This window comes from Conger conger, chromosome 6 (assembly GCF_963514075.1).
Source record: "Conger conger chromosome 6, fConCon1.1, whole genome shotgun sequence".
NCBI classification, from domain to species: domain Eukaryota; kingdom Metazoa; phylum Chordata; class Actinopteri; order Anguilliformes; family Congridae; genus Conger; species Conger conger.
This window is the reverse complement of record NC_083765.1, coordinates 37,703,675-37,774,228: the sequence shown is the minus strand read 5'-3', so window position 1 is coordinate 37,774,228 and position 70,554 is coordinate 37,703,675. Positions and strand designations below refer to the sequence as shown.

Genomic DNA, 70,554 nt, shown 5'->3' with positions numbered 1-70,554 from the left:
AGATTGCTTTTGTATCAAAAATGTGAGAAGATTCAAGGGCAATGAATATTTTCTGAAGGCACTGTATACAGTACACCCCCCTGTTCAACAAAACACTGGACTATTATCCAGTTATTACTTTTTTAAAAACAATATTCCACATATATTCACATTCGTTTTGAATAGTTTTATTTTGCTGTCTGCCTTTTAAAGGACTTTTCTCCACATTTTGTCCTTTATTGCCCAATTTGGATTGCCAATTGCACTTGCAGGCATAGCCCATTGCTAACCAGCCACTTCTTCTTATAACTGCAGTCCACCACCTGAACTACACAGTCCTTTTCCTTTTATTTTATCACATGGAAATACACTCAGTGATCACTTTATTAGACCTGTGCACCAGCTTGTTAATGCAAATATTGTATCTGCCAATCATTTGACAGCAACATAATGCATAAAAGCATGCAGATGTGGTCAAGAGGTTCAGCTGTTTTTCAGACCAAATGTCAGAAAGTGTTTATCTCATTCACAGACAACATTTGGTGAGTTTTGTAATTGCCAAAGATAATTTGCCAAAACTATGTTTGTGGAAAAAAAGATTTTATGCACAATTTTTCTTTTTTTATATTGACTGAATTCAGGCCGTAGCGTTCTGAAATGTGAAACATATTTCCCACCGATCCACTGTATGAGGCACACCTGCTAGCTCAGAACACCCTGAGACAGGCAACATGCCAAAACAGATTTTGATGTTGTGTGCTGGCTGGCCAGTGGGGATTTGTTTTAGGTGCATGGCTTGGGGCGACATTAGCTCAGTGGGTAAGGGAAGTCATCTGGCAGTTGGAGGGTTGCCGGTTTGATTACTGCCCTGGGTGTGTCGAAGTGTCCCTGAGCAAGACACCTAACCCCCAACTGCTCCTGACAAGCTGGTTGGTGCCTTGCATGGCAGCCAATCGCCATTGGTGTGCGTGAATCAGGAGCATCAATTGTACAGCATTTTTGGATAAAGGTGCTATATAAATGGCAACCATTTACCATGGCTGTTTATATTTACACTATGAACTGTTTGTTTTCTGTGCATGGCTGTTTATGGCTAACACTATTAACTTTTTGTCCAAAAGTAATCAGCATGATTCCACCCATGGGCCATTCGCAAATTGTTTTTTTTAAATAAGATGATCCCACAAGCTGTATCTTGCAATACTCACCACTTTAAGTGCCTACTTTTTCATGACACAGTATGTGTCATGAAATGTATTGTATTCATTTTGTGCATGCAGCCTCACCTGTGAGAGCCGTTTTGCCATGTGTGTGTGTACATGTTCAGACATCGCCATAGATGTTCACTGTATGGCGTTGCTTGGAACATATTTGATGGAAAACTGCCAAATTAAAGTAAAGCTCAATCGAAGATGACTGGAAGAACATAACAATAATTTTCACACTTTATTTTCCTGTTTTGTGGTTATGAATACCCAGGTCAGTGGGCCTATATAGTGCCTATGATTAAAAACCCTCTTTAATATTTAATAGGATTTCTCAGATAGTTTTTAGATCTATATTTTGATTAATGGTGTGTCATTCTCTTCGAGATCATCAGGTTTCAGTTTGCTGTATTGCTCTGGGCACTAGCTAGGAATAGCTGATTGTTGGAGTGAGTGTGGAATCTGATCCCTGCACACATACGTGTTTTGCTCTGCTTGTGTCGCATGCATTATTAAAGCGGTAAACATGAGCAGGTGTTGGAGACAAAAGATCAAAGGAAACCAGGATGTGAGGAAACCACGCTTGTCGATAGAGGTCTGCGCGTGATCGCAACTCCGAATTCTCCCCCCCCTCACGTCTGCCATTAGGCAAGGACCTGGATTCCTTTCAGCAAGACTGCCCCAATGCCCTGTCCTTTATGCATAATTGCCTAATAATGGAGCTCTGTCATTGGATTTTCATTAATGCATTCAACAGAACACAAGCAGGTCCTGCTGCTAAACCTTGCATGTAGGCCAAATGCAATAATGCTAATAGTGTTCTGGATAAGTGTGTGCTATATGCAAATGATACGTGTAAATGTGTAAAACATATTTGCATAGAGAGCAACATGCATATTGCCAGAGCCGGGACATGAGTATGCGGGGCCCTGGGTGAGATCTTGAGAATGGGCCTCGAAATAATAAATAATAAAAGTTAGAAATTGATGATAAAAATATTTTTATGAAACTATTGTTTAGGCGGTTGTCTATATGATGTCGTGGATGGGCTAACTCTCCATATTGCATGTAGGCCTACACATCTGTCAGGGATTATTAATGCAGATCCATATTTGGACTGTACTTTTCTATATCAATTAAATAAATTCAAAAACACAACCTTTCAGTTTTATCTTAAAACTACAGTTTTAAAGGAGCTCATCTGGTGCTATTTTAGGTCTAGGCTGCTGTATGTAATTCGCAAGGGAGGCATCATTCCGCTATGTCATTCTCCCCAAGTGACGCCACAGCTAGTCTGTGCAGGAGTCGAAATAGTTAATGCACACGGCGCTTCTTATTGGGCAAGAGACGGGTTTAGCGAGTGAATGAGAGAAAGCGAAAGGAGGGAGCGAGAGTCAAAGAGGCAGATTCAGTAAACAGAACCCAGACAGAAAGCGATGCGAGTAGCTAACAGAAACCGAACGCTGTCTCTGTGCCAGGAAGAGAAAACAAGTAAGATAGATACAAACACGATATTTTCCCACCGTTAAATAAAAGGCTGCTGTGAATCGGATGGGACGTGTGACGTCTAAACTCTGGGGTAACGTAGGCTACGGACGCTAGAGAAAACACAGGCTTAGCTAGCTAGCAAGATAGCTAAATGGATAGCAGACGAACTCCGCCGGGCGCGGCCAGCAATGTAGTGATTTTATCGGACAATTTAAGTGCTTTTCGTGTACGGTGAAAGGGAGACCAAAGTGGACGCTCCGGGGACGGCGAAGCTGGGAGAAGCATGGCCTTACGGTACACTTTTCGTCTCGTGTCTATAAGAACAACGAGGACACTTTTAACATTTGGTTGTCTCTTCTTGGTAACAAGAGGAGTCGACTGGAAGATGGCAACAGCAGACAGCTCGCTGTCATATAACGGCAACATGACGACCGGAGGCGACAGGCAGTACATAAACATCGGCGACGGATCCTCGCAGGAATTTGAATTTCCAGAAAACACCAAGGGGGTCATCATAGTCTCGAGTCATTACCGGAGCGCTGCGGGCAGGGATTCCGACGACAGTGAGAGCTGGAGGCAGACCCTGACCGTGCGTTCCCTGGACCCGGAGGTCCTGTCCATCCTTAACGTGAGCGACGGTGGGCGCCAGGGCCCGTCCACCAGGATCTACGTTATCGGCATCAGTTCTGGCATGGCGGGAAGAGCGCGGCTTCTCATCCAGCTCCTGGACCTGGACCGCGACTCCCAGCCAGCTCTGGTGGAGGAGAGGTCCGACTTCTCCGTCAGGGTTTCCCCCGGCGCCGACGACCAAGCCGCCCAGCCGGTCCAGTCCAGCGGACTGTCGCACTTTACGGAAAACCCCGTCCTGTTCGCCTTGCTGCCACTCATCTTCATCAACAAGTGTGCCTTCGGCTGCAAGGTGGACGTTGAGGTTCTCCGGTCACTGGGGCGTCGGCCGGCGCCCGTGCTTCTGGGCGTGGCCGGGCAGTTCTTGGTAATGCCTGTGTATGGCTACTTCCTGTCCTGGCTGGTCTCCCTGCCCAAACCGCTGGCATTGGGGCTCATCATCACCTGCTCTGCCCCCGGGGGAGGGGGCGGCTACCTCTACAGCCTGCTACTGGGAGGCGACGTCACCCTCGCCATCTCCATGACGCTGGTCTCCACGGTGGTGGCCGTGGTGACGATGCCCCTCTCCTCGGCCCTGTACGGGCGTCTGCTGGGCGTCCACGCCGCCCTCCACGTGCCGTTCATCAAGGTTCTGGGCACCCTCCTCTTCATCGCCATCCCCATCTCGCTGGGCGTGGCGGTGAAGCTGCGTCTGCCCGCGCTCACGCGCGCCCTCCTGGCGCTGATCCGCCCCTTCAGCTTTGTGCTAATCGTGGGCGGGGTCTTCGTGGCCTACCAGATGGGGGCGTCCATCTTGGCTCACGTGCGGCCGCGGATAGTGGCGGCGGGGGCGTCGGTGCCGGTCTTCGGGCTGCTGCTGGGCTACGCGGCGGCGAGGGGAGCGGGGCTGGCCGTGCCTCAGAGCAGGACGGTGGCCATCGAGGTGGGGGTGCAGAACAGCCTCCTGGCGCTGGCCGTCATGCAGCTGTCGTTCCGCCGGGCCGAGGCCGACTTCGCCTCGCAGGCGCCCTTCATCGTGGCGCTCAGCAGCACCTCCGAGATGCTGCTCCTCGTCCTCGCCCACCTCGCCCACCGGAGGCTCGCCAGCGCCCCGCTGACAGACACCTGACTCCGCCCCCCGGCCCTGACGGACACCTGACTCCGCCCCCCGGCCCTGACGGACACCTGGGCAAACAAACGCACACTGCTCAGAACTGTGACAATTATTATTCTTTTTTTTTTTTTGTGAAACCAAAGGCCTTTTTCTCCTTTTCTGAGTCCCGAGTTTTCATTAATACTGAATTGTGTCCTGTGTTGTGTACACACAAGGAGAGAAATGCTCATAAATTGCTGATATTTTTCTACCAGACTTGCTTTTTCTAAATGAAAATGATTCCTATTTGTGTCCTGTTTACAGTGCTCTGTGTGTCCCACGAGTGGGGCTGGCAAGTGCCGTTGGATGTTTCTGGACTGAAAGGATTATCTGTATACTTGAATAATGACAAAAGAGATTAAAATAAAAAAAGACGCGTGGGACAATTAGACTGGAACACTGTGTCGATCAAGGGAAACTAAAGCACAATGAGTTAGCATTGCCTCTGTCAGAAAGACGCTGAGGGTATTTGTCTTACCACGTTCAGTATGGTAATCTGCCCACTGCGATCGCCATCGTTTGTAACTTGCGATTCAGAATGCAAGGCGAATCTTTGAGCAAAAAGGAAAGCGTTATGCTGCGGTGTTTTGGGTGTGTGTCTAAACTGGTTAGGATAAAATAATATCCCAGCTATCACGAAACGTTCTCACATTGTTGCTGCAGTGTTATAACATTGACAGAACATTCCTGTAACATTGTGATAATGTTTTGGGTGCTTTAATTGTATTCTAAACTGGTTAGGATAAAGTAATATCCCAGCTATCACGAAACGTTCTCACATTGTTGCTGCAGTGTTATAACATTGACAGAACATTCCCGTAACATTGTGAGAATGTTTTGGGTGCTTTAATTGTATTCTAAACTGGTTAGGATGAAATAATATCCCAGCTATCACGAAACGTTCTCACAATGTTGCTGCAATGTCATAACATTGACATAACATTTCTGTAACATTCTGAGAACGTTTTGGGTGCTTTAATTGTATTCTAAAATGGTTAGGATGGAATAATATCCCAGCTGTCACGAAACGTTCTCATAATGTTGCTGCAATGTAGTTGCAATGCTATAACACTGACAGATCATTCCCGTAACATTGTGAGAACATTTTGTGCTAGCCGGGGCTACTTGGTGTATTTGGGTATTGACCAAATTTCACACTTTCTCCAGTATTTTGGTACCTCATTTCTCCATTTCTAATTGAAAAAAATGAAATAAAAACATGAACTAGATCACAGACGATGCTCTTGGAATCGTAGCATGAACTGTTTCTTTTTTGCACTTTTTTTCTTCTCAGCAAATCTATGCTCTAAAAAAAGATAAGAGAAACTTCCTGTTCAAATTCCGAAGTCCCACTTCAGTTGCATAATGTAGGGAATGCACAGTATGCTCCTATGAAGTGCAGTTTCATAACATCACAATTCTGTACACGTGCTGGAGGGTAGAAACACTGTCCCAAAGGGTTTGTGCTTGTGCCTTTGTGTATGTGAGAAAAAAGTGTGGTGTTTGTGTGTGTTGAAAGTGGGAAAGTGGTGTGTATGTTGAAGAGCGGGCATGATGTGTGTGTGTGTATGTGTGTTCAAAGTGGGAGAGTGCTGTGTATGTTGCAGAGAGTGTGGTGTAGGTGTATGTGTCTGTATGTGTGTGTGTGTGTGTGTGTGTGTGTATGTGTGTGTAAGTGGGAGAGTGCTGGGTATGTTGAAGAGAGCGTGGTGTGGGTGCATGTACAGTACTGTGCCAAAGTCTTAGGCACCTGTATAACACTCTGTACACATAAGATAATTCAATGAAAGGTCCTAAATAAACGTACTATACATTTCACATTACATTTTTGTAATTTGGCAGAATAGCTCAAAACTGAATTAAATTAATATAATACCACCCTTCAGCGTTAAAACTATCACTTCTCTGAGATAGCCAACCCTGTCCTGCAGTTCTTCTGCAGACTTTGGTTGGCTCCTTGCTTCTGATCTCAGACAGACTTCAACAAGTTGTAAAAATGTAAAAATTAGTCAATTGCTTACAGTAATATGTTACTTTTTATACTAAAATGTCTCTAAAATTAAAGAGTTTGGAAAATGAATATTTGGAAATCTCAAATGTTTTCTTTTATACTAACATACACACAAAAATAAACATATTTAATGAAGTCTTGGGTGCCTAAGACTTCTCCACAGTACTATATGTCTGTGTTGAAGGTGGGAGACCGGTGTATTGTAGAGAGGGTAGTGTGTGTGTGTGTGTGTGTGTGTGTGTTCGTAAATGTGTGTTGAAAATGGGAGAGTACTGGGTATGTTGAAGAGTATGTTGTCTTTGGTATTGAGAGTGAAATGGTGCTGTGTGCATTTTAGTATGGAGAGTTCAGACAGAGACAGGACCGGACTGTTTGAGCCAGGGAAAACCTTTGGCACAGTCATGCAGAGAACAATTTAGTGTTGAGCTTTTGTGCTGCAGCTTTTGTGTTTGGTGGACAGTCATCTAATTTAACCAGCGGATTAACTCTTAATCTATTACATTCTGTTCTGTGCATTTCAGCTAGTCAGAATACCCTGAGCACAGACCAGCTGGCACAAGCAGGCCTGGGGTTTTTCAAATTGTACAATATGCTGCATTAGGGTGCAGCGCCCTGTTAGCAGTGTAGTGTGGTTTTAGGAGTGTATTATGCTCTTAGGGCTGTCGTGTGCTTTTAGCACAGGGTGCTGTTAGCAGTGTAAACTAGCATTGCAGTATGCTCCTATAGGCATAAGTACACTTAGTATTGCTGTGTGCTATTGTGGTGCACTGTGCTGTTAGGGGTGCAGTGGTACATAAGGAGTGTTGTTAGGGGCGCATGGCACTATTAGGGTGCACTGCTGTTTGGGGTGCAGTGGTATATTAGGAGTGTTGTTAGGGGCGCAGGGCACTATTAGGGTGCACTGCTGTTTGGGGTGCAGTGGTATATTAGGAGTGTTGGTATATTAGGAGTGTTGTTAGGGGCGCAGGGCACTATTAGGGTGCACTGCTGTTTGGGGTGCAGTGGTATATTAGGAGTGTTGGTATATTAGGATTGTTGTTAGGGGCGCAGGGCACTATTAGGGTGCACTGCTGTTTGGGGTGCAGTGGTATATTAGGAGTGTTGGTATATTAGGAGTGTTGTTAGGGGCGCAGGGCACTATTAGGGTGCACTGCTGTTTGGGGTGCAGTGGTATATTAAGAGTGTTGTAAGGGGTGCATGGTACTATTAGGGTACACTGCTGCTATGGGTGCAGTGGTATGTACTATGCCAGGAGTGTTGTCAGGGGAGCAGGGTACTATTGGGCCTCACTGCTGCTAGGGGGGCATTGTAGAGTTAGGACTGCTGTCTGGGAGAGAGATGAGTGTTAGAGTAAAGCATCTGGACAGTTCACCTGTAACTCCAGGCTTTGGAAACAGCTGACATAGACATGTTAGCACAGAGTTAAGTATGAGCTGATGGCAGTGTTTGGTGTGAAGGCCTCCTATATAAATCCCAGGCTGCTCAGCCTAGCATGCTGCGGATAGGTTTCAGCTTGTCTTTCCTCAAACCTCGGTAATCTGACTTAAACTGTGCTAAGACCTTAGAATTATGAGGTTCTGACTGACATTTTCGACAAAAATGAGTTGGTGTCACTATGTAGTGTCATAAATATGTTGTTTTGGGGCACTAAGTATATGTATGAAATTTTACTCAAAAATACTGTATAAAAATATTTTAAAATGCTAATTTGAAAATGTATCCCATGTAGCCCATTCACGTTGGTATCTTTGAAGCCTAATATCTCGAAACCACTCAGAATGCAGATAGAACCTTATAATACTCAGGTCACGACATGCTGGCTCCGGTTGGTCTGTCAGCGATCCAGGAATGGGATTAAAACACACATAAAAGAAGAAAATACGGGTACATCCATAAAAATTACGAAAGTGCAAGGCAGGTAACACATGAAAAGATAAATACATGGTGTGTGTGTGTGGATGAGACTTCATGAAAAATGGGAACAAAGTCCGCCCACTGCAATTACTGCTGCAATGAAAATAGTTTCACCACAAAGTCTTCATTTGATGCACCGACAGATGCACCCAGATAGACATACACAATCAGACATTCCAAGAGACACACATACTCACTGACATGCAACATAATTAAATACATTATTTTTTATTTAGATACAGTAGCTTCAGAAAGTATTCAGACCCCTTCACTTTTTGCACACTTTATTGTGTTGTAGATTTAATTTTAAATGGATAAAATTGCAATTTCTGTCCTTCTATCTACATTCAATAACCCATTATGACAAAGAGAAAACATGTTTTTAGACATTTTTGACAATTTATTAAAAATCAAAAACAAATCTAATTTACGGAACCATTCAATGTGTTTTACGCCTTTTTATTATTGCCCTTACAGTGCTAAGTAGTATGTTCAACCATTTATGTATTTTCTTGCACCCATTACCCGACTTGGGATGGTCAATTACCACCTGTGTCTTCTGACTTTCTTTGACTTTTCCCATGCTGATGGTTGCATGTTTGTTACCTAATTTTTTATACTCAGGAAGTGATAGAATGACATAATCCATATTGTTTATTATATGCAGCCCTTTTTCTCTATTTCTATTAAGGGTGCCAATAATTATGAGGCCCACTCTAGTTTTCCCATATGCTTGAACATAACATATAATTATTATCTGTGTTGTTTATCATATGCAGACTTTTTTCTTCATTATAAGGGTGCCAATAATTCTGGAACTAACTAATGAATAAAGTAATGTATAAAAGTAGAACCTTAGAGAAAATATTTGCTGTGAACAACTATTCTGGAAAATGTTACCTTTAAAAAAAAGGTTACATTTTTGAAACCTTGAATGATTGCAATGATTTGATCAAATAGGGACAATATCAGTGATAACAGTGGCTGGGAGTTGCATGAGGTAATACAGGGAGGGGGGGCTTCAGTCAGCGGGATGTGCTTGCCTCATCACTCTATAGTAATTCCTGCTTGATCAAGCTACCTGTGCTGCCGTTCGTCTTTCTTAACTGACAGAATTGCTGTGTTGTAAAAGAAACAGCTAACTGTGTTCCCACATATTGATTGACCCCCCCCCCCCCCCAAGCTAAAAATACCAAGTAAGAACAGTGAGCAGAGGAGCAAACATTCTTTCCACATTGTGTGTTCCTGTTCCTGTCATCTGTTTTGCTGAATGAAGGAATTCAGATTTTACACTGTTCATTGGATTGTTACCTTTCCACTCTTCCAGTAGATGGTGCCAATGAACTAAAAGTGCTTGTTTCAGAATTAACTTGGAATATATTTAGACATTTGCCACAGGTTTCAAGTTCTGGTGTGTGTGTGTGTGTGTGTGTGTGTGTGTGTGTGTATGTGTGTGTGTGTGTGTGTGTGTGTGTGTGTGTGTGTGTGTGTGTGTGATGTATGTGTGTGTGTGTGTGTGTGTGTGTGTGTGTGTCCATAGTGCACAATGCAAGCCCATGCACGTGTGAGTTTGTGAGTCAGTGTGCAAGCATATTTTAGTGAGTCAGTCAAGGATGCTAGTGGTGGTGGGAAATGAATGTTTGGAAATCTCAAATTTGTTATTTTCTACTGAAACAGTGAAACATTTTTGAAACAGTGAAAACAAAACAAAAATAAGACCAAATTCATATTTCAAAAAGCTTTTGCACAGTATTATTGTGGTCTTAGGCACCCTAGATTTTTTAAAGTATAAATACATAAAAATGAAGGTAAGGTATTTGTACTTGTTACTAGAATGGTGATCAATAAAATATTTAAATAAACATTTAATAATGAGATATTGGCAAGTTAAATTGGGTGTCATGGTGAATTATTTGGTTGTGTAACCAAAATGTTTCTATTTCTTCAACTTGCTGCTAATGAATTCTCTCTACTCCATAATCCAAGTATACATTCAACTAGTGCATGTGGTAATTTTGTTTCCAAATATCAGTCAATGATAACATCTAGTCACCAGCGTATTTTGTTCTGGATCTGTCCATTTCTGCACCAATAAATATTTTTTTTCAAATTCAAAGATGTTTAATCAATAGGTTTCAAGTAGAGTCTCAGCTGAAGGGGGATATTCCAACTAGCCTACATGACTACATGACCGGATGCCAACGATCCGGTGTCAAACAGTTGATAACATTCACTAGCTTTATATAAATATAATCAACATAACATTACATATAACAGTCAGCATATAACTTTAACCACGTGATGCTGGAAATAATATAGCCTAGCACAGCATGAATGCGTAGATAACATTGTAACCATTTATCACCGTGCGACCTGTGATCCCAAGGGCAGAGACACGCAGGAGATTGTATTTAGAATTAAGATTGTATTTACTATGGAAAGGAAAACAATGAACAGACAGGCATGTGAGGAGCACATTAACTAGACCAAAACAACCTAGAACCTGGACTAACACTGAATACAGGAGAAAGAAATTAAGCTAAAAAAGGACTAGGGAAGAGTAAGAGTAAGGAGGACACGAGGGAGCTAGAGACAGGAGAGCTCAAGGTAATGTGAGATGCTGGGCAAGGGAATGCTACAAAGTACGAAGACCGAGCACTGGAGAATGAAGCATGAGGGCCATGGAAGACACAAGGGGGAAGAACAGAACTAACCAGAGACTTAAGAAGATAATAACAACTCTAACAAGGCACAGGTGAAAATGGGAGATACAAGAGGAACTAATAATAACACAGGCAATGACACAAACTAAATAATGAAACTAAAATATAAGCAATAAGGACATACTGTAACGAGAACTAATGATTATAATAATAAAAGCAATGAGATAACAAAACTAAGCACACAGAATGTAAAACACAAGCACAGAACATAAATCTGGCAGGAACTCCCCCCCTCGAAGAACGGAACCTGGTGTTTGATTCGAACATCTGCCTAGCTGTTGCCCTTAACCCCACATTGCTCCAGGGGGGATTGTCTCCTGCTTCGTCTAATCAACTGTAAGTCACTTTGGATAAAAACGTCAGCTAAACAACATTTAATGTAATGTAATGAAGTCCAGGGAGGTCCAGGATGTTGCAAGCAGGGCCCTAAGGGGCTTGTGATGAGTCAGGAGATGTGGAAGGCTGGGATGAATCTGCTGAGAGCCAGGGAGAGTGAGTCTGTCAGTGACAGAGCTAATGGGCTAATGCCGTGAACAATTTTAAAGACACCAACAAAGTAGGGAGCCAACTTCCTAGACTCGACCCGGAGGGGAATGTTTAGGATGGACAACCAAGCCTTCTGACCGGGACGGAGCAGGGGCACAGGGCAGGGGCACAGGGCGGTGGTGGCGATTGGTCTGGAGTTGATTCCAAGCAGCCGAGTGGAGGAGGGCAGTCCGATCCTTCTTCCAGGAAAGTCTGCACCAGTGGACGTAGGCAGGCACACAGGGAAACCCAATCTCTTTCCCCCCAGCTTGGGGAACAGTGTGTGCTGGTAACCAAATTGGCACAGGAAGGAGGACATGCCTGCCTCTTGTGCGTGTACTCTCACCGGGGGGGGGGGAAGAACTGATACAAGGAGGAAGGATTGTTAGAGTCAAAACAACTAAGCATGGATTTGAGATCTTGAGAAGGATTTGAGAAGTGTTTAGTTTGACCATTGGTTTGGGGATGTAAGCCAGATGAGAGACTGATAGACACTCCGATGAGTGGAATGAAGGATTTCCAGAATTTGGAGGTGAATTGAAGACCGTGATCCGAAACTATGTCTAGGGGAAGGCCGTGTATTATGATGCAGTATGTAGGAACATGACTTTTACAGTTTCAGCAGCAGAGGGGAGTTTGTGTGGGGGAATGAAATGAGTTCCCTTGGAGAAGCAATCAACCACCACCATAATGATGGCATTGCCTTAAGATGAGGGGTGTCCCGTCCTGTCAGATCAGGGACAACCGGGAGTGGGCTAACGGAGGGACTTGTTGCTGTTGCACATGGGATAAGCAGTGATGAACGATTGGACATATGCCTCCGCAAAGGGCCACAAATTCAAGCCAGTGACGCTACTGCTCGAGTAACTCATGGTTCCCAATGTCATATTTACATTCTTCTGGGATGAGGTGCTTGAAAAAGTAAGTGCAGAAAACTTCTGATCCAGTCCGGAGTCCTGAGAAAGCATTGCCCTCACCCCTGTGTCCGAGGCATCCACATCTACAGCGGTGATGGGCCACTTGAGTTCAGCTGCATCTGCATCAGGGGACCTAGAAAATATGGCATTATTAGACTTGTTTAGGTTAGACAAAGGAGCTGCCAAGTTCTGGATAAACTTCTGGTAAAAGTTAGCAAAACCAAGGAACTGTTTCACATTCAAAATCACTTGCACTTTTGGTGTCTCGGTGGCGCAGCCTGTAGAGCACTGACTGCATGCTCATTGTGAGCCGCGACGTCGGCGGTTCGAATCCGACCGTCCGACATTTGTCGCATGTCTTCCCCTCTCTCTCGCTCCCGTTCTTCCTGTCTCTCTATACTATATACTGTCCAATAAAGCTGAAAAAGGCCTAAAAAAATAAAAATAAAAAAAAAATAAATCACTTGCACTTTAGAAGGGTCTATATAGAGGTTCCCCTGCGAAATGATGAACCTGGCAAATGCAACCTTGAGGGCATGAAACACATAAAGATTGTTCTCCACCAGGCATTGTAAAATGGAGCATAGGTGGACTACATGCTCAGAGATTGTTAAAAAATATAAATATTTCAAAATACACAAAGTTTAACATGGTTAACTTAATTGGTTTAACATGTCTTTGAGAGTGTCATTGATGAGCTTGGACTATGGGGCGTTAGTTTAAATGGTTGGCATTTATATAGCGCCTTTATGTGGTAGTGGTAGTGTCTGGTGGAGGTGTTGAAGGCGGTCTTCCTCTCATTCCCCTGCTGGACCAGGTAATAAGCACTCCTAACGTAAGCTCTCCGTAAGAAAAAACATTTGCCTGTTAGAGAGATTCAAAGGCAGAATTCATGAGGTGGAGTAGATAGCCATTTTTGATTGCTATTTTGTTGAGTTCTGTAGTCTATGCACAACCTCAGGGACCCATCCTTCTTGGAAATGGAGAAAAAGCTGTCACTGGCCGGCACGGCAGAAGGGGTGATATGACTCTATGGCAGAGACAAAGAGAAGGTATGGTCTGTGGGGGGGATATACCAGGCAAAAAGTCAATAGCACAGTCAAAGTCTCTGTGGGGTGGAAGCATGCCAGCATGTTGTTTACTAATGGTTAAAAATTGGTTACAAAACTTTTACTGATGGGTGGTAGAACTTTCTCATACAGTGTCCCACTACTGTGGAACACCCTTCCAAAATCTATAAGGGGGTCAGATACAGTCTCAAAATTTAAATCTAGATTATAATCAGTTATAGTTCAGATGGTATTGTGGCATGGCATCCTAAGTTGGTGTATATTTCTGGAGATGGTTGTCAAGTAAAGCTAGTGGTTATTTAGAAATCCACATGGGACTGGTGGCACTGAGCAGGCCTTAACGGTGCCAGTGGGGTTAGTTACAGCCTGGGTTAGTCATCAGGGAGGTTTGTGTGGTACTGGCGTTCTGTGCCTGGGGCACATTAGTGGTAGAGCTTTGGTATAATTATAGGGTGTGTGCTGCTCCATAAGCTGGACTATGGCACTGAGGGAGGGAGGTAGCTTAGGCTTGTTTCATGACTACATGATCAGATTTGGCTATTTTGGGGCTAGAATATAAACTGAAACCGAGATGGAGCTTTGGCACAGAAGTCTTATTCAATGTACTGATAAATTCTACAGTGCCTAACATCCGTCTTTGTTTCTTTTTCCTTGGGCTCCTTTTCTTTATTTATAAATTATCACATTGGCAGAAACGTAAAAATAGATGGGGCGTAAGATAAATTAATAATAATAAAAAAAACATTTTCTCCCACCACTACGGCACCTCTCCAGGCTGGCAGTGCTCTAGGCGACCGCCAGGTTTGCCTACGCCTAAAAACAGTTGTGTGTGTGTGTGTGTGTGTGTGTGTGTGTGTGTGTGTGTTCGCACACGTGGATGAGAATGGTTGTGTGTGTGTGTGTGTGTACAGGAAGACCTCCTGCCTTTCTGTTCCCTCGTGTCAGTCTGGATAGGCCTCATTTTGGCCAGACACAGCAGGGGTCTCGCCTAGACTCACTGCCCCCCACCGAGTGCCCTGAGTGGTATGGCTCACAAATTTAGGCAGTTTGTCTGGAAGGATATTTGAGCTGCTCTTTGTGTATATTTAGTCAGGCATTAAAGATATTTTTCTTATTTTATGTATTACATTGAATGAATATTGGGATGGCAGGTATGTCTTTGGCAGGTTACAGGTTCATGGAGCATACTCCTATACCATACTCCACAGCAGAAAACGTAGTTATTCCTGTTTCAGATATAGTATACAGGTTACTTTATATCTACAAACGATACAATTCTAAAATGATCTGTGTCCATACAAATCGACTTACAGTTGATTAGACTAAACAGGAGACAAGGGCCTTGCTCAGGGGCACAACACCTGCGCAGATCTTATCGTGGCTACACCGGGGCACACACCAGGTAAAAATACCTTTGGAGGATTAATGATGAGGATTCTTTCTTAGTAAGTTTCTTTTTCCGATAGGCGTGACACGGTAACTCCCTAATTTAGAAACAGTTTGTTTTCATATGGTTTCCATGTAAAAAAAATCCTGTATGAGTCCAGGGGTGGGAAATGTTGGTTTCTGCATTCTGTCAGAAGCAATTTCCTCTAAAATGTTTCACCCTGGCTCACATGTGGGTACTTTTGTTTTGTGATGGGTTGGTGGGCTAAGGGGTAACCCATGCTCAAATATGCGGAACAACACAGAGGGAGAAGGGGATTTAATGTTTCATTTAAATTAATGAAACAGAATTCTGCTTATTGAGCAAATTAATTACATTTGCAGCTTAGGTTAGCCATTCCACATTTTGTTATTCACCAAAGGGCAGGACAAAAAGTGGTATCTCTGGTTATTGAACAAATAATGGTTTGGGTATGGGACAGCCATTTTTGGCAGGACATCCTGTGTAAAAATGCATAACTGCATGCATGAGCATGACTTTTGGCACCAGGGCTTTACATCAACACCTGCCACCCGCCAAATACAGCTGAAATTTGGCAGTGGTGTGTAGCTTGCTCACTCTTACTTTCACTTAAATTCTGGTGGCATTTTCAATGAAAGAATGTTTTGTACAAAGACATCTGGAATAATTAAGTCAATTCACAGTGATACTGCGTGATACAACAACTCCCATGAGAACTGGGTGCACACTGTGTGCTCATCCCATTCCCAGAGGGAGAAGGCAAACTCGGCCAAAATCAAAACAGCTAAACATGGTGCTGCAAATAACCCTGCAAATTCGACCCATTTTCAAGTTAACATACAGTATGTAATAAATGTCATCTTTTAAAAAATGTGTTTTGTTGGAACAAGGCTTCATGATATCCTCAAAAGCAGTTATATCAAGTTATGAGTAAAATATGACCCAGGCACAGGCAGAGAACATTGGCTGTTGATAGTATGGCATGCAGCATTGAAAAGTTGTGGGTAGTTCTGTGGATCAAATTTGATTCAAACAACATTAATCTTTGAGTCTTCATGCATGTGATCACACACACACACACACACACACACACACACACACAAGCAAACAAGTACACACACAGGCAGAAAGACACATATCATCTTCTGTGGAAAAGAGATTCTTCAAAGAGATAATCCTGTATCTGGGAGTTTTAAAAGATTACCTCAGGGTTCTGGAATTAGTGAATTTAAAAAACGGTAAATGAAAAATCAAATCATAAAATGACTGGTGAAAATGTTCAGTGGCTAGTCACTTTGGAAAACCACTAGCCACAGTGGCTGGTGAGACAAAAAATTCATGCCAAACCCTGATTGGCACCTTTACTGAATGGGAGGTTATCTCTCTTCCTGTCTTCTATTTTACTCTCCACCTCAGCTCACAGGAGTTCAGTCACTGTGAGATGTGTGACTGGGCTGCCACTTTTCGCTTTGGCAGCAATTATGCTTTTCCTGGGTGCCTTAATCTAGAGCAAGCCAACAAGGTTTCAGAAATACCCTTGGCATTTTTCTTGTTTTCGGCCAAATCAGTTTCTCTGCTGATCTCCAAGTTAGAAACTGTTGAATGTGTGCATGAGTGGTTCAATTCAAATGATTCATGAATTTCCCAGAAAAACTTCCACATGATGACAGTGAAGCTGTGTTTGAGCACTGAAGGTTCTTTTGAATAAATGTTCTGCTATTTGCTTTTAATTTGCATTTAGACCAATTTACAGTTGCACATTAATTGGAGGTGCAGAGAAAAGCTTGTCTCCTTATGCTTCTAAAAGACTGTTGTACTTTGATTGCATCAAAGTTATTCTAAATTCACTTGTATTATTACATTACATTACATTACATTACATTACATTATTGGCATGTGCAGACTCTCTTATCCAGAGCGATGTACATCAAAGTACATACCCATAACCAGGGATAAGTGCACTGAAAGACCATTGAGGGAAGTACAATTTCAAATGCTAACAGTAAAACAAAGAAAGGAGCTAGGGTCTATTTGATTAATCTTAATAATGGATTATATTTATATATATATTTAAAAGCCGATATACACTTTCATATGAAAAATAAACAGCAACAGAAACTAGCCAAATATCAATCTAACGAGCATATTCTAACACACAAAATGACACACTATTTAGAACTGAAAAAATAACAACTACCAAACACTTATAGAAGTACATTACGTTCTTTTATTAAGAGTTTTACTTTTTCAGGAACATGTATTTACAAATTACATAGCAACAGTACAAACAGGATTACATTTAACATAACAGCAAACAATATCACATCACATTAAAACAGTAGACATGGTACAGTTCACAGCAACAGATCAAGACTGAACAACAAAACAAAGGAGGGGAAGTGATTTGGTGGCAGTTTTGGGTGGGCTGTTCTCAGGGTATTGATGTTAGGCAAAAGCTAAACAAAAAACAAGGAGCATGTCAGTGGACTGGTGCTTAGCGTGTGACCTTTAACAGTTAGACATAAGACTGTTATATTACAATTCTTACATGGCAGATTTAGGGCAGGTCGTGTCTTATAAATTGCAATACTGTGTGGTAGAACAGAGGGTCATTGTATGTGAGTGTCAGCAATATATTTGGAAAGAGTTCTGGATTTTCCATTTTTTGTTGGTATTGGTTTTTCCTGTTTGGTAGCAGTCCTAGTGGTAATAGTCCTTTATGTGATTGCTGATCTGGCGGGTGATGATGATGTCACGAAGTTTCTCGTTTCTGAAACAGCATGATATTGCGGGTGTCCCATAAAGAGCTCTTGGTGATGTTGATCACCCTCCAGACAATTGCCTCCTCGGCAGATGTGATTCCGTTGTGGGGGCTGAGAAGGGTATCCTGGAGGGTCAGTGACTGGGTGTCCGTGTATGTGTCCAGGAATGGGAATATAAATTGCCAGATGGTTTTTGAGCCCTATGACCCTGACCAAGAATAAGCGGATTTGACAATGAATGGATGGATGGGTGGATGTGTGTGTTTGTGCTTGTGTGTATGTTCTGATGAACAGTTAGTTGTCTATCATCAATTTGTACTGTTTTATTCACACACACACACACACACACACACACACACACACACAGCTCATGCATATGTGGTAATCTAATTATTCTCTGTTCCTTCTTTTTTCTTCCTGAGTTGTCTGTGATTCCCCCCTTCCCAATTCACTCCCTTGCTTTCACTCTTTCTCTCGGTTAAGATCGGTGCAAATGCCTTTAATTTTCATAACTAACCTTCGTGCTTCTGAGGCACAAACACATTTAGCAAACATTAAAATGCTGACGTGCAGACAAGCCTTGTCATAGCCTGTGTATAAAGCCTCTATATAAAGCCAGCCCTCCCATTCTATCCATCTCCCCTTCTCCTTCTCCCCACCCCTTCAATCTTTCTGTCCCTCTTTTGCTTTTTCTCTCTTAACTCATAATCAGATAAACAGGTGTCCCTAAATGCCCCCTGTCTACACACCCACAAAGCACACCGCAAGAAAGAACCATTTTGAGGTCATGTCCCAAGTGCAAGTTATCGAGGGTATGTGATACCCCCACCTACCCTGCCCCCGACCCCAAGGCATCTCTTGCGTGTCAACACTGACCGCACCCCAGAACTGTGTTTACCTCTGGAAAACTGGGAGTTCCTGGCTTGGTTTTTCACTTTTCTATAAAAATAAAAATAGAGTCTCTTTGGATACTTGTGCAGCTCAGCAGTTTACAAGACAGACTCAGCTGGGGTGGGGGTAGGAGGGAGGTGTTCTGGGGAGTTCTGGTCTTGACTTGTGAATCTAGGGAGATTAGGGGATGATAGAGCCCACGTTCAATACGCTGAGGGAGAAAACACACTCACCCGCACACGCTTACTGGCTCTTGCACACACACGCACCCTGGCTGCCGTTGCTCTCGTGTCTTGGTCTCATTATCTGAAGGTCACAGAGAGTTGAAAAGAGCTTCAGTCTGTTCCCTTAGGACAGCCCTCATCCCCCTCCCTGCCTCACTATCTAAGACAAAATATTGTTTCTGTTTCTCTATCTTTCTATCTTTCTTTCGTCCTTCTGTTCTTGTTCTCAACCTACTTTCTTAACCTTTCCCTTTATTTCTTATTCATTTGTTCATTCTGTCACCTCATTTTCTGTGTCACACACATATTCTCTGTCTTCTCATCCCAACTCCTACAAAAGCGCTGAAGAGGGTGAGGTTAGGGTAAGGCACTGTCTCTCCATTATGGAGTGAAGAAGCCCCACCTCAAAACCTCACACTTGCATGGCAGGAAAATACACTCACACTCCTTTTCCAGCCACACCCAGCCTCCACCCACTCCCTGCCACACCCAGCTCTTAGCCACACTTAGTCTGCAGCCATAGCTTCATACGCTTCTGGGGGTGGCTATGTAGGGTAGATAAGTCAATACCTCAGGCTTTTTTTGCCTGCAAAAAACTTTGAGTGTGTGTGTTGTGTGTGTGTGTGTATGTGACAAAGTGCATCTGTGTAGAGTATTCCTGTTCTTTTGTGCATAAGTGAGAGTGGTGTGTGTGTGTGTGTGTGTGTGTGTGTGTGCGTGTGTGTGTGTGTGTGTGCGTGCGTGCATGTGGTTTTAGCATTGCGTGAGCTGAATCTCTCCTTCATTCCCCAGTGATTTCAGCACTGGTTGTAAACGTGACCAAGTGCTATAGAGTGTGAATGTTTGTCTTCTCCTTCAAAAAAACACAAGTCATTGAGTTTTTTAATGATGATCAGCAGACTGATCTCTCCGCTTCTCATTAAAACTGCAGACCAGTGCTGGCCACTGAGGCCACACACATTCACTCACCCACACATGCATATTGTACTGTATATCCATAAATATTTCATCTCTTCTCAAAGTTGTATAATGAAATGTTAGGTATACCTGCTTCAGTGATTGGCCAAGAGTAAATCAGCTACACAACACCTTAGCTCTGGTGGATTATCATGGGAAAACATGGCAAGTAAGAGAACAGACTGCATGTTTATATAATGTTTTCACATATTTGCCAGTTTTTGCTTCAAGAAACAAAACTGGTTTTTATAATGGAAGAAGACCCTATGGCAACTCATTGACTTGACTGTGTGAGAAAGAAGCTTGACCCCACAGTCCCGAGGGGGAGAATGTACAGTATGCATCAAACGGTTCATGTTTGTCCAATGCAGAGAAAAAAGAGGCCAGACACTGTATAGTTGCCTGTAGCCACCCCATTTGACGCAGTCACATTAATGTTGGCAAGATGTGTACAGCTCTGTCTCACTCTTCACCCCTCTAAAGGAATCTACCCTGCTGAAGAAAACAGCTCAAGCTAGGCTTTGAAACAGCTGGTAGCTTGTTGTGCAGTTCAGACCAACTCTATACTCAACATGGTTTGACCAGCTCAAACTATGTTTTGAAACAGCCGGGAGCTGGCCATTTGAAGCTGTTATAGCTGGATCCTACACTAGGGGTTCCCTCTCTCTTTTCCTGATCATGCTCTGATCCTCCTCGCTTCTGTGATATCAACCTGCCTGCCCATGGCTTGACCAGACACCAAGCCCTGTTTCCTCAGCCTGACGCCAAGCCCTGTTTCCTCAGCCTGACACCAAGCCCTGTTTCATGGGAATACTGGAGATGCTGTGGCTGTCTGGAATAGTCCAGGGGTTCCGTCATTCTTAAAACTCAATAGCAATATACCACTCTCTGCGAAATGTGTCTGCCTTTGTGTGTATGTGTTTGAGAGTGAATGTCTATGCGTGTGCGTGTTTATGAGAACCAGACATGGTTAAAGATGGTGAAGGCCACTTGCTGTTCATTAGAATTTGGCCTAATTGGGCTGTGAGCCGATACAATCACACAAAACCCTCACCACCAACTCAGTCTCACACAGCTGTCACACAGCACCCCCCCCCCCCCTTCCTATCCTCCTCCCCCCTCACTCAATCTGACAGTCCCCTAAAATAGGGGGGATATGTATAAAAGGGGATGTGATTCCTATGCACATCATCTGATATGGATATATACCCTCAAATTAAAGGGGACAGTCTGCACTGGACTACAGAGCCAAAAGAAGAGAAGTCGTACCAACTGTCCAAATACATATGGACTGCACTGTATGTGTGCATGTAGCTTCAATTTATTTCACGATGGGAAGGTTGCAATGGCACATATGCAAAATTGATGGAGCAAAAAACCAAAGAGGAATATATGTGAGTCTTATCCAACTCCCCTTCACTAGATCCCCACTGATGGCTCTGCAGAGACTGTGCTGTACTCTTGCATGATTGAACACAGACACAAAGTCATGCTATCTACCAATACAGACACACTATGTCCAGAGGCTAGGGTAAGAGAACATTTGTTTATTTGCAGACCTACCACTCATCACTGACTCATATTATAACACTGGCCCAAGGTATTTTTCTTACATTGGAGTAAGTGTTTATTTAGTGAACCAGTGACCACACCAAGACACTTTGTCTCTCTCTCTGTAAGTGTACTTTATTGAAAAAATTAAAAGCCATTGTACAGGAATAGCAACTATACAAACAGGATGTAAATGAGTGGGTGGGCCAAGAACAAGGTATCTGCTATAATTGACCACACAATAACCCAGAGTTTGGGTAAAATGGTGGGGATAGATTTATATTTAGTTTCTGTACTAAGATCAAAGCAGTACTTTACTGATGAAATCCAATACAGCATGAAACACAACTGGCCTTCCCTGGCCCACCTTACATAGTTGACTATTAGACACAATCTTGACCTTTCATCGAACAGCGTTGGCACCCAGATTATTATGCAGGACCTCAGTTGGCCTGTGCAAGTGGTGTTTAACCAAACGCAGTAGACAGTCCTGTAGACAGGACACTCCATTCCCATGATTCCATCATACAGGGGTATAGGGAAGTTGAAGTAGGGTAACATACAACACTTGGATGAAGGACTGCAGTGGCTAAGGAGCTTAGTGGCTCATGACATGAGGTGCTAGGGAGGACAGAATCAGGAGTGTTTGAAGTGAAGGGTCTATGCATTTCCTCCGCTAAATAAAGCAAAAATAAGAACAGCTTTGACATAAAGCCTTGTGGAGCTGGGTGTATGGTAGATTACAGGGTGTTAGGGTGCGGCAGAAGGATGGTTGTTCTCAAGAAGGATGGTTTTCAGGTCGGCAGGGCTGTTCAGGTTGAAGACAGCATGAGACGTGTTCCTTCTCTCCACAAGCCTGGCCACCGCCTCTCCCAGGTCCAGGTGACTCAGGAAACCAGGACCCATGCGGTCTTGGGGGGCCACACCTGTGTTTATCTTTACCTGAATACAATATGGTGAAGAGAAGCGTCCAAAGGGTGGCATCATGATTTATGTTTCCACCGAAATGAATAATTCCTGGAATTCTACATTGCTCATTTATTGCTTTTATGTGTATGTGCACATAAATATGAGTGTGTGTGTGTGTGTGTGTGCGTGTGTGTGTGTGAGCAGTCTGTGCCTGCATTAGGAGGTGAGTCATTTAGCAGCTTAGCAGCTTTAGAGATAAAAGTTTAAATGAAAAGTTTAAGGTAGATCCATATGTTGTTAAAGGTTAGAGATGCAGGTGTGATGGTTCACCTGGTTGAGTTTGCAGGGTATATCAGGGTACTCCTCTCTCAAAACCTGGCAGAATGCTAGAGCACTGGCTGCACCCACAGTGAGGAACCCAGTCCCTGGCATTAACAGCTTCTCACCAGCTCCCCCTACAGCAAAGAATGCACTGTCATGGGAGTGCTCAATATTACATTACATTACATTACATTACAAAACAGACGCTCTTATCCAGAGCGATGTACAATATGCGGTTATACAACACACATTCAGTAACCACTTTATAAGGTAGACCTGTACAACAGCTTGTTATTGCAAATATATAATCAGACAATGATGTGGCAGCAATTCAATGCATGAAAGACATGGTTCAGAGGTTCAGTTGTTGTTTGGACCAAACATCAGAATTGGGAAGAAATCTGATCTAAGTGACTGCACACATTTTGTGGCTCAAGATAAGAGCATCTGCTACATAAAATGTGTAAATGTGATGTGGTGTAATGCTGGGCTAATGTATGACTATCTGCCTGTGCAAATGTGTCACCTGTGATAGACTCACTGATGACAAAGGCATGGGTGTCTAGATTCACCTGTAATTGTATTAGATTAGTGATGGTGCAGGTGTGGCTAAACTCATCTAGGATGAGGGTGTAGAGCTCATGTGTGTTCAAGCTGTATATGCAGTGCCGACACGCCTGCGATGGGGCAGGTGCGGCTTGATTCAATCAGATACGGGGACCGAAGAACCAATTGCAACCCAGAACTTGCCAAAACCAATGTCTTTATTATACGACTCATAGAACAAACAGGCAGTGGTCAAATACTGGTTACACAAAGTTTAAATCTTCTCAAAGAACACATATCCATGGAACTAATCTCACACCAGCACCAAAGCTCACACTTGGCAAACATTTGGGGTCCTTGAATAAAATCATTCAATTTGCCCATGGACTAATCCTCCAACCCCACCCTAACCAACATATACTCACATACTCTAGAAACACTCTCCATGCAATACAATATCCCAATCCAGCCCATCCATAATCATGCATATTTTTCTTTTACTGTTCTTTTTTTTTTTTGTATTCATATTTAAGAATGTATTATTCATATTCATCATGTTAAATTACCGGCAAACAGGAAAAATGAGGGTAACAAAGTTTGTAGTTATATAAACAGGCAAAAGTCAAAACACGGGTAGGCAGTCCAAACAGGCAACGGTACAAAACACAATCCAAGAATCAAAATCCAATAGGGTAAGCAAAGTCTGATAACGAAAGGTAGACCCAAAAACAGAAGTTTGGGTACACAAACGGAGTAAATACAATGATGTACAGGCGTGAGTGCAGGGAAACAGGTAACGAGACACAGGTGAGTGAATGACTACGTAAGGGGAACAAGAATAAGAATAAGAAACACAAAAACAAAGGCAGGAAACAGAAAACACTAGGACACGGGAGCGTGAGGTATGACAGGCTCACCAGTGAAGGTGGAAGTGCTCCTGGACTCACCTGTCATGAAGGTGTAGGTGCAGCTGGGGTCATCTTTCACCAGGGGAAAGAAGGTCTTCCATGACACAAAGGTGCTCAGAATCAGAGTTTCCAACACCTGAAAATAGAAAAAGAAGGATGAAAGACAAAAAGAGGCATTGTGGAAAGGGTATGGAGGAAAGGGGAAACAGGATTTGGTAACAGGATTTAATGGAGCACTGATAGGCACCGCCAAGGACTGGTAGCTTAGTCATTAGTTTGTGGAAGATGGTGGCATATTTAACTGCGGCCTCCTCTCAGAATTAAATAATTTCCCTGTTTCCCTCATGTTTGTTAAATGCTAGTTGAAAACAATGCCTTCACTAAGTTGATATAACAGGCTAGAAAATTTGGTAACATTCCTAAAGTAGGCTGGTTTATCACACACTGAATATATTATTATGCACTGTTTTAGCCAGGCTTATAAGGGAGAGGAATAAGCCTGATGTGGGAGGCTAAGGCAGTTGTGATTGGGTGAACCATGAGTGGATAAGAGTCTGTGATTGGCTGAGAGCTCACCCAAAGCAATTCTTTGACAGTCTGAGTGTGAGGTAGGCCACCCTGCCACCAGCTGAAGCCCAGAGAGGAAACCACATCTGTCACCTTTCCTACAGCCTTCAGCAATGCCTGCTTCACCTCTTCTGCACCCTCTTCTGAACCTGAGAGGGAGATAGAGAGAGTGAGAGTGGCACAGAGTAATAATGTGTGTGTGTGTGTGAGAGAGAGAGAGAGAGAGAGAGAGAGAGAGAGAGTGTGTGTGTGTGTGCATGTGCATGTGCATGTGCATGTGCGTGTGCGTGTGTGTGTGAGAGTATATGTATGTAAGGGGGTGGGGGAGTCTCTTACCCACATTCCCCACCAGTGTGACCAGATTTTGTCTGCTGGATGGTGAGATAAAGCTTTTCAACTTCTCCAGTCTTTTACTCTCTCTGGAGATCACCGCCACTTTAAAACCTAAACACAGAAATGAGTGTCTGCAAATACACAAACATACATAGGCTAGAGAAGTGCATACACACATGCACATACACAAACACGCAAACATAGGCTCCATTAGAGCTGCATACACACACACACGCACACAAATGCCAGCACATATCATACTGTACATCATTATACAAAGAAATAAAGTGTGCACATGTCCTATATTACACAAACGCCCACACACATCTGCATTATACAGATATTACAACCACAAACCTAAATGACATAGCCCTGGTATAGCATCAATGACAAAGCTATAGCCCAATACTACTCCATAATTTACTACCTTGCAGGGCACTTTGTAGGGTGGATGGCACATATGGTCATAATGTGTTCCACTGGACCATGCAGTAGGTACAAATATTAAAATATGGTAAAGACACATTAGATGGAAAAGCCACAACTAATCATATTTCCTGCTTCTATTTATAACGAGTGCAGTACAAAGCCTGAACTAAAAGACAAAAGGGATCCTCGTATGACACTATCTCAAATTTTATGAACAGCGCGGTTCAATAGTAAAGTGCGTTTTATTTCAATGGTGAGCCCTGGAAATGACAGCGATTCTCCCGAGTTAAAGCTGGACCACAGTTTTGCAGAAACAGCCTGCCCATGCAGTGTACGAAATCCAAATGATTTGTAAACATAAATACTGATTTCCAAATGAAAAGGCGCGTCTGAGTGATTATTCCTGTGCCGGCCCGACGCACTGCTCTCATCACCCGTTGATGCATCCACGTTTTTTGCGAACAGCGAACATAGCCTACATACATCGCAATAACCTAGTTTACATATCTTAAATACATCGCAATAACCTCCGTTTAGCGTGCATAATACGGCAGGAGACGGATAGCTTAATTCAGATTAGACTGTCCCTGCGCTGTCTGGCTGGAATAACTGGGTTTTAAACTGGTTTCCGGAATGATTTTCAAACCTATCAAGGAAATGATATGTTTCCGATGTAAAACCGGTAAGATTCCATCATCCTAAAATAATGCTTATGTGACCTATGGACCTCTACATAGAGAGCTCTGCCTCTCCCAGTCTTCGATCTTACCTCTGTCCAGAAACGCTTTCACTATTCCAGAACCAACAGTACCCGCACCACCAAGCACTAGCACCACTCTGTCAGAATTTGGCATCTTGGTAAATTCCAGGTGGCTGTATGGATAGGAAGTTATGACAAACTTGTAATTGCGCGATTAGATTTACCGAAGTTGCGCTGGAGCTTTAAACGGACCGCAGGCGCAACAGGCCACGCCCCACTGCCATGGTCACCCAAACCCCGCCCACATCATGTGGGGGGCATCACACGCCTCAAAGTACATCTCATTTACTGTAGCTGCGGTATCTGGTTACTAAGTATTTATTGTTCTTATTTTACAGCAGCAGGGCACAAGGAGGTCGCTTTCCATGGTGCATGCACACACGACCAAATATTAATTTAGCCTAATTGTAGGCTATTTATGAACAGCCTTGCTCAGAGCAAGCTTACAAAGTGTTGGCTATCCTACTTCAGTTCAGTTAAAGTACAGATTGGTGTACGCAATTAAAAACACAGAATCAAAGCCGATATTATGTTTGGTCGTTTAATATTCGTTTTACTATGGTAGACTATACGATGAAATGTAGCGTACTACTTTCAAGAGAGGTGCATCGTCAAAAGGTGAAATGTAATACAGTGGACTAACACATAATCACAATCTGTAAATGAGTAGGCTCCGGATAAGAGTGTCTGCCAAATGCCAATAATATAATAGCCTAAACCCAAGTGAAACCGGAAATTCCCAAGTTGTTATCGCCCGCCCCCCTGTGGTGTTGCATGGAAAGAACAGCCCTGTGACAGAACATCGATTAGGCCTATTTACAGTGCATCCGGAAAGTATTCACAGCGCTTCACTTTTCCCACATTTTGTTATGTTACAGCCTTATTCCAAAATGGAATACATTTTTTCCTCAATTCATTTATTAAAAATAAAAAACTAAGAAATCACATGTACATAAGTATTCACAGCCTTTGCCATGAAGCTCAAAATTGAGCTCAGGTGCATCCTGTTTCCACTGATCAACCTTGAGATGTTTCTACAGCTTAATTGGAGTCTCCAACCTGATGGAGCTTGAGAGGTGCTGCAAAGAGGAATGGGCGAAACTGCCCAAAGATAGGTGTGCCAAGCTTGTGGCATCATATTCAAAAAGACTTGAGGCTGTAATTGCTGCCAAAGGTGCATCAACAAAGTATTGAGCAAAGGCTGTGAATACTTATGTACATGTGATTTCTTAGTTTTTTATTTTTAATAAATTTGCAAAAAATTCAAAAAAATTGTTGCACATCTATGGTTCTTTATGCATACTGAACTATTAAAATAGTGGGCGATTGCAAAGTGTAGGCTTGCATATGTTCAACATAAACAACCAACAATTGCATTCCCAATACGTTTTATAGGATAGCACTGCAACTAGTAGAATAATGTAACCTAATGTAGTAATTAAAAAATAGAAAAGTGCATAGTAATGGTCATTTTGTATTTGCGTCTTATTGCATAGGCTATATTCTAATTCTTGAAGTAGGCCTAGTTATGAAAATAACAGTGCTAACTCTTATAGACATAAGCTACTGAATTGAATTAGTTTAAACAAATATCTTGAAATTTCTACGTTTTTATTTCATTTTTGATTCAGCGATGCTCCGTGACATTTTATAACAACAATGTAGATTAAGTTTGCGCCGTTTATTCCATCATTAACATTACGTTTCCTATGAGTGACACTTTAACACCATTCTGTGAAGTAACTTAACGTTCTGTGAACGTCCCACGTCATACATCCTAACGACACAGGCTGAACAACGAGGAAGTGTAATCAGCACTGTCGTCCGTATATATGTCTGTGCAGTCGTCTACGTTTAGTTAGGCAGTGAACCACGCGGTGAGTAGTAGTCAGTTTAGTCAAAACAACCGAGAAACATCGCAGCAAACCAACCAGTAGAAATCAAGGAGGTGGTCAGAAGTTAAGAATAGCTTGGTAGCTAATTTAGCGAGCAAAATCAAGCGAGGTAGCTAGCAAGTATTACATTTCGTCTGCAGGGGAAGTTTAGAATAAACTTCCAGTGACTTGCTGAAATGGACAAAAACGGAATGAGGCAAGTCTTTAAATTTGTTGCCTTTATGTAATGTTCTTTGTGTATCACATTGATTGTGTTGTCTTTTGTCACATAATTGAGTAGAATAGGTCACCCAAGTTAAATTAGGTGGATAACCGTAACGTAAACTCACCGTGTTCAGAACAGCACACGGGGAAGCGGCCGCTTCCACCAGAAGTTAACGTCCGTTTAATGTTTTTTCTCCTGATTATGGTTTCTGATTATGATTGCTTATTGACTACCTCAGACACTAAAACATTAACATGATTTATCTGAATTGAACCAATAATTATACAGAAAGCGACAAATAACACAACGTCCCTGTGTTCCGAAGACCGCGTTAGCTCACGATGGTCCGAATATGGACCGCCGTATTTCCTGCCCGGTTCGTAGTCTCATCCCACCACAATGTCATAGTGGAGCACTATTACCATGTCACTGTATGCAGAAATGGATCACGTATGTGACTCGTACCACGTTTTTATGAAAAGGGAAGGACACTTTACAGAAACACAAAAACCAAGGCTGATCTGGAAGTAATCGTTTTGTTATTCGTCATGAAAGTTGCACTGTTTAGCTAACTAAAACAATCATGTTTATTTAACGAATATAGTTTTACTATGTTATTGGGTCGAGATTACTTTCACTTTCATGTGCTAACATTACTTGCTTTCTTGATATAACAGCACTACTGGTGGCGCTGTAGGACAAGTGCATAACGTCCGCAGCCCGTTCACATGTCGTCGGACCATTCAAGTGGTGTTTAATGAAATTCGGCCCATAATTGTCCTGAATTTATATATTAACTTCAAAACTTATTGAAATAAACTTCGCAATCACTCACCAAGCGAGGGCTAGGTGTCTCACGAGGTATGTACGGACTGGTTTGGCAGCATCCGGAACAGAGTTGCGGATCTGCTGGCTCTACAGGTTGTTATGAAATGAAATGCCTTAAATAACTGTTTGGACTACCTTCAGCTGTGTGCCCACAATTGTTTAACGGATGAAATTGGTGTACAGTGACCAGAAGCCTCTGTGCGCTGTCTTATTCTGAGAACCACGATTTATCCTCTTTTTTTATTTTCATCGTTCCATACTTGAAATAGGTTTTCTGTCTGTAATTGCCATTAGTGTAGGTTCTCATTGTCATTTTGTACGTCGTCCTCTAGGGGATTTGGGGGTATCTGTGAGCAATACCGAGTGAGTCTGGAGCAGCGGATTGCACAGGGACACATAGACCTTGTGGGTGGGGACGAGGAGCTCTGTCGGTGGATGGAGGGGATGCTGAAGGAAGGAGACTCCCGAGAGGTGCTAACTGTCCCGGGCCTGGACACCCAGGCAACGATGGAGGACTCCCTCCAGGCTCCGCCTGTTTGGGGTTGCGCTGTTGGTGGGATCCCTGAGCCAGCTGCAATCCCAGGCCTGGGGGCCATCAGCAAGGCCTTCGAGTTTCTGGAGCGAGCCGCACTAAATCTGTACATGTGCCCCTGGAGGAAGGAGTACAGAGTCATGAAGGTTTGTGTGCGTATGTGGGTACAGATGTGCGTGTATGTGCACGTGTGTCTTCATGCACATGTGTTGGGGGGTAAAATATCAAGTTGTAGGGGCCGTGAATAAATGACTTATTAAAAAAGCGCTGAGCTGAGTGCTATAAGTCAAATAATATATCTTTTTGAGCTAAAACATGTATATCTTTTTGAACTAACCAAGATCTATCTTTTGAGTGTGGAGAAAGCTGAATGATTTTAGTGTTTGTTTATTCTTCCTTTAAGATGTATGTTACTTCACAAAAATGACGTCTAACCTGAAAACAGCAAGCCAGCACAGGACACATGATCGGGTCAAACAAGATAACCTTTTGACCTCGTCCATTGTATGACCTCTTTCAAAGTGCTGAGATGTATCACCTACATCTGAGGAGGAGGAAGGGGTGATAGTGATCCAAGCAGACAAGGAGGGGGAATATAGAGACGGGCCTCTGTCTGAATTTCTGCTTTTGTAAATTCAAATTTGTGTTTTGATAAGCCCTGGAAGAAGTACTGTGTGAACCAGAACCATTCTCATCAAATGTGAAGCATACATACATCAAAGGAAGAGATTGTTCTATTATTAAAACTTACGTAACATTTATAGCAAATAAGAATGTATTAACAAAAATGATTTATGATTTATATTAACAAAGATTTATATTATGGTTTATGGTATTAATGAATGATAAATATGTATCAGCTAACATTAACATGAATGAATTGCTTGCCAAAGAATAAATACACCCTGCAAAGATACCTAGCTACTTATCAGCACAACTCAGAACTAGAGAGAGTTGGGAGGGGGCCGAGTCAGCATCTGGTGACCTTTTGAGGGGCCACTGGCATTGTGTCAACATTTTATCTATGGCCTTCGACAGAACAAGCCCCCTCCCTGTGAAAAATGTATAAAGATTGAACTGACCAAGAGATGTTTAGCAATGTGTTAAGCTTTGTCTTGTGCATTGCTCTTTAGGGTAAACACTTTTCCCCCTAAATGTCATATGGCTTATAAAGCCATAAAGATTTCATCTTTTGTGACAATTATTATTGGTGTAAAAAAAAGAAAAAGAAAAAAAAAGTACAGTTCTCTCTTTCTCTCTACCCCCCCCCCCCCTTTATCCAGCTCTTCTCAGGCATGTTCACACATCTGGTGAGGCCAGCACTGTCTGCGCAGCAGGTGGCACAGCTGTTTGGGTTGCTGGGATACCAGAGCAACGGGACGGAGCTGGTACTGCGAGACGCGCTCCCGTCTGCAGCCGGCCTGCTGGGTTTGGCGTGTGCTTTCTTTGTGGCGAGGTGCGAGAGCCGGCTGCTGTCCACCGCATCGGGAGGGCGGCCAGGCGCCGAGCTGACCCTGGTGCAGGAGAGGCGGAAGGGCCTCAGCCTGCAGGTGGCGCTAGAGAGCCTCCAGGGCAAAATGGATGCGTCAGCGTGGGGCCACATGGAAGATGTAGACTTGTACTCTGAAGATGCCTGTGGGGAGAAGGTGGCCAGTGCAGGGGAGAAGCTTTCCACAGCCCCTGTGTCTAGAGAGAGTGTGTGCCCACCGCCTGCAGGGGGCAGCAGTGGTGTCCCCACCCCCACCCCAACCCCAACCCCAAGTCAGAGTCTCCACATCACTCTGTCCCAGCCGGGTACCACCAAGTCTTTTGGGCAAGTTGGGAAGGGAGCTGTCTCACTGACTGCTGAAAATAAAGGGATGGGCACAGCACAGGGGCAGAATCAGACCTGCACCTGTGATCAGTACCCTGAGTCTCTACTTTTCGATAGTTGCCAACAGTGCAACGAGACGCACTCTTTTCATTGTGCGACCCTGGACATCTGTAAGAAGAACAAGCACATCATCAAACCTGCCTATCAAGACCGTAGTAAAAAGACCAAGCACAACCCCCGTCTCCTTGGTGATGCAGCCCTGCCAGGGCGTACAGAGGGAGGGGCTTCAACTGCTCTGTCGAAGGAGCTGAAAGTAGGGTGGGATTCAGCAACTACAAGGGACGAGCCCAAAATGAGTGGGGCTTCAGCACCATGTGGTCTGGGTATGACCTGCGATATGCCGTACTGCAGACAGTTACCTCATGCTTCATGCAAGGACTGTGGTTTTAGGCTCTGCGAGAAATGTTGGATGCTTGCTGACACAACTTGTAACTGTGGAGGAATCATTCTATCCATCTCAATGACACCTGTGTAAATCTACTGTCCCTTCTCACATTCAAAGAGCTACACCCTTACCTGTCACTGCCATAGCCAAAGGGAAATGGAACTGTTTAAGTGAAAATAATGCATGAATGCAGATATTTGTTTGCGAAACTTGTCTTAAACTTTCATCCTTTGTACCAAGAGCTAGGAAACAGACTTGCCATAGAAACAGAAATTGAATTAAAAGGGGCATTTTTAAATGGGAGATTTTGTGTTGCATGGAAATCATGTGACTAGTCAAAGATTGCCCCCTTGGAATATTAGCCTAGCTATGGTACAGGAATATTAGATATCTGTGCCAGTGTAATAACTAAGTGGTGTTTGTAGACGTTCAATGATTTTTCTTCTGCGGAATGTGGTTTATGATTATGGTTGCTTATTGACTATCTTAGACACTAAAACACTTTGAGTGATGTGAATTGGAACAATAATTATAGAGAAAATTACAAATAATTACACAACGTCCCTGAGTTTGGAAGACAACAGGTTAGCTCATGATGGTCCAAACACATATAAACCTACCCGGTTCGTAGTGTCTCTAGCAACAGCTTCCCCACCAGAATGTCACAGTGGAGCACTATTACCATGTCACTGTATGCTGAAATGGATCGCATATGTGACTCGTACCAAGTTTTTATGAAAACAGAAGGAAATATACTTTATTCACACACAAACCAAAGCTGATCCTAGTATTTGAAGTTATCACGAAAGTTGCAGTGTTGGGAACATGGTGCGCTAACTTGGTGTTCGGAACATGGAGCACGGAGTTCACGTTACAGTAAAAAATACTATCCATCAGTCTGTCCATCATAATGTACTTTGGCTCCTGTTTTTCCTTGTAAACATACAAATGACTACACGACACTGCTTTTCATTGTTAAAAATCAATTAAATTTAGGAATTGAAACAATTTCCATGTTCTACAAGGACTTTTCAATTGATTAAGTTAATTTATCTTCCTCATCAATTCCTGAAATTACTGAAAATGAATCGACCTCCCACCAAATTGTTTACATGTTTGTTTTTCAATCGGAAGAAATAATTGAAATATTGTAATTGAATTGAAATGATTTCAAAGAAAATACAATGAAGCAATATATTATACATGTGTTATACATTTTATTCCAAACTTACACCAAATAAATGATTTACTATTAAAACAGAGCAAACTCTTCTCTCTATGTCACTCGCTGTGAACCAACATTGGTGTATACAGCCAACTGGGCAAAGGTGGAAATGACCACATATGGGATGTGGCAGCAGAACTCCAGGAAGTGGTCCCCCACCCTCTGGTTTAAGGTGCAGCAGACTGCGGTCACTCATTGTGCTCCTCCCAGTGGATGTTGGTGAAGGTGTAGCTGTCCATGTGGTCGACGTACAGAACCCCCTCCAGGTGGTCCATCTCGTGCTGAAGGATCCTCGCTGGCCTTCCAGGTAACGGGTTCCGCCCGCTCGTTCAGCCCTGAGGAGAGCACACACCAGTCACACCTGTGCACCCCCGCTGGCCTACCAGGTAACGGGTTCCGCCCTGAGAGGAGCGCACTCTAATCACACCTGTGCACAATCAATATCATTCATTGGTTCTTCGCTGTTACTCTTGTAGGGCATTTTACATAAGTGCGCCTCTCTTTAGACCCCCAAAAGGAAACAGACTGTGTTTACCATGTTGACATAGGGTCAGCAAGGTTTGAGGAAAAGACAGTGCTCGTCAATACAGGACTATTGCTCCCATCATTGTGCTGCCTCTGCGCAATTCTGTCACCAGAGTGGAATGCTCCCAGAACTGATGAGTTTAAATAGCACTGTATAAACCATGGGTTTTCCACATACAGTGTTTGGTGTCTTTAGATAGCTAATGTTGTGGGAAATGGTTTGGTGTCATTGGTAGTGTAGTACACTGGTTGCTGAATAAAGATCTTGTAGGAATAAACTACAGGTAATGCAAGTTACCTGTGAGTCCGCATCCAGCTGTGATACAAAGGTTAACCAGGTTTGTTAGACAGAGATAACATCAGCAAGGCCATTGTTGGTAACGCCGTCTTGTGACTCTATTCGATGATCTGTTGTTATTCCTGTAAACCCTGGGTATATAAAGGGAAACGTGGAATGGTTTGAGGAGACTCACTAATACGACCTCCTGCGCACCATTCGCGTATAGCCATTCATATTACATCTTGTAATTCTTGTAACACATTGCAATTCTATTTCTGCAATGCACATTGTTTAATAAATTGTATTAATTTGAACCTGCATCCTCTTAAGACTCGCACCACTGCACACTTAGCAGTTTAGAGTCCTAACAGACATAGACAGCCTGGGATACCTGCACCCTGTAGTCACTCGCCTATTCACCAGTGGCGTCACAAGACACAAAAGTATATCATCGTAGGTACACAGGCCACAGGCACATCTGCGTCTACATAAATAGATAGATAGATAGATAGCGATGGTATAGAGCCACACTATTGGCGGACATTTGCAGTTCCTTTTATTGAACTGTTAGAACAGAGGATCAGTTGAACTTATCTTTTGGAGTCAGATAAACGAGAACAAAATTAAATTAAGCCTGTTCCAGTAGCATTGATCTCAGATACTTCCACCTTTTGGTGTATTTTGGGGGGTTCTTACAGTTCTCAACAAATTATACAATGTACATCAGTAAAGATTTTCAACTTGAATAAATCGTTCATCAAGATCTGATGTGTTCCTTAAGTGTTTCCTTAATTTTTTTTGAGCAGTGTATTTTACACACACACAAACCAAAGCTGATCTAGAACTATTTTAAGTTATACATCATGAAGGTTGCACTGTTTGGAACATAGTGTGCTAACGTAGCATTCAGAACACAGAGAACGGAGTTTACGTTACATAAAAAAAATACTATCCATAAGGTATTGTGGCTCCTGTTGTTCCTTGTAAATATACAAATGACTACGCAACACTGCTTTTCATTGTTAAAAATCAAGACTGAAATCAATTTTGATTAAGTAAATTCAGGAGATTAATTCAAATTAAATTGATGAATTGAAACAATTTCCATGTTCTACGAGGACGTTTCAATTGATGAAATTAATTTAGCTTCATAATAAATTCCTGAAATTACTGAAATGAATCGTCCTCCAAGCTGTTTACATTTATTTTCTTTTTTTTAAACCAGAAGAAATAATTGAAATATTATAATTGAATTGAAATGATTTCAAAGAAAATACAATCAAACAATATATTATACACGTTATAATACATTTTATTCCTAACTTACACCAAATAAATGATTTACTATTAAAACAGAGCAAACTGTTCTCTCTTTGTCACTCGCTGTGAACCAACATTGGTGTATACAGCCAACTGGGCAAAGGTGGCGATGACCACATATGGGATGTGGCAGCAGAACTCCAGGAAGTGGTCCCCCACCCTCTGGTTTAAGGTGCAGCAGACTGTGCGGTCACTCATTGTGCTCCTCCCAGTGGATGTTGGTGAAGGTGTAGCTGTCCATGCGGTCTACGTACAGAACCCCCTCCAGGTGGTCCATCTCGTGCTGAAGGATCCTCGCTGGCCAGCCGCTGGCCTGCCAGTAAACGGGTTCTGCCCGCTCGTTCAGCCCTGAGGAGAGCACACACCAGTCACACCTGTGTACAATCGATATCATTCATTGGTTCTTCGCTGTTACTCTCATCATCAGGGCTGAGTTATTGACCCAGTTCTGGTTATTGCAGTGGCTATTACACCTTTTCGGCCAGGCCCCCCTTTTGGTACTTTTTTGAAGCCCCCCACCCCTTCTTTTCGGTTTCTAATGGACTTTTTCTCCACTTCAGCCCTCACCACACGCCGCTGCTTTAAAGAACCACTGTCTTATAGTACTGCGTATTTGCCAATTAATGTGAATAATGCCATTCACAGTACTGGCTAATATGAGCCATATGAGTTTTTGCGAAGGTACAACATCTATCTATGCAATACCAGAGTGAGCCAGAGTGGAGTCAAAGACGACATCTTTTGTTAAATAAGACATTTGACAGACTATTCTCCAATTATACCTTTGGTTCAGTCCATGGAAAATCTGCCAGATTTGCTTAAAGCGGGGAAGAACCTGAAAAAGTACTCTGTATCAGATATTGAAAAAAATTGCAGCATGAGGTAGCATCATTTGACCATATTCCTCCCTGTGTTAATGCCAAAGATATAATGCTCAAAATTGACACAAACACAAATTTGCACTCGCAAATGACTTCATGAGTGCCATCCCCCATTGTTTAAGAGACTATATCTCTAGAAAAACGAATCAAAATGAAATGAGTTTAATGCGTTGTATGTTCTCTATTGAAAATACAGTGGCTTCAGAAAGTATTCCGACCCCTTCACTTTGTCGTAGATTTAATTTTAAAGGGTAAAAATACTGATTTTATCCAATCAATCTCCACTCAACACATAATGACAAAGTGAAAACATATTTTTAGACATTTTTGCAAATTTAAAAAAATCAAAAAATGAAATCTCTCATAAGTATTCACGGAACCTTAATTCAGTACTTTGTAGAAGCCAAAGGGGGCAGCAATTACAGCTACAAGATTTTGTGGGTCTCTACAAGCTTTGTACACCTTGAATTGGGCAGTTTATCCCATTCTCTGTAAAGAATGACCGTTGGGTTCTTGGTCACCTCCCTGAATAAGGCCCTTCTAGTCTGGTTACTCCAGTTTGGCCAGATGGCCAACTCTAAGAAGAGTCCTGGTGGCTCCTAACTTGCATTTCACAATTATTGAGGCCACTGTGCTTCTGGGAATCTATGCCTTGCCATAATTTTATTGTGGAGGTCTACAGAGAGTTCCTTGGAATTCATCGCTTGGTTATTGTCCTGACATGCATATTGTGCGACCTTATAATTACAAACAACATTTACACAAAGTTTGAGCAATATTGTAGTGGTCACCCCCCACACCTCTGGTTGATTTTCCACAAAATGACCCTTTTTTTAAATATATAAAAACAATACTTATCTCCGAGTTACCTTCTAAACCCAAAATATGCTTCTGTTGGTTCTCACCCTTGTTTGTTATCAGTGTTGAGAGCAGACAAAATTGTTTTGGATTCAAATGCTTTTCTGTGCTCTGTTGATTTTGTCTGGTGCAATTTGGCTAAACAAGAGGACCAGAAGGCGGAGTTTGCCATTTTTGAGAGTATTGTATAGGTCCCACTAGACCAGGGATCATTAAATCAGTGCAGAGCAGTGAAGGTGTGGTAGGGGCCAGTGAAGGTGAGGTCACTGAAGGTGTGGTAGGGGCCAGTGAAGGTGTGGTCACTGAAGGTGTGGTAGGGGCCAGTGAAGGTGAGGTCACTGAAGGTGTGGTAGTGAGCAGCGAAGGTGTGGTACAGGTAGAGGGAAGGCATGCAGCAAGGCGGACACTCGCTCACCCGAGACCTCCACGGACAGGTAGCGTGGCACACAGGCGGAGAAGCCCGAGACGCTCTCGCAGGCCTCCAGGAAGGTGGCGGTGCGCGAGTCGAGCACACGCAGCCGCGGGTTGATGAAGACGCGGAGCGGGACGGGCGCCAGGCCGCGGGCTTCCTGTTCGGCAGGCGACCAGTCGTGCATCATGCTCTCGGGGTACTCCAGCGCCAGGATGCGCAACGGCACGCCGATCTGTGGCGCACTCAGGCCCATGCAGTCTCGCTTGCGCATAACCCGCACCAGTGTCCCGATCACCTTCTGCACCTCCGCCCCCCCCACTGCCCCCGCGTCCACCTCGGCCGCCCGCACCCTCAACACAGGGTCGCCCACCTGGCACACGTGGCTGTAGGGCGGGGTCGGCGGGGCCCTCACCTTCCGCTTCAGATACTGCAGGTAGGAGCGCACCTTGATGTCCGAGGAGTGCGCTCTGGCCAGGTTGGGGCTGGGGGAGGCTCGCCGCCAGAGGGGGGCGCCGGTGAGTTGGGTTTTATGGGCGCCCTCCCGGAAGAACCAGCGCAACAAGATGGAGGGCCGCAAGGTTCTATTCATGGCTGGGTGTGGTTGCAGCCCCACCTGCAGGAAGAATCAAGGCTGTCTATCAAGAATCAAGAAGGCAGGCTCAGTTGATTTCTCAACCATTTAATGGTCAAAACCTTTCTTGCACTTTAAAAAATGCACATATTGTAAGCTTTTTACAGGATTTATTCTACAGTAGTAAGAAAGTGTTTACACGCCTCGGATTTGCAGCATGGGTACAAATAGCTAGAAAGAAATGGCATAAACTTGCCCTGGCCATCTCTTGCCAGATCTCACATTTTTATTACTGTTGATGGTTCAGTCCTTCGTCTGAGCAGATGCAGCATGCAGGCAAATCTCTTTATGGATAATATGATTTCTTCTGCCCTACTGTTCACCTGGGTCAAATACGTAATTGTTTTGGATTCAAAAACCTTTCTGTGTCCGACAGATCTTGCCTGATGCAATTGAGTGAACCAAGATGGACCAGAAGGGAGAGGGGGCTGCCAATATTTCATAGGTTCCAAAACAGCAGACACGCCCAGTATAGATAACTAACATAGATAAATATTTGAATACAAAACAATTACATATTTGACCAAGATCTGTTGTGGAAGACATCATCTGTCAGCACCAGCAGGGAAAGCGGTGCAGACGCTGAGCTAGATAGATAGATAGATAGATAGATAGATACTTTATTCATCCTGAGGGAAATTTTAGCTAGTGCAGGACAGCCTTTGTGGTTCGAGTCTGGTCCAATAATTTCATCTTGCTACATTTATTTGTATGAGAACAGTGAGGTACACATAAATGCTGCAAATGTACACGATCTGATCACTCTCAGAAATACAGGTACAGTGGAGATACATTTTTGTTCTTTTGGGAAGACATTTCCCACATGTAACCTACAAGTACAGTAATGTTCCATTTGGATACAAATAAGAGTCTTGGGCAAGTAAAAAAGGTACAAATGAGTTGGCAATTGTTTATTGTATTGAATTTCGTCTCGGACTAGGCTTAATCCGCGTCTGCGAAACAAGACCATGTTTACCTTTACGAAAATGGGAATTTTAAATGCTAAGGCCTATAACATTTTCAGCTTCAGTGACATTTCAATGTTTCAATCACACTAAGAGTAACAGCAATTCGTCGAAAGGGTGTGAATTGTTATAGAGCAATGAAAATGGGGAAGGTAACCAGAGCGCAAACGTTATTCGGGTACATGTGTGTAATTGTCAAACAACCAGGAACTAAGTTAGACTAGTATCTGCTACTGTACTTCACTTACTGTTATAAGCTCTCGAACCATTGTCTTGATCATGCTCACGAACTCTTTACTACCAGCTAACGCTACCAATCTCTGTTGACATTTAGCTAACTAGCTACCAACATCTGTGATGCTCAACACACCCCACAGAGCCGCCACATGCCAGTGTTGACAATACTAGTTTCAATAACGTTAAGTTACCAGGCTAGCCTGCGAATGTTGGTATTTGTACGGTATATGTACGGTAATAAAATAGTAACAATATAGCAAACAATAGCGTGAATGTAGGTTGATAGACATGATTTCGTAAACTGCTAGCTAACTTAGCTAACCGGTATGTCGATTCAGTAGTGCTAGCTACCGCGTGCAGCAAGGAGACTTGCAACTATAGGTTTCATACAGTTCCTCGCATGTTCCTTGGCTGTTATGTCGATTGCTTACCAATAATCAGTGTACCGTGTGGCGACCTTAATTTGGAAGAAAATAGATGGATTCAGTTGTGCAAAATCCCATTTTATTGCACAGTGACCTCTCGCTTGTCTGACTTTCACTCACGATTTAAACTGTTTTGGAGATAGCTGATACAACTTCCGGTTTTATGATCACGTGGTGCTAGAGGGTTTGCCCGGACATGTCCTCAAAGGGTTCGAGCTGATTTGGTTGCCAGATGTTGACATATAAGTGTATTGCAAATGTGGATACTAGTAAAAAAAAATGCACAGAATTTCAGTTTAGTTTTATTTGTAGAAATTACTCCCAATAAAAGAGGTCTTACAAGTTGAAACTTAAATCTGTGGAAGATGGACGATATTTGTAGCTGTGCAGTGCTGTGACAAGAAAATCTGGCGAGACAGATGGCCGATTATCTTAGCCAATAGGAGGACGCTGCGGGAACATGAAAACTAAGTATCGATTTGATTTTTACTTACTCCGTTCACTTGGCTGTGGCTTAGTTGTATATACAACGATACAACAATATTTATTTGTGCCCTGGGAAAAATGGAGACCAACTTGCTATTGAAACGGACAGAAATCGCGTGCGCTGAGCAGATTCCATCCCTGGCTGTGTGGGTCATTGAATACGCCTGGAGTCACCGAATGATGGACGTACTGGAGGGTACAGTGTTTTGCTTTTATATTTGATTGGCTATAGTTTTCTTTTTTATATTCCTTGCTATTGCTTTACATAGGCTAATCTTTTAATCTAGTTTCTTCAAACAAGTTTAAAGCATAGCATATAGGCATATAACTTATTACATAGTAGCCTATTTATTGCGAAAAGCTCATGAGTCTGGACCAATATTTCTGTTGCTTTACAGATTTGTTTTCTGTACAAATGTGTAGATCATGGACTATACATTTTCTATATGGACTATATATTTTCGACATGTAAAGTAGCATAAATGGCAGGGTACTAAGGTAAATGTAGCCTGCTAAGGACCGGAGGTGGAAATCCCAGGGGTGACAAACTGGGGAGGACTTTTACTTTCTGAACCTGGGTTCTACGCCTCTGATCATAACTGACAAGTCACCTGTATGCAGAGAATACAATCTATAAAATAACTGCGTACCATTTGTTTTCTGCACCCCCAGGGTTGGTGCCGTATAAGTGGCAGGAAGGCGAACTTCAGTCGCTGACCCTGCAGGAGCCTTGCGCTTTGCGTGTAGCTGCAGCACAGGCATGGTCAGTGGTAAATGCCAGGGACGTCAAACACTTTGAGAGTGTGCTGGAGCTGCTGGAGTCTATCTACACACTGGTGCCAAGGCTCGTCACCTCTATCAAGCACATGAAGATTATGTTTGGCCTCAAGACCATGGTAGGTGACCCTTGCTCTTTTCGGAATGGATTTTTTTTTAAACCCTCATTATTCAATTAAATCAATTCAATTTTATTTGTATAGCGCTTTTTACAAAGGGCCTTTGTCGCAAAGCAGCTTTACAGAGAAACCGGACCCCAAGAGTACGCCTAGGGCAACAGTGGCTAGGAAAAACTCCCTGGAAACAGGAAGAAACCTTGAGCAGAACCTGACTCAGTAGGGGAACCCATCTGCCGCTGGTTGACACCGGTTTGTAGAAACAATGGTTTCTACACAGAAAACAGAAAACCAGATTAAATAAAAGTACATAAATGTCCAATAACTTGAAGTACAGATGTGGTTGAGGGATGGCAGGAACACCAATGGGTGGCATTGTCAGGCATGGGGACAGGCTTGGTGCTACAGCTGAATCAGCAGTGGCAGGAGGGAGTTGTACGGCTGGCAAATATGAAGACATCTTTGTCACTGTGGAAACGGAGTTCCCTAAATCAAGAGGACGCCTGCTAGTGCTAGCTAATACACATCTCTAGGTCTGGCAAATGTTGCTGGCCACAATTGGAGACTTCCGGTTCGTATTTATCAAAATAAAAGTTTGGTGAATAGAATTATTTATGAACTGTAATTTTGTCAATTTTCATTGTTAAATTAATACAGTTGGATATGATTGTGATGTATTTGCAGAGAATATAAAATTGTGCACAAATTTAAATAAAAACTGTTTGCCACCTGTTGTTGCTGTCTGTCAGGTGTGGTATGGGCATGCATTGCCATAGACCAGGGGTCGGCAACCCTGGAGAGCCGCAGGGTGTGCTGGCTTTCGTTGTTACTTGGCATTAAATGATCAATGAAAGCTGTTGATTACACAGTTAACCTACCTCACCTGGTTTCTTGGGTCTGAATCGGTTGCTTATTTTAAGGTGGAGACAAAAGCCAGCACACCCTATGGCTCTCCAGGACCAGGGTTGCCGACCCCTGCCATAGACTGTCAATTGCCACCCAACTCATTTGCATAGCTCATAACTCAAAAACTATAAATTGTTTCAAAATTAAAGCGGGTATAAATTTGTTAGCTGGACCCATATTTTTAATGTTGTTGCTGTGTTTCCAGTGTGGGGTGGCCATACGTTGCTATTGACTGTCAATTCACAAGCAGCTCATTTTCAGCGAGGAGTAGGTCATTGAGTACTTTGACCAGGGCTGTTTCAGTGCTGTGGAAGGATGTATTATGTATTATGTTAAATACATTTTCATGTTTATGTTTGTGGTCAAATTTGCTATTACAGTTTGAATTGATGCAGAATTACTGTAATAGAAAAACTTTGACACTCTGTGTGTCACCTTCTTATTGTCTTCCAAAAAATGAGATATACCGTACAGTAAAAAAAAAAAAAAAAAAAAGGTTAACTGGTTTTTAACATATGTTAAACACTGAATGGGGTAAAATAGACCCCAAACATCATACAAAGGTTGAGATAGTTTTTACTAATACTACAGAGCAGCCAGGGTGGGTGGAGGGGACCGCTCTGGATGAAACTGTGGAATCTGTGAAATATGGGCTTTTGTGTTCACTCATCCAGATTGTCATGTGGATGTTGCAGAAGAACCATGGGGAAGTCAGCACTATGACCAAGATAATCCACTTTTTCCCAAGCAGAGTAACTTTGTACCGTGGTTGTGTGAGTATAATTTTTCTCTCACCCATAGTAGGTAGCTGTTATATGTGTGCAATGCAGGTTCTGCATGTCTCCACCAGGGGGCAGCAGTGATATGACTCTCCACCAGGCCATAGCTGGGTCAATCTTTCAGAGGGCCATCATTTACTTCAGTTCCAGCAACTGTCTTTGCCCAGTCAAAATAATGAGAGAAGACAGGAAAGTCCCACAGCTTTTCAAAACAATTCTATTAAACTCACTCACCTTCCTCCTGTTCAGTATACAGTGCCCTCCATAATGTTTGGAATCACACAATTAACATGTGGTTAAAGTGCACATTCACAGATTTTATTTAAGGATATTTTTGTACATTTAGAAGAAATTACTGCAGTGTAAAATTGCTCAGGTGTGTTTAATTGCCTCCTTAATGCAGGTATAAGAGAGCTCTCAGCACATAGTCTTTCTTCTAGTCTTTTGATCACCTTTGGAATCTAGTATTGTTGTTTATCAACATGAGGACTTTGTGCCAATGAAAGCTGAGACTGAGAAACAAAAATAAAACAGTTTGAGACATTGGCTGAAAATCAACTGTTTGAAACATAATTAAGAAGAAAGAGAGCACTGGTGAGTTTACTAATCGCAGGAATTAGTAAGGAAGACTTCCACAGCTGATGACAGAAGAATTCTCAATGTGCACTTTAACCACATGTGATTTTTTTATTGCAAATTTCAAATTATGGAGGTAAATAAATAAATGACCCAAACATTATCCAGGGCACTGTAACTGTGACCTACCATTGAACCTGAATCATGTCTCATCATATTGCAACATTAAAATATAATCTGTTTGAACAGGGAGTAAAATTTCTTATCTCTTGGTTGTTTTTTTTCTGTAGAGCAGAAGGGAGCTGGATCTGATGAGAAAGTGCCATTATGAATTTAAGCAGCTAGCCCAAACGCTGCTTTTCCACAAGGAAATGCGCAAGGCTTACATCAGAGTGAGAATATAATCCTGCCCTCGCACACACTACATCCACCCAGCAGCACTTTGGGAAATATAATATACTGCATTATATGGAGTTAAATATATTGTCAGCATTGGAAAAGATACTACCACAACATCCCTATGTACTGGCGAAAAAAGCATTTTCCCCCTTCCTGATTTCCTCTATTATTGCTTATTGGTCAGACAAAATGGCTGACTTGACCATGGTAGTGGTCAGCTACCCACTAGTTGACGTCTTTATACTATTATTTCTATTATCCCAATAGAAATGATGTGGCAGGACCTGGAACTAGTAGTTCATGCTCTAGAAACCTACCAGAAATGAAAGCAGGTTTTCAAAGAAGAGCAGGCTAAAATTAAAATCAAATTATATGTAGCAAATACCTTTGCACAGTGTCGTACGTAACCTATAGGGGCTTTCACATATTGCAGTATAACATTGCTGTGAAATATATTTATGATATATTCAAAAGTCAACTTATTTATAGTAAATTGCAGTATATTCTAATTCTGTAAAGAATTGTTCCTTCTTTTCAGCACATTTTCTGGTTTTCTTTTGCTTTAATCATGATTTGCATAAGTTCCATATTGATAGCCATGTAACTTGTGCGTGAATACTCAAATCAAAATTGCGGTCATGGGACACACTACACCGGTCATCAAAAACTCCATCAAAAACAGGACATAGCCTAGAAAAAAAAGAACATGACCTAATTCAGGAAGTTGAATCACCTGTTGGCAATGCGATGTTTAAACTGTCACATATTTGGCACAAAAAAATGTGGTTTTATTTCATAGCTCATTTAATGTCAGACCATCTTGACAGCCTAAATATCGCCTTTTTGTGCATATTGTACCACAGCCTCATTGTAACATAAGCAGATATAGGAGCAGTATTGTTTTGGTCAGGTGTATGCTGATGCTCAGAGGTTTGTAGGACCAGATGGAGGAACAATATGGGGAGAGATATGCACAGAAACTGGAGGAGAGGTTGTTCGACTACCTGCAGAAGCTGGAGAAGGACCTTCCACCATCCACATGTATAGACCAGGTATGTGTGTGTCTGCAGGTTCATTTTGTTTTAGTAATAGCCCTCCTTGTATGTGCATTGCACTATGAGTATCCATATGCTTGTACTTACAATATGTGTGTTTGTGCACATGCTCAACCTGTCAGCTTAATGCTTAATGTGTCCTTACAGGTTATGCCCGAAACCATGAACTCGGCATTACATTTCTGTGTAGGCATCTGTATGTATTTATGTTTGCACATGTCTGTTCAGGTTTTGAGGCAGGAGCGCCCCCTTGTGGACGGGGAACAGTTGCTGCTGGGGGTGTTGAGCTGTAGTCCTCACTCTGTGCCTGCAGCCCTGAAAAGACTGATTTTCTATGGTGAGTCAGGATCATAGACGTGTATGTTCTCTAGATGGCTGACAGAGTGTGCCCTTCTCAAGCCTCCCATCTATCAGACCTAACATACCTTACTCCCTGGAATTAAAGGCAGGCTCTGCAGAATTTCTCACTCCTGTGTTTACATACAAAAAACTTATATCCCCCATTTGTAACCCCTAACTCTCTGGCATACGACCGTGTGCCGTGATAGCAATGAGCTGAGATATAATTAGTAAAACATCAGCTTTAGTAGTGGCTTTCCACACAGGCCATTTAGCTAACTCGCATTCAGTAGCTGACATCATCTAACCTTAGCTAATTGTAAGCTAGTGGTGGTGCTAGCCACCGGTGGATTTCAGTCTGCTCTACCTGCACAAATCTGTAATATAAGCACACATACTCACAAATGCACCAATTAATTGCTTTTATTTTGATCAGACATGTCAAGTCATGTCTGAATGTCCGGGAGTCTTTGGATTTAAGCATCTCCCGAAAATATAAGCAGTAACAGTAGCACTGTGTAGTGAGTTTAGTTAGGTTTATAATGCAACAACTAATTAAGGTTGGCCAGCCAGCATGATTAGGCTAATTTCTCGCAAAACCAGTTCACCAATGTAGTAGCCAATCGTCTCCCCTTGCCCCCCCTCCTCCTTCTATTGGATCATAGAGCGCATGAGTTCAGTGTTTTGGACACCGGAATGCAACCCACAAATCGACATTCTCTATTCTCTTTTGGGGTGAGGGTCTATATTTTCTTTGTTGTTGGCTAGTCACACCAATTATTATGAGGGAAAGGCCCTTTGCCTGATGTGTTTGAGTGTGTCTGAGGATCACATTGGAAATAAGTGTCACCAGTAGTGTTTGTGTGCGCTATCCTCTCGGCTGGGGCAACTGAACTGTAGGTCTTGTGGACCGCAGTGTCTGCAGGTAATTTCTCCATCCATGCACTACACCACTCCATCACTAATTATTCTACCTGCTTTGTTTATGAAGTAAGACGATTAGTGAAATCAGGTGGTGGTAGTAGTACATGATTGGTGCAAATACCTACTGGCCCCAGGACCTAGAGTCGAGTAGCCCGGCTATACACGATGCATCTAGTGACTGGAAGTGCTTCTGGTTTCTCCAGCCAGGGTCACACCGTGTACCAGCCCTGGAATGAGCCAGCCCTCCGTCTGCGCTGATGAGGAGAAGCCGACGCCACAGCCTCTTTCAGATCCAAAGGACTCACCAAAACAGACACTGCCCCCTGCAGGGCAAGTAGGAGAGATGCTGTCTAGCATGTCCCACAGCAATTGGAAGGGGCGTGGAGAGGTGAAAACCAAGCCCACAGCACTTTGTTCAAGCTGGTATTGTGTAGGCCGAAGTGAAAGGGCGGAACAGAGACTCAGAGAACGGGGCTCATCACTGGGTGGGGGGAGCCAAGGGACAAGAGAGCACTGCCACAAGGAAAGGGGATTGGGCCAAGATGAAAGAGGGTGGGGTCAGAAGGAAAAAAAGCGGAGCCAGGAGGAAAGCAGAGTGTGTTGGGGAAGGACAAAGCTGGCAGGGAAGCACGGTCAGATGGGAGATTATCCCATGCAGCTATGCTCCAGACACCAAAGATGGGCAAGAAACATACTGCAGGAGTGCACTGTGGAGCTGGGTGGTCAAAGTGCCATTATTCTGAAGGAATACCCCAAGGAGATGAGGACTAAACCTGTGAGCATTCTGGAGCACCCGAAGGAGGTGGGGTGCCAAACTGTGAACATTCTAGAGAAGTGCTCTCCAGTGTTGGAATTAGTAGGTCAAAGCCTGAACATTCTGGGGACGTGCTCTCAGGAATTAGAGGGTCAAAGTGCGAGCATTCTGGGGCAGTGCCCTAAGGAGGTGGGGTGTCAAAGTGTGAGCATTCTAGAGAGGTGCTCTCCGGAGTTGGTGGGACAGAGTGCTCTGGAGGAGTGTCCTAGTGTGGTGATGAATCAGGGTGTGATTGAGCTTCAGCAAGCACCACTCTCCTCAGTCCATCCAGTCCCCCCAGTGACCCCAGTGACCCCACCCCATCAGTATTGCAGCCCCAGGAGCTACCAGAGGTGTGGCCGAGACACAGCCGCCTCCCTGGCTAGGGTGGAGACGGCGGGGCTCGGAGTTCAGATTTCTCTGGAGAGTCAGCTGGTTCTGATCCGGTCCCAGATGTTACAGCCCACTGTGTGGGTCAGGAGACTGACTCAGAGGGAGTGTCACCAGGCCACAGGTATGAGGGGAGCCAGAATTAGGCCCGAGGAAGACGATGGAGCGGAATGTAATGAGAGAAAGGAGGAAGGAAAGAAGGGAGATTCTGGTGACTGGGAATCGGATTTCTCCTATTCAGAATCGGATGAAGGTTCTGATTCTGACTCAGATTATAGCCCTGTCTAGAACGCTAAGTCGAATTTGGAAAGGATAGAAAAAGTGTGAGCCTGGGGAGATCTGGGGATTACTCAGTAGGACAGAACATTCTGTTACTTTTCAAAGATGTATATCATATAGATCTATATCTATGTCTATTGAACAGAAAGTGCACTCAAAATATTTTGCAGTGAGATGTTTCGAGTGAGATTTTTATCAGTGGTTCCTGACCCTGTTCCTGGAGATTTACCATCCTGCAGGTGTTTATTCCAACCCAAGCAAATCACATCTCATTCAACAGCTAGAGATGTTGTTGAGCTGCTAATTAGTAGAATGAGGTGTGCCATATGAAAAATGAAAAACTGCAGGATCATGTGTCTTCAGGGACAGGCCTGGTTACACTGGTCTAAGTTATGAAGCCTTCTCAGGGCACCATATCTGTAGTACATGTTTTTAACGAAGAAGAAAACTTGTGTTTGTTCCCTATTGCGGAGGTCGATTCAGCAGAAACACATTAATTCAGGCAATTGCAGGGGGTGGATATATATAAATATCTTAATATAGTTAATATGGTTTATATATAGGATAATCAAATGTGTGATTACAGCAGTTAGAGCAGTGCCCTCTAGTGGAGAAATGAGTGATGCAGTCTAAGCCAATGTTCTTGACTTCACTTGACCACCACTACAAGCTATATCATATAGTCCATTACAAACACAGATTTCAATCAGGTCCTGCATTTTAGAATGTATTTACCAATCCCTTTTTAAAGAACATTTTAAATAAAACCCTAAAGAATTCTTGTCCCTAAACATGTTAATTTGTGTTTACCGCCCAAAAAATGCTGGTTACATAACCATTACATTACATTACATTACATTATTGGCATTTGGCAGATGCTCTTATCCAGAGCGACATACAGTTGATTAGACTAAGCAGGAGACAATCCTCCCCTGGAGCAATGCAGGGTTAAGGTCCTTGCTCAAGGGCCCAACGGCTGTGCGAATCTTATTGTGGCTACACCGGGATTAGAACCACCAACCTTGCGTGTCCCAGTCATTTACCTTAACCACTATGCTACAGGCCGCCAGTAAAACCAGTTTTACTACAGATCATGTGACGTCATCACAGATACTTTCGTAAACAGAAGCCGTGAGAAGCCTCTGGCCTGAGCAAAGATCAACATTCTGATTGGGGGCGGGGGGGTAGCTGAAGGATCTTGCTTTGGCATCAGGTGTCAGGAAAATAGGTACAGGAGGGCCTTGTACAGACGGGTCACAGTATCAGAAGTCAGAAAATGGGTGAGGACAGATGTCACAAGACAGGATTTTAGAATGACGGAAGCTTCTGGTGATTTGTGAATAATATGTGTGTAAGAGCGATGGGTAGGCTCAAAGTTCAAGCGGAACTTTGTGTATGTTGGATCACAGCAAGGACTGTGTTTTCAGAGTGATTACACAGCATTTTAGAATAGTGTCGTGTTGTCCTTTTCTGTGGCAATTTATTAGCAATTTATTGTTTGCTCACCTGCAAATAATCTTTACACATGAATGCTGATGCAAGGAGCCACACTGTTGTCTTACCAATAACCTTTTCTGTTCATGCAATAAACAATACCGATGGTTGAAATTACACAAAAATGGGTTTAATTTTATGTTATTTATTTGTTCTTTATATCATTAATTGCTTAAATTCTGCCAGATAAACAGACATTGGTAATTGAAATTATGATGAAGATGATGATCATGATGATGATAATGATTATTATTAGTAGTGTAGCAGTTGTAAGGTATTGATGAGTAAGTTCCAGCAACCATTCAAATCTTTTTTTTAAAGTCAATATATTCCATCATAATGTGTCGGACATACAGTGCGCTTTGAGCAACTGCATTGCTTATTTCTCACCTCAAATGGTTTCAGAAACATACTTTAGTCGACTGTAGTGAAAAGTTTACCAACGGTCTGCCATATTACTATGTTTTGCCAAAAACAAATGAACCACAGTCTTCCCAATCAGATATCAGTCGTCCCTTGTTTTTGTTAATCCCATTGGCCATCTATCCTACAGTACCGTATATACAGTATGTGCTGTATTATAACCAAAATCTTCATTCCTGGCAGTTGTCTGAAGGTGCATTTCTTGAATCCGATGTGGAATACTCGTATGAGGGCTTCATACGTAAGAGAAATTTATCATAATACAAAAAATGTTCTTGCATGAGGCCCTTTGTCCCACTGCACAATCTACTTACAACCAAGTCTCATCTTCCAAACAAAGACAACTGGATTTTCTGCCAGATTTTCCTGGTTCTTTATTGAATTCATTGTGCCATTGAACTTGAATGGTGGCCCTGGGCCTGGACTAGCAGCAAAACATCTACAAAACATCAGTGACGCACCTACATAAAGTCCCCTCCAAAAGCCTTGGAACAGCAAGGTCAATTCCTTTGTTTTTGCTATACACTGAAGACAATTGAGTTTGAGCTCAAAAGATGCACAGCTGACAGATCCGAATTTCAGCTTTTATTTCCGAGTATATATATCTATATTTGTAAATAACTTAGAACATATGACCTTTTATATCAGACCATATATATTTTTTGGTGAGCAAAAGTGTTGGAACATGTGACTGACAGGTTTCCCAGATGTGTCCTGATAGATTGATTGGTTTAACAATAAATCGTTCTGAATGTTTACTCTTGGTTTTAGCCTTGGGTTTTGCCTGTGAATACTGCATTTGTGTTAGAAAAGATAAACCAACATGAATAACAGAGAGTTGTTTTTGGGAGAAAAGCAAGGCATTTTTAAGCTTAGAAAATAGGGGAAATCCATTGCACAAGCATTGGGTATAGCTTGTACAACAACTTGGAATGTCCTGACAAAGAAAGAAACCGCTGGCATACTGAGCAACAGATATTGAACAGGTCGACCAAGGAAAACAACAGCAGTTGATGACAGAAACGTTGTGATAGTTGTGAAGAACAAAGGTTTATGGACTGATGAGACCAAGATTAACCTCTACCAAAGTGATGGAAAGGCCAAAGTGTGGAGAAAGAAGGGATCATGATCCAAAACGCAACATGCTACGTTTTTGGAAAGCGGTTCTGCAAAGTGCTGTTCGGTTCTGGATCATCTGGTTCATCTAACGATCATTTGAAGCCTATTTAAGCCTAAAGTGGAGGTAAGTAACCTAATTTTCTAATGTGGCTCACAGCTTTGCCTTTCGTTTCAACACAAAGGCCTTCCACGAGAACAGCCACAAGAATGCACTGTCATCACAGTGATCAAACAGAAAAATATGGGCTATGAGGCAAGTAGGCTAATAAACTGAGTATTTCTGATATAGCAGGGACATAACTTAGTTTTACGGGCAACATTTGCAAATGTGGAGAAATCTTTATTTCACAAGTGCTTTAATTTAATAATAATAATACATCTTTTTAGCTGTCTACCACAGGATATTGAATTTGGAAGTAACTATTGAATATGAGCTCAAAGCTCAGACTTTTAGCTTTAATTTAAGGTATTTACATCTAAATCGGGTGAATGGTGTAGGAGATACAGGCCTTTTTATATATAATCCTCCAAATTTCGGGCTCAAAAATAATTGGACAAATTAACATAATCATAGATCCAATTGTAATTGTTTTATACTTGGTTGCATATCCTTTGCATGCCATGACTTCCTGATGTCCATGACCTATCAAGATCATGAAAGTCTGGATATCTTATTTTCAGTTTGTCCTACAAGCGATACTAAAAGTCTAGCATTTGAATACTGTATCAGCATAATTTACATATTTTACAGTTGAATCTAGTCCAACCCCTCCAATTCCATATCGCTTATAGGACAACCTGAAAATAAGATATCCCCTCATGATCTTGATAGGTCACGCAACAATCAATCGAACAAAGTTGCAGAAGCTCAAACACAGTGGAAGTGGAAGATTTTTTTCTCACTGAAAATAGTTTTGGGTATTTGAGGGGATACAGGTTAGTGTAGCAGTGCCTGGCGCGCCTAGGAATACAATGGATCCACAGTCAAAACACTCGCCAGAATCTTTCAAATTTGATGACAATTTCTACCAAAATGAACATTCTGCATAGCTTTTTTCTCGGCAGTTTTCCAAAAAGGACATTTGGAGACTCCAAAAGAACACATTATATTATGACTAAATTATATTATGGATCTTAAAATGATCTTATGATGTGTAAAATATTGTATTTTGCTTACTAAAGTATCACCCCACCTGTCATCCTCTCTCTACCTCTCTAATATTGGGTCACATCAATGAAAATGTCCTCTATATTGGAGCCAAAGTTGTTTTTGCAGTCTTCCTTCACAGTTTGTATTCACTCAAGAATACTCGAGAGGCATGTGCTGTCCAAAGGTGCTGTCATTTATAAATGGTTCATCTGATATCGATGAATATCAAATTGATATATCAAATTTAAGCTGACAGCCTGCACTTCAACCTCATTGTCATTGTATCAAAGTGAAGTCTGGAACGCATAGACATCACCAGACGCTGGGTTTCATCCCTGGTGATGCTCTGCCAGGCCTCTACTGCAACTGTCTTCAGTTCCTGCTTGTTCTTGGGACATTTTCCCTTCAGTTTTGTCTTCAGCAATTGAAATGCATGTTCAATCGGATTCAGGTCAGGTGATTGACTTGGCCATTGCATAACATTCCACTTCTTTGCCTTAAAAAACTCTTTGGTTGCTTTCGCAGTATGCTTCGGGTCATTGTCCATCTGCACTGTGAAGCGCCGTCCAATGAGTTCTGAAGCATTTGGCTGAATATGAGCAGATAATATTGCCCGAAACACTTCAGAATTCATCCTGCTGCTTTTGTCAGCAGTCACATCATCAATAAATACAAGGGACCCAGTTCCATTGGCAGCCATACATGCCCACGCCATGACACTACCACCACCATGCTTCACTGATGAGGTGGTATGTTTTGGATCATGAGCAGTTCCTTTCCTTCTCCATACTCTTCTCTTCCCATCATTCTGGTACAAGTTTATCTTTGTCTCATCTGTCCATAGGATGTTGTTCCAGAACTGTAAAGGCTTTTTTAGATGTTGTTGTTTGGCAAACTCTAATCTGGTCTTCCTGTTTTTGAGGCTCATCAATGGTTTACATCTTGTGGTGAACCCTCTGTATTCACTCTGGTGAAGTCTTCTCTTGATTGTTGACTTTGACGCACATATACCTACCTCCTGGAGAGTGTTCTTGATCTGGCCAACTGTTGTGAAGGGGTTTTTCTTCACCAGGGAAATAATTCTTCTGTCATCCACCACAGTTGTTTTCCGTGGTCTTCCGGGTCTTTTGGTGTTGCTGAGCTCACCGGTGCGTTCTTTCTTTTTAAGAATGTTCCAAACAGTTGATTTGGCCACACCTAATGTTTTTGCTATCTCTCTGATTGGTTTGTTTAGATTTTTCAGCCTAATGATGGCTTGCTTCACTGATAGTGACAGCTCTTTGGATCTCATATTGAGAGTTGACAGCAACAGATTCCAAATACAAATAGCACACTTGAAATGAACTCTAGACCTTTTATCTGCTCCTTCTAAATTAGATAATGAGGGAATAATACACACCTGGCCATGGAACAGCTGAGCAGCCAATTGTCCCATTACTTTTGGTCCCTTAAAAATTGGAAGGCACAAATAGAAACTGTTGTAATTCCTACACCGTTCACCTGATGTAAATACCCTCAAATTAAAGCTGAAAGTCAGCAGTTGAAGCATATCCTGTTCGTTTCATTTCAAATCCATTGTGGTGGTGTATAGAGCCAAAAAGAGGAGAATATTTATGGACCTGACTGTACATAATCTTTAACATTAACATTTACATAATTAACATTTTCACAAGATCATAATTGTACTAATAATTAAAATTATTTTTCATTAAATGTGAGGATAAATTATATTTTTGTTAAATGTGGGGAAAATGGACGGTGAAATAAGTTAAATAAATAATTGAATGGCACCGAACAGTAGATACAACCAAGCATCCAACCAGAGAACCAGACAGCATTATGATAGTTTGCTGTCACTCAGGGTATTAATTTAAATGATAATGTGTGCATGCACAACACCCCTTGGTAGGACAAGTAGGCAGGATGAAATGTCAGTGGAAATGCGCCAATGCTGGGACTGGCAGGCACGGCTAAAATTTATTCAATGCAAATAAAATGGGGTAAAGTCAAGAAAATGACCAAAGTGAAATATTCCTTTAAGTGAAATCACTCCCCTGAGATTAGGGCATAATGTAGGAATTTGGTAAGTAAGGGACACATATTTTACAAAAACTTGCTCAACCATGCAGTTCATATGTTAGTGAAGGGTAGAAAATGGCCATGGGGCACGGCAGATGTGAGCATGATAGTTAAGTAGGAGAACTGGTTTAAGTAGAATAAGAAAGCAAATATAACCAAATTGTATTACTACACCACCTGCTTATTTTATGATATTATCTGGAAGCATATGTACATACTGTACAGTGAGCTAATGTTTGGACAGATGCATTTTTTTCTTGATTTGGTTCTGTACTCTAGTGCACCTATTTAAAAGTAATTTCTACACGGTGATGCCAAAATGTATAAAATTGTGCACTGTAACCACATGTGAGTGATTTGATTACAAATCTCAAATTGTGGAGTCCTGAACCATATCAATGAAAGTAAATCGTCCCAAACATTACAGCACTCAATATAAATGTACACAGATGTGTGTTCCTACCAGTATTATATGTCCAAGACACAACATATTTATGAGAATGATCTGAATTATAATGATACTTCTTTACAATTTTTTTACAGTGCAAAACCTTACGCAGCTCAGTCAAAAAACCCCCCATGGGGATTTGAGAAGCAGAGCTCACCGGTGGATGCTGGGGCGGTGGCGGGAGCGCAAAGATTTTGAAGGCATGAATTATGAATAGCAGAAACATTTGAGCATAAGCAGCTAGCAAAAGTGGAAATAGCATGCAATATGGGCAATGGCAGCTGTTCTAAGCAGACAGTGCAGCAGAAAGAGCCAGGCAAGAATTATCAGAAATTTGGGAATGGCATTGTTTACCATAAACGCATAATCGTCTGTAATTGCATTGCTTATTCTATGGAGATTTTGTTATTATTATCTAGACGGACAGTAGATAATAATAATAATAATAATAATAATAATAATGATGATGATCACCTTTATTTAAATCTACTGAATTTAAAAGTTCAGTTGGCATTTAAAAATGTCCACTGATCTAGCTGTTCTGATATTAATTGGCAAGGTTTTCCACAAATTAGGGGCATAATGATTAAAAGCGGCCTCCCCAGTTTTCTTTTGTAAACCACGGAAAACAATGAATAAACCAGCTGCAGATGACCTGAGGGCTCATGAAGGGACATCAAACAACACGTCTGAAATGCTCTTGCTTCCTTGTTTTTGTTAAAAGGACAATAGGTATGATTTTTGTGTTAAAACATTGTTACAAGACCAATGTAAATCGCATCCTATCGTTGAAAAAGGCTCACTGACATGTTGATTCACCCTCTGCCTGTGTTTATTATAGTCCTTAAATTCTGGTTTCAAAATATACAGTTGACAGGCCATCACTCTGTACCAAAACATTGCTCAGCTGTACAATAGTTCAAGCTCATTGGTTGAAAAATGGTTCTAATTGCCACAGCCAATGGCGTGGGGGTTTATTCAGATGGTTTGCGTGTAACTGCCCAAATTGCACTCCAGACAAGCTATCACTGAAACTCTGTCTACTAAGACTACATATTGTAGGAATTTGGTCCTTTGTGAACTAAAACGTGTAGTCCGATATTCAGCAATTTATTAATATAGCAAAAATAGTCTTTAATTACAGTATGAAGCATACCGGGTAAAAGCATACCCGGGTTTTATGCCCCAAACCTCCTGAAATAAAATGCAGGTACTTGTCCCTGATTGGGTGATAGGCAGACAAATACACATTCATTTGTATACATATGATGTGACCAAGGAAACCAAATGGTCATTGTCAGCAAAGCAGACTGATTGATCATTCAGTATGGGCTTCCTAACCCCCCTTGACATTCAGTACGATTGAGGTTTTAGGTGACCATCCAAAAACAATGAAGCAGGAAATGTATTCTTCCCTACATAATCCCCCCTTAAACCTTGACCTATATGCAAACAAGAGAGAAAGGTTTAATTCAGGAACAACACATCCTTATCAAAATGACCACAGGCTCACCACATAGTGGACTTAAGGAGATATGTCTGACACCACTGGATTCCAGGAACAACTACAATGGAGCCGTACCAAGGGAGGGGAGTCCCAGTAGCACTAGGTGACTCTGCACACAGACTGCTGTGTTTCGGCTTTCATTACAGCCTTCCGTTCCCTGTACTCAGCACCTTTTTGTGTTGTTTTATTAAAACCTGAAGGTAGCAAGTCAGAGCCGATACAACCAGAAATGCCAGTACTGATGCTGCCGCGGCTCCCTTGAAAATCAGGTCCCAGTATTTGTCTTGGTAGTTCCCCTTTATTCCTGAAGGCCCATTAAGATAGTTATCTGAATCAATCCCTTCTCACCTGCATTTATTTTAATAATCTGGGATTTTAATTGTTTCTCTTTGTCTTCTAACCTTAAAATGTCAGTAATTTCAGGTAAAGTTACTGGTGGTAGAAATTCTGTGTATGGATCTTCTAAATTTAGTTCTATTTTGTTTTTTATATAATATAATCTCCTGCCCCCAATGTCCATTGGATAGTTCACCTAAACACAGAATGAATTGCTTGGTGGTATGCAAACAAGATCTTTTGTAGTTAAATTGTAGTTATTTGTATTCATGCAATATATGTTGTTTCCTGTGAGTCTAATGTCTTTGTAATCCGGTTTTACAATCTCTGTTGAGATGAAACAGTCTAAATTGGTTGAATTAATCCAGCCACATCCTAAATTTGGTTTAAATCTATCACCTGAACACATGATTACATCTTTTCTGATGTCACAGCCTTCCAAGCTTTCAACTGCTCCCATCTCTGTGCCATTCTGTACTGCTAGACCTTGGTCGCTGTGTATTTTAGTCAATGTGTTGTTATGCAACTTCCCCATGTTAACTATGCTAAAGGTCTTATCATACACATCTTTATCTGTGTAAATGGGTATGGCCATAACAAACATCAATGTGTGTGTTGTATGGTTATATGACAGTGGAGCAGTGATGGCATTCTCAACTATGTGTTCAAATTTTACAGGCAGTTTGCATTCCCGTTTGTATCTCTTACATACACAAATACCTGCCAGGTCCCCAAATATACTTTGCTTCCTTCGCTTCTCGACTGTCCCCCTTAGTCCTACCATCACCCAGTGCACGGAACCTCGGCGTGGTGATGGACAGCAGACTGTCCCTTTCCGAGAACATTGCGGCGGTGACCCGGTCTTGCAGGCTCTTCCTATACAACATACGGAGAATCCACCCCTTTCCCACCCCCTACTCGACCCAGCTCCTGGTCCAAGCAATGGTTCTGTCCCGCCTGGACTACTGCAATTCCCTCTTGGCTGGCCTCCCAGCGTCCACCATCAGACCCCTCCAACTCTTCCCAAATACTCACACGTCACCCCCCTGCTTACTTCCCTCCACTGGCTGCCTGTCATGGCTCGCATCAAATTCAAAACATTGGTGCTAGCCTTCCAAGCAGTCAAAGGGTCTTCTCCAGCTTATCTACAAAAAATCATCAGACCCTACACCCCTGCCAGACCTCTTCGTTCAGCCTCCACAGGCCGCTTGGCACCTCCCCCTCTCCGAACCTCCACCTCACGCTCACGACTACTGTCTGTTCTGGCTCCACGGTGGTGGAACGAACTCCCCGTTGAGGTCAGAACTGTAGAATCTCTCCCCACCTTCAAGCGCAAGCTGAAGACACACCTCTTCAAGCAGCACCTCTCCCCATCCCTCCCTACCTCCCTGTGAACCTTAATTGTTGTCTCTGTGACTTGCTTTGTGTATCGGTATTTTTAGTTGGCTAGGTAAGCAGTGTTTGGATAATTAACTTTGGTCACTTTTGCTCTGTTTGTTTGTTTCTTTGTTCCAAAAAAAATAAAAATAAAAATAAAAAATATTGGCCCTCGTCCTTATCTTTGTTGTACAGGTAGCAGTTGAAATTGTACTTCCCTCTAGGGTCTGGATAAGAGCGTCTGCCAAATGCCAATAATGTAAATGTAATGTACTTCCTCCCATTCCCTTTGTATAAAGTCATCAAAAGACTTGGAAACAGAGTAGTCATCTTTACAAGCATCTATGAGTTGAGTGTTTAAGTCCCCCAGATTCATAACAATTGTTAAAAATTCCCATTGTACATTATTCACATACATATGTGGGTTACGTAAGTAACAATCCCATTAGCTGGCATAGACCATTTTTAGGGCATTTTTTCTCACATGCTTGGTCACTGTTCATTGTCCATCCTGAAATGCAGTCGCACCTGTAGCTTCCCAGTGTATTGATACAAAACTGATTAATGCCACAAGATTGTCCTTTTCTGCTTTCATTGACATCCACACAGGTAGAGAGTCCATCACCTGCAAATCCTTTATAGCAGTGGCATTCTTCTCCATTCCCATCAGTCTGTCTTTGGCATGTGGCTGAAGCATGGCATGTAGGTTTTGTGGCTGAAATATGCAGTCCCATTGCTGTGCACCATACAGGCATTGCTTGAGTTTTGGCATGTGAACATTGGAATAATAGAAAAACAAAAGATGAAATAAGAGGTAAAAACCAAGGAAATACCCATCTTGATGTTCCATAATCCCCCGTGGATGTTTTTGATACCTGAAAAACATCAAGTGCAGTATTTACTCTCAGGGCAGTTTAACAATTTACACTGGTCTGCATGGTACCATTTATAGCCCATCCTTTTCCTCCCCTTCATTGTAACCAATGCATCCATCCATGTCCAATTTGCATCCCGAGGCCCTTTCTGAAGGTATTTTTTTTTTACCATGACTTGATCCCCCACTTCAAATGTGTGTTTATTTGGTTTTACAGAATCATCCCATCTATGTTTGTTCGTTTGGTGTGCTATCCCCATGCTGTGAACAGCAAAGAATAATTCATCCTCCAAGTGGCTCTGCACATTTATCAGGAAAGTGTCATGTTTCACCCGATCCTGGATCTGTTGAGGTACTGTACCCATGTTGGGGTGCAGTAATGGCATCTTTCTGCCAGTCATTAATTCATGCAGAGAAATGCCAGTACTTTTGCTGTTTGTCCCTCTAATGGCCATTAAGATACCAGGCAGGTGACTGCACCAGTTTGTCCCAGTTTCAAGAACAGCCTTTTTCAGTGCTGTTTTGATGGTCCTGTTCATCCTCTCTACCACTCCTGATGACTGTGGATGGTAGGGTATGTGCCATTTCTGGGAGATGCCCAAAAGACTGCACAGGTCTTTTATTACCTGGCCAGCAAAATAAGTACCTCTGTCACTTTCCAGTCTGCGAGGAAATCCCCATCTGGAAAATACTTGTTCCTTGCTGTGCATTTCTTAATAGGGAATGCTTCTACCCATTTACTGAACATGTCCACAATTACAAGCAGGTAATGGTACCCCCCTTTTGCTGACGGAAAAGGTCCTACATAATCAATCTGCAGGTTAATCCATGGACGTTCTACAGAAAGTGATTGTCTTTAGTAAGGCTTTACACTTTTGTGGACTAGGATTAATCTGTGCACACATCAAACAACGGTCACAAACTTCTTGTCACGTTTCAGGTTTGTTTTGCCATGTTTTATGTTTATTCATTTTGTCTTAGTCACGTATTGTCTTATCCTGTATTATGTTAGTCTAGGTTCATCATGTTGTTTTAGTCACGTATTGTCTTATCCTGTATTATGTTAGTCTAGGTTCATCATGTTGTTTAGTTTATTTCTTGTTACGATTTATTTTCTCGTCATGTCTAGTTATGTTTCGTTACGATTATATTACCTTGTTATGTTGAGTGGTTATCGTCTTAGTATCGTTTTGCGTTATGTTTTGATTTATGTTTATTTCTTTCGTAGACTGGTCACGGTTTAAACATACACTTTTACATGTCTTTCCGCAAACCTTGCGTTCCGCCTTTCTCTCTCTCTCTTTCTGTCATTCACACCCTAATTGTTTCTATTTGTCTATTTACTAAAACCACTAACGCTAGATCAGGATTGGGTAGAACTAACAAACTAATCATGTGTTCATGTTACCTTACGTTTCTCGTGCATGTCATTTACTAATTTACTAATGCTAGGGCAGGATAGGTTTATCACTAACGGTTACTAATTACCTTGTTAAACTTGTCATCCATCGCACCTGTTTTCTATTTCCTTGCTGCGCTCTAACTAATTGTCTACACCTGCATTTATATCCCAGTCGCGCTTCTGTTCGTCGCCAAATTGTCTGCCTCTTGTTTACAACGCAACTCTTGAGCATTAGTTGTTGTTGTTTGAGTCACGTTACGATCCAAGCCTGTTTTTACCAACCATCGTTTATTGATTTCTGTTTCGTTGACCATCGTTTGTTTTTGACCACGTCTTCGCCTACCGTTTTTGTACCTTTGCCTCGCTGATTGTTTCATGGTTTCGACTTCCGCATCGCCCTCGACTACGACTCTGCCTGCCGTCCGCCTGTACTTCTGCCCCGCTGACGGCTCTCCTGCCACCGGACCTTCCTGCACGTCTACCGACTACGAGTTTGCCTCTTCCCTCGGCACCGTGCTTTTTGTTTGTTTTGTGTTTGTTTGGCTGGATCTACGTGTATGGACATTGCTTGTTTTGACTACGCTCCTGGGATTCGTCCCGAATAAAGCCCTGACGGGACTTTATCTAACCATTGTTTCTGAGTCGTGCATTTTGGGTCCAAGTCCCACGCACCCGTCTCACTTCAACAATCTGTCTGATACCTGGCCACCAATGTGACTCTCGCACCATACCTATTACTTTTTCAGTTGATGCATGTCCACTGACATGGTGCATATACTCAACAATGTCTTTTCTGATAACTTGGAGTGTAGCCACAATAAGATCCGCACAGCCGTTGGGCCCTTGAGCAAGGCCAAGGGCCCTTGCAAGGCCCTTAACCAGGGGAGTATTGTCTCCTGCTTAGTCTAATCAACTGTATGTCACTCTGTATGTCGTCTGCCAAATGGCAATGTAACCTAATGTTAACCTGGGGAGCCTCATGTCAGGTTTCAGGACAGAGGAACCAAACATGGACTTGGGGATAATGTAATCAGGCAGGCAATCATACAATAACAAGGGAAGAACGAAGATGCGGGACTGGAGTCACATCTACACACATGTAATACAATGGATTAGGGAGTAGACTATTCCACAGACTTAAGGAATGCTGTGATAGTAGATAGCAGGTGCGAACACTTCGCAGAATAAATGCAAGCAATCAGAGATAGAACAGGGATGTGGAGATACAGAGCAGTGCAGAAATAGGGAGAATGTTAATAGTTTGGTGATAAAACTAAATACCCAAAACTAGTGAATGTTAGTTTGTTAGACAAACATATTAGTGTGTTAATATGATTAGTACTGTACAAATGATATGTTAGTCGGGTTTAGTAGATTAGTGCTATCCACAAATATGAAAGGAGAGAAAGCAGGGAGTAAGTAAACCGAGAAGAAATCCTGGGAAAATTGCGAAAACACCCGAATAGTGAAATAGCAATACTGATAAAAGAGGTAAATTTCACGGGATTGGGGGCTAGATAGGGTTGTATATTGACCAAACGAATGAATGAAAACGGAAAACAGACATGAATATGAAAAATAATACAGTTACAAAAACACAGAACCTAACCACATATCCTAACTTAAAAAAATTAATTGCAAACAGGTGGTATATGCAAATATATGTCATTTATTTTACATGCGATTTCCAAGGTTAATATATGATTGTCTCCCTGCGATAGATATACACCGACATATTGAATTAAGATAGTGTCTATGACTGTGGAAAAACATCTGCGCATGTGTGTTTTCAAGGCAATTTGAAGATATTGATTTGACATGGTGCCCGCGGATGTTCTGAGGTGGCCTTTCGTGGAAAAGTTCAATAGCAGCGAGGTTTGTGTTTTTGTTCTATTAAACATTAACTTTTTCCGTATCAAATGAGCTTTCAACTGTTTGTAGAACGGGATAATTAATCACATTGTTCGAAGTATACTTTTATGACTTTTTGCCAGATCCCTTGACATGTTCGTTGGAACATGTCATTTTAATGTAATTTTTGTATTTCGAAAAGTCTATTTCATCAAGTCTATTTCTAGTAAGCCGTATTCATGCGTTAGCCTGTGTCATAAGGTCATAAGTTGTCTCGTGATATGACAGAAATGTAAGATATCTAATCAAACTTGTTTTAAGTATAAGATAAGTTAGGGTGAGATAGATTCGATAAGACGAGAGAAGCCAGAAATACCAAACACAACGCTACTTATCCGACCAGGTTTGACCATACTTTTTGGGGGCTTAATTTACGCGTAATACCATATTAATCCTGTTCTGTTTAATACAAATTATGTAGCCTACGCTTTATTTTTATGTTTTCCATCGGATGCCTTTAAACAAACAGTGTAGATATATATTTAATGGCTCTCGAGAAATAAAACAAACAATGATTACATTTGAATCCGGATTGATGGAGTTCCTTTCAGTAAGAGACTTGTGATATTTGCGTTGAATCTGTCTATCCTCTTCATGCACTGCATCCTTTTCATGTTTCCTCTCTTTAATGTGAATATGCAAACATTGAAACCGGACTTGTGCGCCTTTTGAGCGCTGCTCGTTTTCGTTGTGGCTGGAACAGCGGTGATACGGATAAAAAGGGATACCCTTAATCCGTCTACGAATGGAAATTTCGATGGTAAAATAGCCTACACACCTAAATGCAGCGGGTACGCTAATAGCTGGTCAGCCACTGCGCATTTACGCCCAGGTAAATTGTGGATGACGAGGTTGTTCTCGTTCATTAGAAACGAGTGATGTGCTGGGATTTAACCCTATCCTACACCAATTTTACAGTTAGGGAATGATGTAAAGGGGGTGTATGGAGCGGCCCTCTGTCTCCGCCAATGGAAAAAACTAGTAGAATACGTCACTCATATTTATCGGCCAGCTATAAAACCAGGTTGTAGAGGAATTAGCATTATTTTTTATCTGATAGATGTAAAACTTCTAATCGCCCCGGACTGCTAAAAAAAATCAAGGTATTTAATTTTTCTTTTTTAACTTTTCATTTAAAAGTTAAAAATTAGTGCATTTTAACATGCTAATCAAAAGATGCCTTTGCATGAGGGCGGTCATAGTTCGTTTTCGTTATGCCTGGAACAGCGGTGGTGTATATTAAAAACGGATACACTTAATCCGTTTTTGAATACGCTACACACGTGAACGCCGGGGGCACACCAATTGTTGATCAGCCACTGTGCATTTACGCGCAGGTGAAGCGTGGGTGGCAAGGCGGATCATGGTTTATTAGAAACGATTAATACACTGGGATTTACCAATCCTACAAAAGTTTAACATTTTAGGAATGATGGGGGGGAAAAAACTGATAGAATTGACTACGTCACCCGTGGTCAGATATAAAGCCGGACTGTAAAGGAATTTGGATAATTTGGATAAAGTTTATTCATATATAAAACTTATATTGGGCCGGGGCTGCTAAGATTTTTCAAGGTATTTAATTTTCGTGTTTCTAACTCATTTTACGCAAGATAGTCCTGATTGAAATATAGATATGCTGTGTTTCAATCATATATAGAATTTAGAATAAAAATGATTTGCATGAAATGAAGATTATTCATACACTTTAACAACAAATGAAGATTATTCATACACTTTAACAACCTAAATCAAGAGATGCTCTTATTCTCGTCTGATGAAAGAGAAGCCTTCATATCAAAGAACATGCAAGAAATGTTAATGTGTTCATTAATATTTGTCTTCATCAGTTTAGGCAAAATATTTCCCATTTTCATGCGTTCTGTGATTTGAAAAGAGTCTGGTAGTAGGATTTTTCTCTCTGAATGTGGATTGATGTTTTTTAGTTAAGGCTTGTGTGTTAAAAAATGCTGAGATTTTTCTTTGAAGCGATAATTAGTTCCAGCCTGCTTTCTGTCTTCCAGATTCCCAAGTTTGCCACCTATCTGAACTAGTCTCATATTACCCCCCAGACCCACATGCTGCACCATCTATAATCAGGGCTGCCCTTTTTTTTATTCCCAGCCCAGGATATTAAGAAATCTGAATAAGAACTATTACACTAATAGCAATAAAGCACATTTTTATTTATAGAGTTTAATTCATTTATCTGCTACATGACATACACCCCGCTCAAAAGTTGGTGGTTCGATCTGCGCCAATTCTGGGACTAGGTTAACCAGAACTGCTGCCAATCCGGCCTGGAGTTGAGGATCCGCAATATTTATTTCATATACAGTGGTGTGGAAAAGTGTTTGCCCCCTTCCTGATTTCTTATTTTTTTGCATGTTTGTCACACTTAAATGTTTCAGATCAAACAAATTTAAATATTAATCAAAGACAACACAAGTAAACACAAAATGCAGTTTTTAAATGAAGGTTTTTATTATTAAGGGAGAAAAAAAAATCCAAACCTACATGGCCCTGTGTGAAAAAGTGATTGCTCCCTAAACCTAATAACTGGTTGGGCCACCCTTAGCAGCAACAACTGCAATCAGGCGTTTGCGATAACTTACAGCGCTGTGGAGGAATTTTGGCCCACTCATCTTTGCAGAATTGTTGTAATTCAGCCACATTGGAGGGTTTTTGAGCATGAACCGCCTTTTTATGGTCATGCCACAGCATCTCAATAGGATTCAGATCAGGACTTTGACTAGGCCACTCCAAAGTCTTCATTTTGTTTTTCTTCAGCCATTCAGAGGTGGACTTGCTGGTGTGTTTTGGATCATTGTCCTGCTGCAGAACCCAAGTTCGTTTCAGCTTGAGGTCACAAACAGATGGCCGGACATTCTCCTTCAGGATTTTTTGGTAGACAGCAGAATTCATGGTTCCATTTATCACAGCAAGTCTTCCAGGTCCTGAAGCAGCAAAACAGCCCCAGACCATCACACTACCACCACCGTATTTTACTGTTGGTATGATGTTCTTTTTCTGAAATGCGGTGTTACTTTTAAGCCAGATGTAATGGGACACACACCTTCCAAAAAGTTCAACTTTTGTCTCGTCAGACCACAGAGTATTTTCCCAAAAGTCTTGGGGATCATCAATATGTTTTCTGGCAAAATTGAGACGAGCCTTAATGTTCTTTTTGTTCAGCAGTGGTTTTCGTCTTGGAACTCTGCCATGCAGGCCATTTTTGCCCAGTCTCTGTCTTATGGTGGAGTCATGAACACTGACCTTAACTGAGGCAAGTGAGGCCTGCAGTTCTTTGGATGTTGTTGTGGGGTCTTTTGTGACCTCTTGGATGAGTCGTCGCTGCGCTCTTGGGGTAATTTTGGTCGGCCGGCCACTCCTGGGAAGGTTCACCACTGTTCCATGTTTTCGCCATTTGTGGATAATGGCTCTCACTGTGGTTCGCTGGAGTCCCAAAGCTTTAGAAATGGCTTCATAACCTTTTCCAGACTGATAGATCTCAATTACTTTCTTTCTCATTTGTTCCTGAATTTTTTTAGATCTCGGCATGATGTCTAGCTTTTGAGGATCATTTGGTCTACTTCACTTTGTCAGGCAGGTCCTTTTTAAGTGATTTCTTGATTGAGAACAGGTGTGGCAGTAATCAGGCCTGGGTGTGGCTAGAGAAATTGAACTCAGGTTTGATAAACCACAGTTAAGTTATGTTTTAACAGGGGGGGCAATCACTTTTTCACACAGGGCCATGTAGGTTTGGATTTTTTTTCTCCCTTAATAATAAAAACCTTCATTTAAAAACTGCATTTTGTGTTTACTTGTGTTGTCTTTGACTAATATTTAAATTTGTTTGATGATCTGAAACATTTAAGTGTGACAAACATGCAAAAAAATAAGAAATCAAACACTTTTTCACACCACTGTATATTTATTTAAGTGTACCGATCAGGATTTTTAGCCCTAAACATTGCATGCTACTGACAATGACATAATGTTTTTCTTGAAGTTGCAGCTGCATGGTTTTTCGTTTTACTTTTTGGACCTTTTGCTTTTTTTGCAGTGGGTTCAACGTGACCCCTGTGCCTGATTACTAATATTGTCTTGCAGGGCACTATTATTACTCATTTTCATACGATATAGTAAAACTATGAGTAATCAATGTAATAGTCATGAAAAATACATGCCGTCTTGTTCGTCATGGGATGGAGAGGAAAACTACTGTTGTATTTGCTTTAATAAATGCTGCACAAATGTCCTACTTTTGTTCTTGGTTTAAATAGGCCTTTATCACAGAACAATGATCTCTCAATTCTCTCTGTTCTTTAGCTACATCTGTACCATGGAGAGTAAGTCCTGTTTGATCCAGAGTAAAGGGAATGGTGTTCAAGGCAATCGAATACACGGCAACGGCGTTCATCATGTTGCCGTGATGGGTATACCGGCCGAACTGAAGGCCCGGAAAGCGCAGTGGGACATTCAAGCCTCGGAGATGTCCAGGAAGACCCTGAATCCTATTCGTGCCATCGTAGACTGTATGAAGCTCACGCCAAACCCTGATAAGCCAATGATTGCCCTGTCCATTGGTGAGTCCATTTGTCACAGGCATGTAACACATAAGACAGCTGGGTATGTGTTCACCATTTACCTGGGGAAAAGGTGGCACCAGGTTGGAAGTACTGTTGGAAGAAGACAAGCCGGTATGATGCTCTAGGCAGTGTTCTGCTGGGAAACCCTGTGGACATTAATTTGACATGTGCCACCTACCTAAACATTTTTGTGGACCAGGTACACCTCCGCATGGCAACGGTATTCCCTGATAGCAGTGACCTCTTTCAGCAGGATAGTGCACCCTGCCACGCTGAACAGATTTTACGGGAATGGTTTAAGGAACATGACAAAGAGTTCAAGGTGTTGCTCTGGCCCAGATCTCAATCTTATAGAGCATCTGTGGGGTCTGCTAGAACAGCAAGTTCGAATGTGTGATTCACCTCGCAACTTAAGTAACAGGACTTAAAGGATATGTTGCTGACATCTTGGTGCCAGATACCGCAGGGCACCTTCAGAGTCCATGCCTCGGTGGGTCAGAGCTGTTTTGGCAGCATGCCAAGGTCCAACAGCATATTAAACAGATGGCCATAATGTTTTGGCTTATCTGTGTGTATGTGTTTGGTGGTTTGAGTAATTTTTTATTTTACAAAATTTCAACCACACCTGACATGATGCGTACTCACTCTCCCACTCTCTGACAGGAGACCCCACTGTGTTTGGGAACCTTCCCACAGATGAAAAGGTCCTGCAGGCCATGAAAGACGCCATTGACTCACACCAGTACAATGGCTATGCTCCTTCAGTGGGTGAGCGAGGGTGGGATGAGGGTGGGCAGTAAGGTCTACAGAATGTAGATGAAGTACAGACCAGGGGTCACTTTGTCAGGGCTGAGAAAGTGGGACTGAATTCCCATTTTATTTAGTGTATTTAATGTTTATTTGAATAGGGACAATACGTAGCACAGCATCATTACTACCAGTTTACACCAGATTCATGTTGCTTATGTTCTGCCTACAGATATTATAGCTATTGTTAGTTTCCAACTCCTATACTAACTCTTCCTGTTCAGATAGAGGTCTGTCCTTCTGGAAGAATGAATGACTGACCTGCCCTGTGAGCATGTTTGCCAGTCTGTCCATGCTCTGTGGGCGTATTGTTTGTCTGTTCATGTGTTGCTTAGAAAATGACACTCACTCTCTCTGTTTGGACAGGCTACCTGCAAAGCAGAGAGTCTGTGGCAAAGTTCTTCAGCTGTCCTGAAGCGCCACTGGCTGGAAAGGTTAGTCACTTATCCTCAAATACCCCTCATTCTCTGTGTGTGTGTGAATACACATGGCTGCACACTCATACACCTTTGCAGATACTATAGTCAGTGTGTACAGTAGCTTCAGAAAGTATTCAGACCCCTTCACTTTTTGCATACTTTATTGTGTCATAGATTTAAATTAAAATGGATAAGATTGTGACCTGCTTTTTCTGAGCCCTGGAATGTGCAGTTGTATTTGTAGGTTCACTAGCACTGCATCACCCTCTGTTGATGCAGTAGTGTGTGCAGTCTGGCAGGGATTTCCTCTGAGGTCATGCTGTGTGCCACCTCTACTCTTTCACCGTGCTGGAATGCCACAGTTAACATTGGGCTGGCACCGGCAGATGGCAACCCTCCAAATGCCCTTGGACATTGGGTCACGCTGAGGACAATGCGTCACACTTAGGCTGATTGTCTTTTCATCAAAACAAATACGGTGTTTCATTAGTGCATTGTGGTGTAATGGTTGGGGAACTGTGCCTGTATCTAAGGTTTTGCTGGCCAAGTTCCAGTTGGGGTATTTCTGTTGTACCCTTGAGCAAAGATATTTAAATATCTGAATTGATCTGCCCTTCGTTGTACGTCGCTCTGGATAAGAGCGTCTGCTAAAAGCCTTGTAATGTAATGTAATGTAAATTGCTTTGGTAAATATCCAGCCCAAAAAAATGGCTTGTATGTAAAAACTATTCTAATTGGCAAGCTGCTCTAGATAACTGTTACCTCTTCTTTCCCTGACTCTGTCTTGTCCTGTGCTGTAGGATGTGATTTTGAGCAGTGGCTGTAGCCAGGCCATAGACTTGGCCATCAGTGTGCTCTGTAACCCAGGAGAGAACATCCTGGTGCCCTGCCCCGGATTCTCCCTCTACAAGACTCTAGCTGTGTCTCTAGGCATTGAGGTCAAACTCTACAATCTGCAGGTAACACACACACACACATACACACCAGTGGGGGATTGGTGAGCTGAAAATTGGTGGGGCGGAAAACTTTCCCTTAAACAGATTATTGGTCTCAACATGTTTTCAGTGATATTCAGTGGGGTGGCATTGGCTTAGGCGGTAAGAGCGTCAGGCAGTTGGAGGGTTGCCAGTTCGATCCCGCCCTGGATGTGTCGAAGTGTCCCTGAGCAAGACACCTAACCCCCAAATGCTCCCGATGAGCTGTTTGGTGCCTTGTATGGCCGCCAATCGCCGTTGGTGTGTGAGTGTGTGTGTATGAATGGGTGAATGCAAAGCATCAATTGTACAGCACTTTGGATAAAGGCGCTATACGCTCATGCTGTGTGAGTATCAGTACTATGGCGCCGCTACTTATCCTCTACATATGCAGTGTTTGTGAGATTCCTACAACAATGACTTCATTATAGTCCATAACGATTCATTCAAGTGAGCCCACTCACTGACACATAATATAAAAAAAGGCTGCCGGTCCTACATGGATCGCCTGATATGGATGTAAATGCTCTCAAATTAAAGAGTCGGCAGTCATCAAATCCAATGTGCTGGAGTTCAGAGCCAAAACAACAAAAAATGTGTAACTGTCCAAATACTTGCAACCTGCACTGTATATGTTCTTCTATTCATATCTTTAAATCAGATCACATTCCTGCCAGAAGCATGCTTTGATAAGATCATGATGCTTGGTTAGATGCTGTAGTTAGACACCATTGAGGGGTTTGCAGAGGGTCATTGTGAGATCCTTGACAAAGTCACTGGGAGTTCACTTCCTGTCTGACTTGTACTGTAGCCAGAGAAATCATGGGAGATAGACCTACAGCACCTGGAGTCTCTGATTGACGAGAAGACGACTTGTCTGATCATCAACAATCCTTCCAACCCCTGTGGTTCTGTCTTCAGCAAGGAGCACCTGCAGCAGATTCTTGCAGGTGAGTTCTCACACCTACCTGTCGCCTACCTGTCCACAGCCTGGCCCCTGCCCCTGCCCTGACACAATCTGATCCTGGTTCTTCTCTCCATTCAGTTGCCTCCAGGCACTGCGTCCCCATCCTAGCTGACGAGATCTATGCGGACATGGTGAGTCTTGAGAGAAAGAGAAGAAGGGCCTGAATGGGCGTATGTGTGGGACGGCACAAAACCAAATGTGTGTGAGTTAATGTGTGAGTTAATGTGTGAATTAATGTGTGAGTGAATGTGTGAGAGTGAAGGTGTGAGTGAATGTGTGAGTGAATGTGTGCATGAGCAAATGAGGGAGCGAATGTGTGAGTGAAAGTGTAAGTTAGCAAGTGAATGAGCAAATGTGTGAGTGAATGTGTGAGTTAAGGTGTGAGTGAATGTGTGAGTTAGCAAATGAGTGAGTGAATGTGTGAGAAAGTGAGCAACTAGGTGAAAATAGAATAAGGGAGTGAGTGAGGGAATGTGAGTGTATGAGGGGTTGTACCTGTTCCTGTTTGTGTATTTACAGTGGATTCATGGATTAGCGAATTATTATATGCTGGAAGTCGGAGAAGTGGATTTGTGGTTGTGATGGGGTTTGGGACAATTGAACAATTAGGTGTTGAAGAACTTCTTGTTTCTTCTTCAATACTATAACTGTTTCGCTGCTGGTACTTCGAATCGCGTTTCAGGAAAGAAAGAGTCGTTACTCGAAATTCGAGGGTGTAAGACAAGTTCAGCTCTTTATTCGTGGTTCCAGGTAGTGTGTACGTTCTCCTGAGCTTTCACCAATCTTGTGATTGTGGGGATATGCATTTGAATAGGAGCAGAACTTGCGTGTCAACTTTTTAGCTCAGTTACATCTTGAAAACACCGAAATCTAACAGTGTGGACTGAAGCATGGTAGATGAATTATGAGGCAGAAGAGAGGAGATGGGGTTAAATGTGTATTGGGTTAGTATAATTTTAGGGTAAAGTATTTTGTAGTTGACGTGGGGTAATTTAGAGTTGAGATGGTGGAGGTTAAGTGTGGACAGAGCAGATTAGAGTTGTGGTGTTCTGTAGCTGTTTCCACGTGGAGCTGCAGATGTGGAGTGGAATGACTTTGCACTTTTATGTCCATGTGGTACCAGTTAAAACAGATGTGTCGTTGGAGGAATGGAGGAAGTTGAGATATGGGCCCTCTTTCTGTGATGGGATGTCTCATTGGTAGCTGGGAGGGTGGGGTTGCA

At 42.4% G+C, this 70,554-nt stretch overlaps 6 protein-coding genes across 10 annotated transcripts in view; 4 read left to right on the top strand and 2 right to left on the bottom strand.

The window, feature by feature from the left end:
- The first annotated feature begins 2,563 nt into the window (after positions 1–2,563).
- Positions 2,564–6,511, top strand: LOC133131159 (P3 protein-like). Its single transcript, XM_061246346.1, has one exon. It carries the CDS (start codon positions 2,956–2,958, stop codon positions 4,405–4,407), a length of 1,452 nt encoding a protein of 483 aa, XP_061102330.1. The 5' UTR covers positions 2,564–2,955; the 3' UTR covers positions 4,408–6,511.
- A 14,982-nt stretch (positions 6,512–21,493) lies between these two features.
- Positions 21,494–26,343, bottom strand: si:dkey-238o13.4 (uncharacterized protein LOC560780 homolog). The gene is made up of 6 exons (XM_061244951.1): positions 26,167–26,343; positions 24,972–25,079; positions 24,645–24,784; positions 24,108–24,204; positions 22,624–22,748; positions 21,494–22,326 (listed from the first exon to the last, which is right to left on the bottom strand). The coding sequence occupies exons 1-6, from the start codon at positions 26,249–26,251 to the stop codon at positions 22,135–22,137; spliced, it is 747 nt and encodes a 248-aa protein (XP_061100935.1). The 5' UTR covers positions 26,252–26,343; the 3' UTR covers positions 21,494–22,134.
- A 1,585-nt stretch (positions 26,344–27,928) lies between these two features.
- spata2l (spermatogenesis associated 2-like) lies at positions 27,929–32,069 on the top strand. The gene is made up of 3 exons (XM_061244950.1): positions 27,929–28,248; positions 29,418–29,763; positions 30,901–32,069. Exons 1-3 carry the CDS (start codon positions 28,229–28,231, stop codon positions 31,963–31,965), a joined length of 1,431 nt encoding a protein of 476 aa, XP_061100934.1. The 5' UTR covers positions 27,929–28,228; the 3' UTR covers positions 31,966–32,069.
- A 1,019-nt stretch (positions 32,070–33,088) lies between these two features.
- On the bottom strand, positions 33,089–39,781 carry pdf (peptide deformylase, mitochondrial). Of its 3 annotated transcripts, XR_009708955.1 has the most exons (5): positions 39,641–39,781; positions 37,380–37,989; positions 35,385–35,573; positions 33,924–34,054; positions 33,089–33,435 (listed from the first exon to the last, which is right to left on the bottom strand). XR_009708955.1 is itself a non-coding variant. In XM_061244952.1 (3 exons), exons 2-3 carry the CDS (start codon positions 37,963–37,965, stop codon positions 35,416–35,418), a joined length of 744 nt encoding a protein of 247 aa, XP_061100936.1. In that variant the 5' UTR covers positions 37,966–37,989; positions 39,641–39,781; the 3' UTR covers positions 33,089–35,415. The 3 variants fall into 3 exon arrangements, 1 of the variants encoding a protein (XP_061100936.1); XR_009708954.1 differs by having other exon boundaries at positions 33,924–35,573; XM_061244952.1 differs by having other exon boundaries at positions 33,089–35,573.
- Positions 39,782–39,986: 205 nt separating this feature from the next.
- On the top strand, positions 39,987–48,991 carry LOC133131415 (uncharacterized). 2 transcript variants are annotated; one of them, XM_061246777.1, is made up of 7 exons: positions 39,987–40,316; positions 40,793–41,016; positions 42,594–42,692; positions 43,565–43,666; positions 44,612–44,725; positions 44,957–45,065; positions 46,195–48,991. In XM_061246777.1, exons 1-7 carry the CDS (start codon positions 40,199–40,201, stop codon positions 47,460–47,462), a joined length of 2,034 nt encoding a protein of 677 aa, XP_061102761.1. In that variant the 5' UTR covers positions 39,987–40,198; the 3' UTR covers positions 47,463–48,991. The 2 variants fall into 2 exon arrangements, with proteins under 2 accessions (XP_061102761.1, XP_061102762.1); XM_061246778.1 differs by lacking the exons at positions 39,987–40,316; positions 40,793–41,016 and adding an exon at positions 42,113–42,186.
- A 12,935-nt stretch (positions 48,992–61,926) lies between these two features.
- Positions 61,927–70,554, top strand: part of tat (tyrosine aminotransferase) — a 14,072-nt gene continuing 5,444 nt past the window's right edge. The window contains exons 1-7 of one of the 2 annotated variants that reach the window (XM_061246080.1): positions 61,927–62,123; positions 65,906–66,162; positions 66,829–66,933; positions 67,339–67,406; positions 68,192–68,350; positions 69,177–69,315; positions 69,411–69,463. In XM_061246080.1, coding sequence (XP_061102064.1) covers positions 65,919–66,162; positions 66,829–66,933; positions 67,339–67,406; positions 68,192–68,350; positions 69,177–69,315; positions 69,411–69,463 — 768 coding nt within the window. In that variant the 5' untranslated portion in view covers positions 61,927–62,123; positions 65,906–65,918. Of the gene's footprint in view, positions 62,124–62,538; positions 62,677–65,905; positions 66,163–66,828; positions 66,934–67,338; positions 67,407–68,191; positions 68,351–69,176; positions 69,316–69,410; positions 69,464–70,554 lie in introns of those variants that run through there. The other variant, XM_061246081.1, reaches the window with a different exon arrangement.

Excerpts from the sequence above, each read along its gene's own strand:
- LOC133131159 (XM_061246346.1), top strand. The coding sequence starts at position 2,956 with ATGGCCTTACGGTACACTTTTCGTCTCGTGTCTATAAGAACAACGAGG.
- si:dkey-238o13.4 (XM_061244951.1), bottom strand. The coding sequence starts at position 26,251 with ATGCCAAATTCTGACAGAGTGGTGCTAGTGCTTGGTGGTGCGGGTACT. Across the intron at positions 22,749-24,107 it reads CACCTACACCTTCATGACAG|GGGGAGCTGGTGAGAAGCTG; the intron begins GTGAGTCCAGGA and ends TCTTTGCTGTAG. Across the intron at positions 22,327-22,623 it reads TACCCTGCAAACTCAACCAG|GTAAAGATAAACACAGGTGT; the intron begins GTGAACCATCAC and ends TATTGTATTCAG.
- spata2l (XM_061244950.1), top strand. The coding sequence starts at position 28,229 with ATGGACAAAAACGGAATGAG. Across the intron at positions 28,249-29,417 it reads ATGGACAAAAACGGAATGAG|GGGATTTGGGGGTATCTGTG; the intron begins GCAAGTCTTTAA and ends GTCGTCCTCTAG. Across the intron at positions 29,764-30,900 it reads AGGAGTACAGAGTCATGAAG|CTCTTCTCAGGCATGTTCAC; the intron begins GTTTGTGTGCGT and ends CCCTTTATCCAG.
- pdf (XM_061244952.1), bottom strand. The coding sequence starts at position 37,965 with ATGAATAGAACCTTGCGGCCCTCCATCTTGTTGCGCTGGTTCTTCCGG. Across the intron at positions 35,574-37,379 it reads CCTGTCCGTGGAGGTCTCGG|GGCTGAACGAGCGGGCAGAA; the intron begins GTGAGCGAGTGT and ends TGCTCTCCTCAG.
- LOC133131415 (XM_061246777.1), top strand. The coding sequence starts at position 40,199 with ATGGAGACCAACTTGCTATTGAAACGGACAGAAATCGCGTGCGCTGAG. Across the intron at positions 41,017-42,593 it reads TGTTTGGCCTCAAGACCATG|ATTGTCATGTGGATGTTGCA; the intron begins GTAGGTGACCCT and ends TCACTCATCCAG. Across the intron at positions 42,693-43,564 it reads TAACTTTGTACCGTGGTTGT|AGCAGAAGGGAGCTGGATCT; the intron begins GTGAGTATAATT and ends TTTTTTCTGTAG.